The 72089-nt window shown below is 41.2% G+C and overlaps 7 protein-coding genes and 1 pseudogene across 11 annotated transcripts; 3 read left to right on the plus strand and 5 right to left on the minus strand.

The window, feature by feature from the left end:
* Positions 1-332: 332 nt before the first annotated feature.
* LOC306704650 (odorant receptor 131-2-like) lies at positions 333-1304 on the minus strand (the record flags this gene model as incomplete). The annotated part of the gene is made up of 1 exon (XM_079171092.1): positions 333-1304. The coding sequence occupies one exon, from the start codon at positions 1302-1304 to the stop codon at positions 333-335; it is 972 nt and encodes a 323-aa protein (XP_079027218.1).
* Positions 1305-6403: 5099 nt separating this feature from the next.
* LOC306705143 (odorant receptor 131-2-like) lies at positions 6404-7403 on the minus strand (annotated as a pseudogene). The gene has a single exon. The product of its transcript is annotated as an odorant receptor 131-2-like (transcript).
* Positions 7404-17747: 10344 nt separating this feature from the next.
* LOC306705145 (odorant receptor 131-2-like) lies at positions 17748-18704 on the plus strand (the record flags this gene model as incomplete). The annotated part of the gene is made up of 1 exon (XM_079171845.1): positions 17748-18704. The coding sequence occupies one exon, from the start codon at positions 17748-17750 to the stop codon at positions 18702-18704; it is 957 nt and encodes a 318-aa protein (XP_079027971.1).
* A 4163-nt stretch (positions 18705-22867) lies between these two features.
* On the plus strand, positions 22868-23821 carry LOC306705146 (odorant receptor 131-2-like; the record flags this gene model as incomplete). Its single annotated transcript, XM_079171846.1, has 1 exon — positions 22868-23821. One exon carries the CDS (start codon positions 22868-22870, stop codon positions 23819-23821), a length of 954 nt encoding a protein of 317 aa, XP_079027972.1.
* Positions 23822-30243: 6422 nt separating this feature from the next.
* On the plus strand, positions 30244-39624 carry LOC306704645 (trafficking protein particle complex subunit 14-like; the record flags this gene model as incomplete). Of its 3 annotated transcripts, none has more annotated exons than XM_079171084.1 (13): positions 30244-30436; positions 31287-31621; positions 32100-32195; positions 32380-32509; positions 33306-33392; positions 33514-33634; positions 34413-34560; positions 35817-35899; positions 36438-36589; positions 37091-37227; positions 37531-37609; positions 38442-38556; positions 39468-39624. In XM_079171084.1, 13 exons carry the CDS (start codon positions 30244-30246, stop codon positions 39622-39624), a joined length of 1833 nt encoding a protein of 610 aa, XP_079027210.1. The 3 variants fall into 3 exon arrangements, with proteins under 3 accessions (XP_079027210.1, XP_079027211.1, XP_079027212.1); XM_079171085.1 differs by having other exon boundaries at positions 31290-31621; XM_079171086.1 differs by having other exon boundaries at positions 30244-30431; positions 31339-31621.
* Positions 39625-40030: 406 nt separating this feature from the next.
* On the minus strand, positions 40031-41618 carry LOC306704660 (histone H2A-like). Its single transcript, XM_079171106.1, has one exon. The coding sequence runs from the start codon at positions 41592-41594 to the stop codon at positions 41211-41213; it is 384 nt and encodes a 127-aa protein (XP_079027232.1). The 5' UTR covers positions 41595-41618; the 3' UTR covers positions 40031-41210.
* Positions 41619-42595: 977 nt separating this feature from the next.
* Positions 42596-43643, minus strand: LOC306704657 (histone H3.2). Its single transcript, XM_079171100.1, has one exon. The coding sequence runs from the start codon at positions 43624-43626 to the stop codon at positions 43216-43218; it is 411 nt and encodes a 136-aa protein (XP_079027226.1). The 5' UTR covers positions 43627-43643; the 3' UTR covers positions 42596-43215.
* A 1337-nt stretch (positions 43644-44980) lies between these two features.
* On the minus strand, positions 44981-53338 carry LOC306704642 (hydroperoxide isomerase ALOXE3). Of its 2 annotated transcripts, none has more exons than XM_079171080.1 (15): positions 53307-53338; positions 50903-51083; positions 50563-50821; positions 50034-50115; positions 49762-49851; positions 49565-49680; positions 48995-49167; positions 48764-48907; positions 48424-48627; positions 48128-48214; positions 47870-48039; positions 47212-47327; positions 46997-47097; positions 46342-46512; positions 44981-45707 (listed from the first exon to the last, which is right to left on the minus strand). In XM_079171080.1, the coding sequence occupies exons 2-15, from the start codon at positions 51068-51070 to the stop codon at positions 45528-45530; spliced, it is 2061 nt and encodes a 686-aa protein (XP_079027206.1). In that variant the 5' UTR covers positions 51071-51083; positions 53307-53338; the 3' UTR covers positions 44981-45527. The 2 variants fall into 2 exon arrangements, with proteins under 2 accessions (XP_079027206.1, XP_079027205.1); XM_079171079.1 differs by having other exon boundaries at positions 49499-49680.
* Between the last annotated feature and the right edge of the window lie 18751 nt (positions 53339-72089).

Here is a 72089-nt window from a genome sequence, read left to right on the forward strand (position 1 = left end):
AACTGTCAGCTTCTTTCTCCTCCGTATCTCCATACCTTCCTCTGTAGCTCTTTTTACAGGCTTATCCTAACCCTAACCCAGACATTTTAGGACAAAATGATTTTAAAAAGTGAAATGATGATAACTCTGAACAAATACTTCTCAAATCATTGTGACGAACAGCTTTTGTTGGTTGTCATGGTTCTGTGGGTGGATTTTAAGAAATATTGACAAAACAGTTTGTAATTCTAAACATGAAACATCTGAGATCCTTTTAAACATGTATTTTGAATTAGTTTCTTATAAATGCTGACTTTAACAAACACATAGAGGTTAATTCATATCTGTGTATATCAGGGTGAGACTTCGGGCTTTGCTGTGACGACTGAGAGTTTCAGTCGACAACATAAGTGGTACACGAGGGCGTACCTGATGGTCTGATCTCTGAGGCCATAGATGAGAGAACTCAGACACTTGGGCAGAATTATTAAAAACACATAAAAAACATTGTTGATGCGCACGAGCACGATCCTTGTGACCAGTTTTGAGACGGCTACGAGGAACAAGTTGTACATGAACGAGGAGAGACTGAGGCCCAGCTGCACCATATGCAGCAGCAGTGTGTGACGAGCCTTTCGGGCTGAAGCTTTGTCCGTGGAGGCTGACCTGGCTGCTATCATCACACCAATATAGGTGCAAGTGATCGCCCCACCAGCTGATACAAACAGAAAATAAATGTAGCCTTTATCGTAAAGATCAGACATCGGCCCGCGAAGAATTATAAACGAACTACAGAAATCTGTCATCTGCAGGCTCTCCAGGTCTTCAAATGGAAAATCTAACAGTAGAATAACTCGTGTGAGGATATTCAGTGAACTGAAGGCCCAAACCGCAATGATAGCCACTGCTGTGTTTCTCATGGTGATGATGGTAGTGTGCCTCAGTGGGTAGCACACAGCCACATATCTCTCCAGAGACATCACCACCAGTGTGAGAGGGGAGACTTCTTTTGTGAGAATGGCGAACATGACGAGAACCCCACATAACGGATACGTCAGTGTTGTTCTACTAATAGAAAGAAGGTACAGTAACTGACTCAGTGCCATCTGCATAGTGTCTGCACAAAGGAGGTTAAACAGAAGGATGTAACGGGGGGTCTCACGAAACACCAGTTTACTCCTCAAGGTGAACAACATGATCCCATTAATGAAGAGAAACACACAGCATGGTAATGTAGTCAGAGTGGACAGTATCACTTTTTCCAATAATCCCCGATACTGCAGCCCAACAGTGATGTTGGTCTGAGACTGAGTTGCATCCGACATTTCAGAGACATTTCATATTATTGTCACACAAAAGCAGAATAAACCTCTTCCTGTTAAAAACCAACATCATTTAACATCAGATGCCCGTTGAATCACATCATCCAAGTATGAAAGCAGAGCTAGTCTGCAGGGTTTACCTGCCCTCAAACGTATATCAGCTTTGTCCTGCCCTAAACCATGTGACACCATCACATGTCATTCAGCTGAATAATAGGTCATGAATATTGCTCCTATTATTTCCCAACACCAATCTGGTCACGTCTTCCTCAGGTTAAACGTATCTACGCAAAAGTAGGTCAACTTTATTTCTATAGTGCCTCTGAGAATCAGAGTTACAAGCAGAAAATGTGAACTTGAGTTACAAACTTGATGTCTTTAGACGTGACTTGACCAAATGAAGAAAGACTTATTTGAGCCTTTTGACTTGAAAATAATTGATACTTTCCCCCAAACCCAAAGACTAAAAAAGTACGTAATTTAAAAACTGTGCCACGTATCAATACATTTCCTGAACCAACTAACATTAAAAGCAAGTCAACACTTCCTCAGATCCATTTTGTTTGAACCAATCCGACAGCATCAAATCCAGTTGCTGAAGAGAACCATGAAGAACTAACTACGTTACTGAGTGCATTATGACTTGTTTAGGACTCAAAAGTCAAAGTTAAGCACCTGGAGCTCAATAGGTTCTTTGCAGAAGACGTCACACATCGGCGTGCTTTGCAGATGGAGGGCAGCCAACTGGAGGCAGGTTCAATACTGCAGCAGTAATGCCTCTGGTTTACGGCTGTTCCAACCGATCAAATCGGGAGAACAACAAGGGCTACTTTCAGTCCCAAAAATAGTTGTACACAAAGGTGAGAATTAAAAAAAACTAACGGAGAAACAGTGACAGAGAAAGATCAAAAACCTCCGTCTAAAGTCTGGAGGAGCGGAGTAATTTAGCTAACTACATAGCGAGCTAAAACTGATGAAAAACCATGGTGGTACGTCAGATGAAGGCGTACAAGAGTCTAAAGGCTGACAACTATTTCATGAGCGGTTGGAACCAAAGTAGCATTGAACTTCTGTTGTCTTGTTTTTGCCAGGGTAGCTAGCATCGCTAAAACAAATCTCCAGGTAGATAGCTAACTAGCTTTCCCTCGCTAGCATCGCTAAAACAAATCTCCTGGTAGATAGCTAACTAGCTTTCCCTCGCTAGCATCACTAAAACAAATCTCCTGGTAGATAGCTAACTAGCTTTCACTCGCTAGCATCACTAAAAACAAATCTCCCGGTAGATATTCAGCTTTCTCTCGCAGTAAAACAATGACAAAAAACACAGACCGTGGTGGTGATATCGCCGGAAACATAGCCAGCCATATCTGCGATATTATCCCTGTTGGTTGTTTGTACTGCAGCTAGTGTTTCGCAGTTCAAGCTAGCTATCTCCCGGCAGCTAGTTTAGCTACCTAAAACTGCAAAACACTAGCTACAGAACAAACACCACAGGGTGATAATATGCTCTGAGTTCTAACACCGCCAGCTAAAATAAGTGACGACAAGAGAAGAACCCTCAACGCTGCTAGGATTTCTCGTCACTGTTATAAGAATTTCGGATGAGGCGAACTTTGCGTATTCACGTTCCATTCATGTCTTTGAATGTAATCTTGTACGTAAAATTGTTTCGCAGAATTTGGTGTGAACACAGCATTATAATTACTCAATAGACTTTTAAAGGAACAGTTTGTAGCGTTTAGGGGGATTTATTGGCAGAAATGGAATACAATATTCATAACTATGTTTTCATTAGTGTAATGAGCAACTCAATACTAAAAGAGATCATTTAAAAAATAGAAAATGTGATTAACAAACAAATAACGCCGACATTAAAACAAGTATGTAATTAAAAAATAGAGGAATAGAATAGGAATATAGATAGAAAATAATTATGAGAATTAATGTATTTTTAACAACTAAAACACAGCCACAAATCTTTGATCCACGTAGTTTATAACTGGACTTTTAACAATATTAACTTTGTCTGTATGCTACTGCACAACACAGTAGGAAATAACAACAATAAACACTTGTATTGTTTCATTGGAGATAATCGGCTACTCAGCATGAAACATGACAGTAATGCCATTCTATAAAAATCTCTTTCCATTTATTGACTGTAATTATCTTGTCGACAAAAGAAAAACATGACTTTCTGTTGTACTGTTATAATTTGTAACCGAACCTATTCAACAAAGCTGTTCTAGCACAGCTTATGTCGTCAATACATAATGACAGTTACATCATATGTTATTTTTCAGTAGAATAAAATCATGAATGGTCGTCTTCTGCTTTCTTCTTTATTGTTTTATTTGATTGCAGTAAGAAAGGTACGATAATACGATCCCACCGCACTGTTTTGTGGGTTTAAAATGAAATACTTCAGCGCTGTTAATGTGTGTATGTGTGTATCTCTCTCTCTTCTATAAACAAGGTGGGCCCCCAAAGAAAATCTTGCAAAGGGCCCTATGTTCTTTAAAGCCGGCCCTCAGTGTTATTATGGTATGGATGGCCTCTGAGCGAGGCAGATGCCGTTACCACGGTTTTTCACTTGGCGACTCACGTTACCACGTTCTTGAAAAAGGAGTGAGATACCATGAAATCCTTCACACTGGACCATTGAATTTAACTGTAACATGATTAGGTAATTCAGGCTGGACTGAAGAGATATGTTCTCTGCGTCGGATGCTTGTCAGAAACCATGCTGCTGATCAACTGTAAACTGCTGCACCATTCAGGTGCATCCTCAAGTTAAGCATTTTGGCTGTTGCCATCTTGGTTTTTTGCAAGTATCAGTGACAGGAGAGGGTGGAGTTAAGTACAACTGAACGCTTATGCTAAGTTACTAAATGCAAAACAAATTTTCGCGCCGCGTTACTTGCGGGGACATTTGTGATTAAGCACGTCATTTGCGCTAGACGCACCGGAGAGGAGGAGGGGCTTATCTCCATGGAAGCCGTTATCAACTAAGCTGTTTATTTCTGCCATCAACCATGGAAGAAATAACCTCTATTTCTGCTTAGTACTTGTTGTGGAAGTCCCAGATTTAGGAAACTGAATGCCGTCTTGTCTGGGTCCATAATATCATCTGGAGGAGCTCCGTGGATTTCATCGAGGTGTATTAAAACCTCTTGAGCCCGAGAGCCCCCTTTGAAAGGGGCAAAGAGTGTACACATGTAGTACAAATCACTTTTGAGAACGAATGAAATGATATTTTAAAATTTTAAAAAAACGTACATGACAAAGAGATTCTGATCAAATGGACCATGTAACTTATTTTAATCACTCAAAAAAATATATATACACAAAGTACTACAAGTACTACCACAATTTCACATATTTCTCACCAGGAGAAGCCGAGCAATGTTCACAGTTATCGATCCCAGCCGCGATCTACGGCACTTTTCAGACAAAGAGAATATCCACGAGGAGCAGCACAACAAACTACGTCGAACTGTAGCTTCAGAATATTTATACTTTTCACCGTTAAAAAGTTATAATTATTCTACCTCGGATCAACACACAGCCTCACAGCATAAATATTTAAACGCTTCGTCCCTTTTAGATGTTTTTCTGGAAGAAAATCGATTGCTAAGTTCATACTAAATGCAAAACAAATTTTCGCGCCGCGTTACTTGCGGGGACATTTGTGATTAAGCGCATCATTTGCGCTAGACGCACCGGAGAGGAGGAGGGGCTTATCTCCATGGAAGCCGTTATCAACTAAGCTGTTTATTTCTGCCATCAACCATGGAAGAAATAACCTCTATTTCTGCTTAGTACTTGTTGTGGAAGTCTCAGATTTAGGAAACTGAATGCCGTCTTGTCTGGGTCCATAATATCATCTGGAGGAGCTCCGTGGATTTCATCGAGGTGTATTAACTGTGTCTAGCTGGTTTACTACAGCTGTATGAACCCAAAATATACAGATTCTGCTGTGATTTATTTTAATAAACAGACAAAAAGGGATGCCGAAATAGCTATGTCGATTTGTAATAAGTCTGAATTCATGTTTTGTTCGTTCTCTCCGCAAGACGACAAGCAAATAACTTTTAAAATACTTGTTTTCTGAATCCAAAATCTTTCAATTAACTGTCATGAAGTGAAAACAAAAGGATTAAAGTTATAAGATGAAAACACAGACCGCCCTAAAGCATCCCCTGCTTTATGGTCTGTGTGACTCTAAATGGACCATCATTTACTAAATGAACATCATGCTGTATTGAAGAAGACTTGAAACTAGAGATTGAGACCATAAACTCATGTTTACAATGTTTACTGAGGTAATAAATCAAGAGAGAAGTAGAGTCATTTTCTCATAGACTTCTATACAACCAGAGGAGTCGCCCCCTGATGGACATTAGAGAGAATGCAGCTTTAACACATGAAGCTTTTGACCCGAAGGTTACCGCCTGATCAAAAACAACTCTGAACGTTTTAAATTAGTTGTCAGTGGTCCACGTGAACAGACCAAATGACCAGAACTTCAGTATTATAATAATAAAACATTAGAGGCCATGTAGTCCTTGATGGCAGCAAGACTGTTACAGTTTTCAGGACTAAATGAGACACTACACAATGACAGTTGTGTAAAATCAGTGTAAAAGGTGTCAGACACACTAGTGAAGTGACAAATAACAAGGTCAAGGCATAGCAGATACAATCTGAATGGAACCTTTTGGGACACCACACAACACGAAAGGTATCTGCAGCAACTTTGAAAACTCAGTTTGATACTTCACATGAAAACCAATTCAAAACAGTTCCACCTGTCCAAACCAAGTCACAGAGTCTGTCCATTGAAATAGAATTGTCAATTGTACAAAAAGCTGCACTTCAAGCTGGAGTTGGCAACACTAGGCAGTGTTTTTACGTGGGATCATTTTAAAGATCTCGGGCAGTCTTGATAGTTTCTCAACATTGTCAACCCTAGCTTTCAGTCCAATAGAAGGAGAATGGTGAGATTCTGAGTCTGCACTCTGTCTTTTGTTAGCAAGGCTGTTTCTGTCCTGTGGTTCTTTTGAGCCCTATATACATAAATATACTACATTTACAAGCGATCACACAGTTAGATCCATGTCATAAAGTCCACGTTGAGACCTGAGCCTAGGCTGGGACGACTGAGAGTTTCAGTCGACAACATAGATGGCTGATGAGGACAGGTCTGATGGTCTGATCTCTTATGCCATAAATGAGAGAACTCAGACATCTGGGAGAGATGAAAATACACACATAAAAAACATGCTGGATTCGTTCAAATATTAGCCTTGTTACATATCTCGAAAGAGCTATGAGGATGGGGCTGTTAATAAACGAGGAGAGACTGAGGCCCAGCTGCACCACATGCAGCAGCAGTGTGTTACGAGCCTTTTGGGCTGAAGCTTTGTCTGTGGAGGCTGACCTGGCTGCTATCATCACACCAATATAGGTGGAAATAATTACCACACTAGCTGATACAAACAGAAAATAAGTGTAGCCTTTATCATAAAGACCAGACATTTGACCGAGAAGTAAGTTTACTTTGGCACAAAAATCTGTCATCTGCAGGCTCTCCAGGTCTTCAAATGGAAAATCTAACAGTAGAATAACTCGTGTGAGGATATTCAGTGAACTGAAGGCCCAAACCGCAATGATAGCCACTGCTGTGTTTCTCATGGTGATGATGGTAGTGTGCCTCAGTGGGTAGCACACAGCCACATATCTCTCCATAGACATCACCACCAGTGTGAGAGGGGAGATGTCATTTGTGAGAACAGCGAGCATGGCAAGAACCCCACATAACGGATACGTCAGTGTTATTCTACTAATAGCCAGTAGGTACAGTAACTGACTCAGTGCCATCTGCATAGTGTCTGCACAAAGGAGGTTAAACAGAAGGATGTAACGGGAGGTCTCACGAAACACTGTTTTACTCCTCAAGGTGAACAACATGATCCCATTAATGAAGAGAAACACACAGCATGGTAATGTAGTCAGAGTGGAAAACAACACAACCTCCAGTAACCCCTGATACTGCAGACCAGCAGTGATGTTGGTCTGAGACTGAGTTGCATCCGACATTTCTGAGAAGCGATCAAGACGTTAACCGAGAGAGAACACAACAAACTTCTTTTTGTATTCCTGCAAAAACGAAGATCCAACATCAGCAGACATGCCTGTTGAGTTCACATGAAAAATCAAGAAATCCCCCTCTGCAGACAGTTAGCAGGTTAGCGTCTTGTGATGTGGGCAGAGCTGGTCTGCCAGGTATGCTTACCATCACATTCTGTATATGAGCTCTGTCCTCACACCCATTTCACGTGACACCAACACATGGCCGCATAACAGTTCAGGAGGAGGTAGTCTCTCTTCCATTTTTTTCCAATACCTTGGTCATGTGATGTCTTCCATAGTGGACATGAGAATAGAGGAGCATCTGTTTTTCCTTGGCTGTCTTTCTTAATATCAGATCATAGAACGATTTCCACTGTCACTTCCATGTAGATTCAGTCCGTCCTGCTCAGTCAGCAACAAAAACTATTAGAAGTGATTTTCAAATTTGATTAAATGGCATACAGCTTAGATCTCCCCAATCATGCAATCACATAGTTGCTCTAGAGCTAATAGAAAATTGCATTCTCTCTAGTGTCCACCAGGGGGCGACTCCTCTGATTGTATAGAAGTCTATGAGAAAATGACTCTACTTCTCTCTTGATTTATTACCTCAGTAAACATTGTAAACATGAGTTTATGGTCTCAATCTCTAGTTTCAAGTCTTCTTCAATACAGCATGATGTTCATTTAGTACATGATGGTCCATTTAGAGTCAAACAGACCATAAAGCAGGGGATGCTTTAGGGCGGGGCTACACAGTGATTGACAGGTCTCTACCAGAGACGTATACGGCATCTCTACATCACTTCTCGTCAGTCCAGATATGGTCACTTCCTGTTCACTGGTTGCAAAAAAAAACATGGCGGCGGCCGTAATCCAAGATGGCGACGGCAAAATCGCCGAACTCGAGGCTTCAAAACAGCCCTCCACAAACCAAGCATCAGTATTGTCTTAAAGAAGCACCATTAACAGCCCTTTGTGTGGTTTGTCCTATGTTTTGGTAACAACTGTTTGCTGCACTAAATATTCTCTTTAGTATTATGTTGAAAACCAAAGTATGGAGCTTTTCCCCTTTCTTTGTTCAAGAGCGTGGGCTTTTGATTTGAGAGCATGACTTGATTAAACTTCATATTTTGTAAAGCTTTATCTCAAAACCCTGTCTTCACACTCAAATATCCCCTGCTTACGCATGGATTTGCACTGATTCTGCTCAAACTGCTTGCACTCAGATATATTATTGCTTGCACATATTTCATGCACTCCACCGTCAGTCCTTCTCCTCACACTGGAGCTGCTTCTTCGTGCTCCTTCAACATCTGCTCTCAGATTTGTCCTCTGCGAATGGATTTCACCTCTGTTCACAGATGTTTTCCGTGGTGGACGAACAGGGTTTCATGGGCATAATTACACTGAATAAGTTGTGATGATGCATATTGATGCTAATCCTCCTCCGCGAATCGCCACCTTAACGTGGTGGAGGAGTTTGAGTGGCTCAGTGATCCTGGGAGATATGACCCCTGGTAGGGTCTCCCAAGGCAAACAGGTCTCAGGGGAGACCCCAGACTAAGAGCGGTTCAATATAACCCTGATGATAGTACTGGCCGGTATGCCCAAAAATGTATATCACGGTATTTTGCATAACTCTGGCGGTACCACGGTATATCACGGTATTCTCTTCGAACTCATTCACCTCACCATAAGTTCAAGTGTGCGGAAAAGAAACACTTTTATCTCAATGTTTTCGCAACACTGGTTTGGGAATGCGGTCTTTTTAGCAATTTAAATTGTTAAAATCGACCACAGATATTTGACTTTCACATATAGATTCTCATGAGATCTGCTCTATGATGTCTTTCCTTGTCTCTCCTCCCTGTGTCACAGTGTGGGTACATCGCACTGGAGTCAGGAAACGTATCAGAATACCCTTATTTGATTGGCTAAACTGCATCACGTGACATGATTTACAACGCATTGGCCTGTGTTTTTCCTGCGCCGCTGAACAAGTGCCGTGAATGCTGGAAAGGAGCGTGAATAACTCCGCTGCTTTAAGGCAAAGGCCCGCGACGGGTCCGCGACTACCCACCAGTTGAGAATCTGTTCTACAGGATCGTGACGAGCGGTGAACAGCTGTTTGTGTGGCGTGTCTTCCGTCTCTTTCGGTTTCCTTCACCTACATTCCCCTGGGTTCTAAGCCCCTCCAAGTACAGCTTCTTATCACCCTCTACGTACCAACGTACATCCCAGCTGTTAGCAGACTGTTAGCAGGCGAGTGAGGTGTACCCAGCATGCAGTTCGGCGGTGAAATTTTATAAATGTACAATTATTAGTGTTACAAATTGTTTATTTGTCACAGACTGTTGTGTTGTGGTGTTTTGCTCTGTTAAAGAGCGTTAGTTGTGGGTTGTTAATTGTTATAAAGTTATGACCATGACTAGGGGTCCGTCTCAATACAGATAAGATAACTAGCTCCAGACCGGGCAGTGGGTCAGGCCGGAGGCCTGGGCGAGCCAATCGCCGGCAGCATAGACTAGCTCTAGGGACGTGGAACGTCACCTCGCTAGTTGGGAAAAGGCCGGAGCTGGTGCAGGAGGTGGAGCGATACCAGCTAGATATAGTTGGACTCACCTCCACACACAGCACTGGCTCTGGAACCAAGCTCCTGGAGAGGGGTTGGACTTTGTCCTTTTCTGGAGTTGCCCAAGGTGAGAGGCGCCGGGCGGGAGTGGGGATACTCACGAGCCCCCGGCTGAGAGCCGCTGTGTTGGAGTTCTCCCCAGAGAACGAGAGGGTCGCCTCCTTGTGCCTACGGGTTGCGGGGAGCAAGGCTCTGACTGTGGTTTGTGCTTATGCACCAAACAGCAGTTCAGAGTATCCGGCCTTCTTGGAATCGGTGGGAGGGATCCTGGAAAAGGCGCCGCCTGCCGACTCCATAGTTCTCCTGGGGGACTTCAACGCTCACGTGGTTAATGACGGAGAAACCTGGCGGGGGTTGATTGGGAGGAACGGCTTGCCCGATCTGAACCCGAGTGGTGTCTCGTTATTGGACTTCTGTGCTAGCCACGTTTGGCCATAACTAACACTTAAGTGTATCTGGTACCAGAACACCTTAGGCCGGAGATCAATGATCGACTTTGGAATCGTATCATCTGATCTGCGGCCTTGTGTCTTGGACACTCGGGTGAAGAGAGGAGCAGAGCTGTCAACTGATCACCACCTGGTGGTGAGTTGGATCAGATGGCAGGGAAACCGGTTGGAAAGACCCGGCAAGCCCAACCGATAGTGAGGGTGAACTGGGAACGTCTGGCAAAGGACCCTGTCCAAGAGGTCTTTAACTCCCACCTCCGGAAGAACTTCTCACACATCCAGAGGGAGGTTGGGGACATGGAATCCAAATGGACCGTGTTCAAAGCCTCTATTGTGACGCGGCCGCTAGGAGCTGTAGCCGGAAGGTCATCGGTGCCTGTCGTGGCGGCAACCCGAGAACCCGGTATTGGAAGCCGTCAAGCTGAAGAAGGAGACCTTCAGGGCCTGGCTGGGGTCTCCTGATGCAGCTGAGAGGTACTGGCAGGCCAGAAGGGCTGCAGCTGCGGTGGTCGCGGATGTTAAAACTCGGGCATGGGAGGAGTGCGGGGAGGCAATGGAGAAGGACTTTCAGTTGGCCTCAAGGAGGTTCTGGCAAACCATCCGACGGCTCAGGAAGGGAAAGCAGGGCCTACCCCAGGCTGTTCTCAGCGGGGGGGGGGGGGGGACTGCTGAGCCGGACGGGGGACATCGTCGGGCGGTGGAAAGAGCACTTTGAGGAACTCCTAAACCCGACCAATGTGTACTATGCAGAGGAGGCAGCGCCTGAAGACCTGGGAGGGGGGCTCAACCGTATCCCTGGCGGAGGTCGCTAAGGTAGTCAAAAAGCTCCTTCGTGGCAAGGCGCCGGGGGTGGATGAGATCCACCCTGAGATGCTGAAGGCGCTGGACACTGTTGGGCTGTCTTGGCTGACACGCCTCTTCAATGTCGCACGGGGGTCGGGATCAGTGCCCATAGACTGGCAGACCGGGGTGGTGGTTCCCATTTTCAAAAAGGGGGTACGGAGAGTGTGCTAGAATTATCGGGGGTATCACACTACAACGTTCCTACCCACACCTATGGTCACGAACTCTGGGTCGTGACCGAAAGGACAAGGTCGCGGGTACAAGCGGCCAAAATGAGTTTCCTCCGTAGGGTGGCTGGGCTCAGCTTTAGAGATAGGGTAAGGAGCTCGGACATCAGGAGGGAACTTGGAGTCGAGCCGCTACTCCTTTGCGTCGAAAGGAGTCAGCTGAGGTGGTTCGGGCATCTAATTATGGGAAGACCCAGAACACGCTGCAGGGATTATATCTCCCAGCTGGCCTGGGAACGCCTCGGGATCCCCCAGTATGAGCTGGAAAATGTTGCGGGCGAGAGGGAAGTCTGGGTCAGCCTGCTTGGCCTGCTGCCACCGCGACCCGACCCCGGATAAGCGGAGGAAAATGGATGGATGAATGGATGCTAGTCCAAATCTGGGTACTTAATCATGTTGTTTGGGAAGATGCTGCCTAAAACGTAAATTGGTCATAAATAAGAAAATATTAGTTTTTTGTTTTGATAATGAAAAATATAAAACCAAAGTGCAACTATCTTCTACCTCAAAAAGTACAAGTTCAATTTTGACTGTTTTACACTAAATTATTTGAGATGGACACAATTGTATTGCAGACACTCCACCACCATCCTGATGTGACCATTCACATCACTGTGTTCCACGAGTGAGCATATACTGTACAACTTATTTTACGCCTCACACTGTGAAGGAAACTCATATCAGGCGCTTGTATCGGTGATCTCATTAGTTCTGGCACTACCAAAGCTCATGACAATAAGTGAGGGCTAGAACTTAAAACTAAAGCTAAACCAGAGTTTTGCCTTCACGCTCGGCTTCCTCTTTAACCCGATGGTCCAGTACATTGCCTGCATTAAACCGCCCCTCAATCTCATGCTCCATTTCACCAAGATACCTGAACTCTGACTCCCAACCCGAATGGCACAATCCACCGTTTTCCAGAGTACCATGGCCTCAGACTTAGAGGTGCCACTTCTCATCCACATTGCTCAATTTAGCAGCCAAACTTCAGACTAAGACACCTATATTTTTCTAAAGTTCTAATATCTTGTGAAGTGCAGCTTTAAATGGGTAAGCACAGTTTTCAACCAACAAGTTTTGGTGTCAGACATTGGAGATTAAAATCCCGTTTTTCTCTATTTACTTTGGACTTTTCTTATTTCAACTTAGTTAAACTTTGCCATACTTTGTCTCCACAGAGGTACATGTCATCCCGTCTCCATGAAGATTCCTGATAAAGTCCCTCAGGAATCATTAATCATGCCAATATTTACTGAAAACATTAATGAGTAAAGGTTTGAATATTTAATGTGTCTTAATGAGTTATCAGGAGACTAGGTCATATGGGAGAAGATCTCTCTGTGATTCCTCAGTGTTTTCAACAGCTGAAAGATAACGTTGCCACAACAATTACACTCAAGATTTAGCAAAATACACCTGAAAAGTAAGAAAACTTTAAGACCCATAACAAACATGGACTCTAAACTTGGCAGTTGTTTGCAGAAGTCAAATGAACTACTGACACCTTAATTGTTTGGGAGAAAAATACTTCTTTCAATATATTATTCAATGGATTTTTCGACTGATTAAAGTAGAGTTTCAGTATCCATTGAACATTAGAGGATCTGCAGCATACACCATTTCAATACACAGCTGTCACCTGTGTATATTCAGAATCCGAATCATTCTTATTTTCCAAGATCGTGTGCACGTACAAGGAATTTGACTTTTTTGCATCTCTCTCGATGTACTTACCCAGAAATAGAAACTATCAGCTGTGGACAGGGACAACGAAGCAGGACAGATAAAGGTAAAGGATAGGACTGTTAGGTACACAAAAATAGGTGTTTACATAAATATGATATGAATATATATAAAGTACTCACCTTCAACAATCAAATCAGAAATAAAACATCTACGTACAAGTCAAGTGTTCTATAAGTTGTAAACAATACAAATAGTGCAAATAAATAAATACTGGATCCATATAGACGGACGAGATGATTATGTACAGTATATGTACATATATATGTACATATGTATTGCAGTTCATAGGGCAGGAGTCAATGTTTAGGTAGTAATCATTGTGTCTGTGACACTATGTGCGTGACGTAAAACCATCATGCATCACATACATGAAATTTGACCGTGTAAACAATCGGATATATGAGACTGATGGGCCGGTCACCGGTCACGACTAGGGATGGGTATCGTTTGGGTTTTTTCCGATACCGGTGCTAAAACGATACTTTTAAAACGATACCGGTGCCTAAACGGTGCCTGAACCGATACTTTTTTTATTGCCAAGTCAAATTTAACAATATATTTAACTGTTTAAAGTATACTATACATATTAGTGCTGGGCAACGATTACAATTTTTAATCGCATGGATTTTTTGCGATTAATCTCATTGTTATGGCAAAGTTCAATAATTAATTCAAAGGTAGTGTATTGTGCACTTTTATTTTAAAAGTACTGCTATATGAACAAAAGTGCAATAACATTTGGTTTGCAAACACTTTAAACAAATAAGGTTCTTTTTAACAGCAGTATTCCCTTTACACAGTAGCAGTTATATCTCTTCACTATCTGTGCTCAGTGTGTGACTTCATGTGAAACGTTCCACTGCTGTGCAACAGGAATACAATGTTTCAGCACGTTTCATCTAAATGTGTGTCGTCTTCATGACAGAGCATGTGAATGCAGCTCTACTGTTCATCAATATGATGCTGTAACTCAGAGGTGATGATGGTTACCCAGCGATCAAAGAATAAAGACACACTTACGCACAATGTAGGTGTATTTTCCCTTTAACTCACGAGATGCAGGTAGCATGTTTTATACTTAATGTGAATTTAATTCATACTTTGTTGGCATCTTATTCTGAAAATCGGATGTTCCTCTGAAGAAACCGGATGTTGTCTCACGTTAAATCTTTCCGCTAACTTTCAAAGTCCTTCGCTCGCTCCCGATCTGTACCGTTTGAATGCGTTTACCATGAATTTCAGCGTATAGGTCACTAACATGTAAGTGTCTGCTGAGTTGACCACGGAGACCTGAGTGTCTGCTGACTTTACCGCAGCGATGTCCAGTAGTCTCCATTCCTCCACCGCTGCCAGTGAGCAACGGACTTTCAAAATAAAAACAGCCACACTTTTGACCGTTTACCTTTCGGCATTTTCTCTGTTAAAAGGTTGATGGCTAGCTAGCTGCTGTAGCTATACAAACGGTAGCTATCGTTACCTGCTGCCAGGACGGAGTCATCAGAGTAGTGTTAAAAAAAAGTATTTCAATCGGCTCAGGCACCGAAAAGAAGCACCGAAATCTGCGTTGCGTTTCGGTCCGGTAGGTATCGGTCGTATAGGTACCGGTTCCATATTGGCACCGGGTTTCGGTACCCAACCCTAGTCACGACATTGTGGTTATGACTCTATTAGCCTTGTTATTATCTATCACTGGATGGACTTAACACTAACTTTGTGTCCAAGGAGCACAAACTGTGGGGGGCCCAATGAAACTGTATAAAAAAATGTTTTTCCTTAATAAAGCGATACAAGGAGATATTTTTTACTAAAATGATCTAATTAACAAATAAAGTATGTTAGGTCAATTATCTCTGCCTCAAATTATATTTCTTTAATTAGTATGTCATTATTTATGCTTTTAACTGCATCAACGGTACGAACGATGTGAACTTATGTCTATAATAAAGTAGTTAGTTTTGACTGTTAAACGAAGAAAGAAAAAATTCTGCTGAGTCCGTTTAGACACAAAGGATTTCACTGGTCCAGCAGCGTTTGTGAGCAGGTCGTCTAGCTCGCTTTTACAACATCTTTCATTTATTCAAAAGCCATCTTCAGTCAAACATAAGTTAACGCAGGTTTTTTGAAGACGTTCCATCTGGATTCTGTTGGGCTTTTGGGAACCATCTTATGATGCAGTGTAGTAAAGAGATACTTTTAATGTGTAGGATGTTCTGCATGAATAACAAGTTATGAATAGATACACCCTAAAAATGCAAAATTCACTTATATGACTCATTCTAGAAAAGTGCAGGATGTACAAAACTTAAAGCTCTAAGGATTTTCTCTAAAACACTAGCTGATTCTGATGTTGTTGAACTAAACCTAGTTTAATTACCAAATCCTACCAAAGTACAAACTGTGGTTTGTGTAATTCTTATTTCCGACTAATAGTTTTGCTTCCAAATCACACAATGGATGTTAGAATTGTTAAGTAGAGTCCAGAGTTCAGACCTACCTTGTTGCTCGGTCCTCTCTAACGTAGGCTAATGTAACAAGAAGGTAGAAATCTAGTAACTAGCCAACCAAGAGCATTGGAGCAGCATTCAACTCAAAGGCTTTTCTAGTGTTTGCATAATGTACACCTTTTAATCAAAATAACCCACATGATTTGCATTACTTTGGAGCGTATACCTATATAACTATACACCACTGTTTGTAGGGTAACAGGGAAAACAGTCTGAGGCAGTGGCAACAGAGATGTTGGTATCTGTTCCCGGCTTTAGGCTTGGAGAACTGTATTATCAATAAAGTCTCGTCAAGAGCAGCTTGAAATTTGAGACATTATTTACATAATATGTATAAGTTTATTTACAACTACATGCAACTTCATATTTGAGTTTGAATGTGAGTTCAGCCATTTAAGATTAAGTTAACTTTTGAGTACAAACATTGAAGATTGAAGTGTGCTTCATTTACGTACTTTGGACTTGTTAACATCCACCTGAGGCATTAATCGTATCAATATTTAATGAAGACGTGATGCAGACTAAAGGTTTGAATATTTAATGTGTCTAAATGAGTTGTCAAGGGATTGGGTCAGCTGTGGGGATTTCTCTCTGTGATACCTCAGAGTATTTCACCAAACTGAAAACAATATTTTCATAACAACACACAATTGGATTATTTGGAAAAGTTTTCAGAAGTCAAACTTTTACTGACTTGAATCTACTGCTGTTTTCAGTTTTGTTTTGGGCATTAGATGTTAAAGCAGAATAGTATAAAACCTAACTTAAAAATCTATTATTAGTTTAAACTTTTTTAAGACAACACATGCCATTATATGTCAAATCCAAATTCTTGCAAAGGGACAGAACCGAAGTGGTAGGCTGTTTTGGATTTTTATCCAAACTAGTAATGTTTTAGTTTGATATTGGGCGTGGCACGTCTGCTCTATAGCGTCCTCAGTAATAGTAGACGGTGTAGTTATTACAGTCAAAGAAAAGTACAGGCGCTGGTGTATTTAAAAAACTTGTAAAGAAAACAAGGGAAGTAAAGACCGTTGTAGGCTAACAGGGAAAAGGCCCACCCACACTGTTCAGCACTGTACATTGCGACCGCCGTATTGCCGATCAACACTAGTCCTGATCCCAGCTCAAGCTCTCTTACTGCATGCGCATTCATGCCATGTTCCACGTCTTCTTGCTAAAACCTGTCTCCACCGGTACCTGGTAGATTGGCAGGGATACAGCCGTGAGGAGCACAGCAACACATTCTTGTTTGTTCCCAGATCTTCAGGAATACAGTTCGCTCACATGCCTGCCTGCCAACTCATGCCACCACGCCGAATAGCCACTATCCATTCCTACTCTCCTTCCTGCCATTCTCCTGCTAATCACTCGTCCAAGTCATCTCCTGCTTCAGTAACTCCTGCAATATATATTCAATTTATGCCTTGTGACAATTTCACATCTTTTTTATTCATTTATCATAGAGTAATGTTCTGTTGTAGCCATTCAACAGTGAACATATCATTTGTTTCACTTATATCGGACAGAGAATAAGTTGAACATTATAGGGACTGAGCATCTGTCACACCCACATCACGGTCAACACACCCCACCTGGCGGTGTGAAAGCACAAATGATGACCATGCTGACGTAATGATGTACAATGAAGGTGGCTTGAGGACAAAGCATATATACAGTACTTTGCAGGAAACAAACAAAAGATCAGCTCCGCCCTTGTGGAAATGAACTTGGCCTCTAACCTCCTGACTCAACATTGATCGATCATTTGGGGTTCTGCACTCCAAATTATAGTCACGGTGATGGAAATGGATGACATTTTTTGATTTTTTGGCATAACGAGCTTTACTTTGGATGTTATATGGTCCACTAGTTCAACTGTAGCATGCATGCATGCAAGGATCATAATGTTGTATTTGCTGCAGCCTAAGGCCAATATCACTGCTAGTCTGCTGCGTCCAGAACCATATGAGACTATGTTGTTTGGCTTATTATCCTTCGGGTCAATCTGCTCTTTCTTCTACATTAACTGTGTTTTGCTGTTCACCCTGAGGAGTAAGCAGGTGTTTTGTGAGACATCCCGATTCATCCTGCTGTTCAACCTGATCTTTGCAGACATTTTTCAGCAGGTACCAAGCCTTCTGTTTTACTTACTCTCTGTTTTGCAGTTGAAAATTCCATACTATGCATGTGGTGTCCCTGTTATGCTCATAGTTTTCTTAGAGTCAATCTCCCCTCTCACACTGGCTGTGATGTCACTTGAGAGATATGTGTCTGTGTGCCATCCACTGAGGCATGCTACCATCTTCACAGTGAGAAGCACAGGCACAGCCATCGCTGTGGTGTTGACCTGCGGGTTTATCCACATCCTCATTCGAGCTCTCATGTTGGTATATGTGTTCACAACCATCTCTGTAAATCTGCAAATGAACGACTTTTGCTCTAAAGAACACTTTTTTTTCGCCCCGATCTTTAATGACTTTGAAAAAGTGCATGCCAGCACTCTGTTTCTGTCGGTGGGTGTAGCCATCATCAGCTCCACCATTGGTGTAGCGCTTGTAGCCAGGTCGGCTTCAACAAACAAAGAGTCGGCCAAAAAGGCTCTTCACACGCTTCTGCTTCACCTGATCCATCTAAGCCTATTTCTCACCGCCTCCTTGTTCACCACCATCATTTTAACCATATCCAGAACTGTGGGGAGATTAGACCTTATGCGGATTCAAAATTTATTTTTTGTGTTCTTGGTTATCCTCCCAAGGTGTCTGAGTACTCTGATCTATGGACTCCGGGATCAAACAATCAGACCCGTCCTGTTGCAAAATCTGGGCTGTCGGTGGAGAAGCTCAGTTTTCCTCAACAAGTGACAATTTGAAGTGAATGCTTCTTCAATACAAACTCCAGTTTTCTGCCGGACTGCCAGCAATTTACAAGATGTTTGTTGTTCTGATCATTGTACATCTTTCTCAAAGTTGCTGCCACATATTCTAAATGACAAGTACAAGAATAAAAGTCTGTTTGTACCATTTAAAGAAGTGATTATTGGATATGCATTTATTACATGTCTCTTAACTATTCACATATTAAATTAGTTAGTTGTTATATGAACTGTCCTACAAACAAGGCTTCTAAAATAAATGATAGACAAGAGCAGTGTGTACCACAGTGCATACTATATATTCACACATATAAGACACTGTTTGAGTTTGGTAACTTACACCATTAATTAAATCACATAGTACCAGTTTAGTATTCATTTTAACAATAATGCACCATTCATAAAAATGGTAAGACTGGCCTTATTACAGCATATTTATTGGAGGTATCAGGTCTTGATATATTTCATACTTTCAAATATTTTCCAATGTATTTTTTCTGATCTGAAAAGGAGATTGTGTTGTTCCATTATCTGACGCACAGACATCAGAATCCCTTTATTGTCCAAAGTACATGCGCATAAACAAGGAATTTGACTGTTTTCTCGCTCAGTTTGCTTACACGGAAATATAAATAACAGCTAGGAACAAGTCTAGAATAAAAATGAACACACATTAAAAGCTCCAATGACCAACAATAAAGTAAAAATAAATAAAACTCTATAAGCAAGTCAAGCGCTGTGTGAGTTGTAAACAATACAAAAAGTGCACAGAAATAAAAATTTTACTGTATAAAATGTAAAGATTTCCAGACACTTGACTGACTTTATTTTGTTCATGTTCATTTTGCTTTTGTTACATTTTCAAATTGTCTAAATGACAGTTGAACCCCATTTATTGGTGATGCAGTAAATAGTAATGCATCTCATGTTAGTGCCATGACATTTAACTAGATGTGCAATGCATTATTAAGCTCTAAACAAAACTGTTATTATTGTTGGGATCTGGCAGGACTAAATGGAGTTCATAGAGGTCTCGTGTCTGGGCAGACATTGAGGCAGCATCTGAGCAGATGAGTTTTAACTACATCTAACTACTTCAAACATTATACACACATTAAACCATGGGTAAGCAAGGCATTATACCTAATACATTCAATTGCTACTCCTGATCCTTGATGAGGACTTCAACATAGAATATCATTTAAAGAAAAGGTGTTTACCGGCTAATGTGAGCGCACAGTGAAATGATGTTGTGCAACCTCTGGTATTAATATGTAAATGAGGAGGTTTGAGCACTTTTGGTCAGTAACAGCTGTGTTAAACTGGCTACAACCACGCTAATACGTTTTCGTGTAAAAGTGGAGTTTTAAAACAAAAACGATCTCGGTCCACACGGGCGTTTCAGCAAATTATTCCGGTCCATACAAGCAAGCCTGAAAACACATATCACGTGACTATTCACGTACACCGGGCATGCGGGTGCCGGTGTAAACAGGAAGTAGATTGGTTGCTTAGTTAAAACTACGACAATACGACAGAGTAATATAGTAGTCTTTAATATTGAAAGGTTGGGCTTTATCTTCCTCTATGAACTCAAACAAACACATTTCGTGGAAGGTTTTATTTTTCAGACTTAGTTACAATGCTGGGGGTCTCTCTCTCTCTCTCTCACACACATCAAATTTACTTTAAAATTAACACTTACACATAAAAGTTTACTAGATTATGGGTCAAGATATTTGGTCAACACACGTTTCTCACTCGTTTCCTCGATTTCGTTGTTGTCTGTTTTCGCACTCGTCGCTCTGCTGGTGGCTGAAGTCTTTGTCGTACTGGAGAGCATTACTGCTTTTGTTCCTTTACAGTTTATGTGTCAACTTCGCAATAGTTGTGAAGAACAAAATAAGCATTAATACAAAAAGGAAAGTCTTTAGGGAGCATTTCTAAACGTATCCCTTTCCGTTGCTCTGAAACTCCGGGCTAGTGTGGACGCTCAGTGTAAATGTAATAAAAGATATGCATTTTAAAAAGGAAACGTAGTAGTATGAACATGTCCTTTGACTTTAACGGGTCTCAAAACCAAATTTAATGCAAGATTGTTATTTAGAAAACAATTAAAACTGACAAATGTGAAGAATTTAAGTATTAAAAGCATTATTTAGTAGAATTAATAACACCCCTAGTGGTGAATAAAATTGTCACAATGATAAGAATGTAAATTATGTTAAGAGTCACAATATATTTACTTATGGAATATATTATAGGTTTACAGGATGTTTACTTATGGAAGATATTATATGTTTGCAATACGTTTACGTGTAGGAGTCTTAAACATAATCATTGGAAGTATTGAACCAAAGTACAGTCACATAGGTATGGGGGTTCTGAGCCATGAGGCAGAGAGATCAGGGGAGACAGAGTGAGTGAGGAATGCAGAGGACAGGCTCTTCACGACCTTATAAGGGAATAGGTCGAGAACCAGAGACATCACCATGGACATCAAAGGGGACACAGAGGAGCTGGACAGATGACCAAGAGAGCAGGAGGAGTCCGGACGACTTCAACGAAACACTGAGCTGATAACAGCCAAAGCCATTAGGGGTTTATTGTATTTCGGCCAATCACAGAGGTTAATACTGGACATTTAAACTTTCGGACAGAGACTTTTAAATATAGGAGAGTTCCAGAGAGTTTTGGGTTCTGTTCGCGCCGTTACCACTCAGGAGTTGACCAGCTGGGCTGGCCGATTAGGTGGGGCAAGTGAGGACTCTGCCCCAAGGGACATATTGATATCGATAGAGTAATTCTGTTTGCAACTGTTCTAGCTTCTCATGTTAATTAAATACTTTTTGATTGTAAGCCGGATCCAGTTCATTTTTGGTGGGACTTTGCTGCAGAAAGTTAGCAGCAGCAGAAGTCCAGCGGCCTGGCTCTCCCCTGAAAAGGTCCACCCCCAACACAAACCACTAAGACACACTGAAACACTCTCAAGCCACAGCTAAATGTATTCTTGGCAAATCAAACCAATAATTTACTTTTCAAGGTACAAAATGTAAAGAAAATGGAATTATTGTGCATAAATACTGCGATAAAGCTGGAATTGGATATACCTTCACACGGGGCACCAAATGTTGGGATCTGGCAGGAGTGTGTTTGCTTATTAGCAAGTATAGAAATCTAATTATTGATATTAATAAAATTAATATCCATGCATCTGTCACACCCACATCAGGATCGACACACAAACTGCATTCTGGTGGTGTGAAGGTGCAAACGAGGGAGCTCATAGGCTTTAAGGGTAGTTTATACTTGCCGTAGTGAAGCCAGCGCGCACACTAGAATATGATGTAATCATGGCCGCCGCGTGGTTGTGCACCTCTGAACTTTTGTAACGTGGCGCGCACGATCATGTGACTGTTACAAATAGTTGACGGATAAAAGCGATATTTACATGTCTAGGGTTTATACAAAGAAAGCGGATTTGTTTTTAGATTCCTTAGAAACAGGAGGTCTTCAAATATTCATTTGAGTTTGTATTTTGCAGCCAAATCAAATAGTTTACAGGATATTCAACCTCCATATCTTTACAATGCATTTAATACTTGACAAAAGCAATAAAGTAGTCCATGAAGAATTATTTGTGCTGCATCTGTTCAACTAGCTATTATATCATGAACTTCTTGTAAATTAGATTTTCAAAGGAAACTATTACGGAAACTAAGGATTTATATTGACTATACTAATTAAAGCACTTAGTGCATTTATGTGAAGCGCAAAGCTACTTGAGTATAGTTAAATCAATTGAAAGTCAAACTAAACAAAGACAGGAAATGAAAGTATTGACAGCAGTGGAAAGACTTAAGTTAGTGTTAATGCGACAGTGGAGGTGAGATTACATCATTCATTTCTAATCTAATGCTGATGTAATGATGTCCTCTAATGGTGGTAAAGCATATATATATATATATATATATATACATATATATATACCACATGCTGCAGTACAAAACAGACCAGATCTACTCTGCACCGTTGGAAACAAACTAGGCGTCTAACCTCGAGACTGGATATTTTTTTTGCTTCTTTGTCATTATGAACTGGGCTCTTTATGATGCGTAGTTAACTCGTTTTTTCTTCAGATATTATTGTGTAATGTTGTCTTTTCTGCAGCCTAAGGCCAACATCACTGCTAGTCCGCCATCAGATGAGATGCTGTTATTTGGCTTCTTATCCTTCGGGTCTATTTGCTCTTTCTTCTACATTAACTGTGTTCTGATGTTCACCCTGAGGAGTAAGCAGGTGTTTTGTGAGACATCCCGATTCATCTTGCTGTTCAACCTGATCTTTGCAGACACTGCTCACCTAGTACTAAACCTTCTGCTTTACGTCATGTCTTATTTCAGGACAAAGGTTCCATACTATGCATGTGGTGCCCTCGTCCTGCTCGTAGTTTTCTCTCAGTTGATCTCCCCTCTCACACTGGCTGTGATGTCGCTTGAGAGATATGTGTCTGTGTGCCATCCACTGAGGCATGCTACCATCTTCACAGTGAGAAGCACAGGCACAGCCATCGCTGTGGTGTGGACCTGCGGGTTTATCCACATCCTCATTCGAGCTCTCATGTTGGTATATGTGTTCACAACCATCTCCGTAAATCTGCAAATGAATGACTTTTGCTCTAAAGAAGGCATTTTTTTCGCCCCGATCTTTAACGACTTTGAAAAAGTGCATGCCAGCACTCTGTTTCTGTCGGTGGGTGTAGCCATCATCAGCTCCACCATTGGTGTAGCGCTTGTAGCCAGGTCGGCTTCAACAAACAAAGAGTCGGCCAAAAAGGCTCTTCACACGCTTCTGCTTCACCTGATCCATCTAAGCCTCATTCTCGCTGCCTCCTTGTTCTCCACCATCATTTTAGCCATATCCAGAACTGTGGGGAGATCCGCCCTTATACGGATTTACAATGTATTTTTTGTGTTCTTGAATATCCTTCCAAGGTGTCTGAGTACTCTGATCTATGGACTCAGGGATCAAACAATCAGACCCGTCCTTGTGCTAAATCTGTGCTGTTGGTGGAGAAGCTCAGTTTTCCTCAACAAGAGCCGGTGACAATTTGAAGTGAATGCTTCTTCAATACAAACTCCAGTTTTCTATGTGACGTGTACAAAGCTATTTACAAGATGTTTGTTTTTCTGAACATTGTTCACCTTTCTTCCGGATGTCAGTACATATTAAAAATGACCATTAAATTAATAAGATATACGATTCTGTGTTTATGTATCATTTGAAGATGTGATGATTGAAACTTAAGATTTAAATGAATGTGCAGTTATTACATGTCTCTCAATTATTCATATAATAAATTAGTGAAATACATGTAACAGTACTTTACTCATCTGTTTGTCTGTGAACCGTCCTCAGATAGTTACGATTATGACAAGCAAACAGTGAAAATAGACTGTATAGATGAAAAGGCACATCTCTAAGAAGTACAAATATCAGTCATGTATTCTAAGTAGTGCTGTGCAAGTTAACGCGTTATTATCGCGTTAACTCATTAATTAATTAACGCTGACAATTATTTTATTGCGCGTTGACGCACTATTTATTTTATTATCAAGCAGACATTTTTAACACAAGAACTGGGCAGCGAGTGAACAGCTGTGTGTGTGTGTGTGTGTTTGTTTGTGTGGCTTCTACTCCTGTCGGTCCCTCCTGTCTCTCACACCCACACACGAGAGTGATCGTCTCGTTACAGGATCGTGACAATATCAAAATACATATTGTCATGTGAGAACAAACTGCTCTTAACTGCCACTCTTTATTAGCATAACTTCCTCATGCACATTTCTGCCCCGCTACAGACTCCCTCCAGATTCCCATGCTTCACCTACATTCCCCTGGGTCCTAAGTCCCTCCATGTACAGCTTCTCATCACCCTCTATTTATAACAAATACCACACATATTAGAGTCTTTAAAATGTTTTGTTTGGAATATGTATAATAAGCATATCATTTAGTTATCGCTACTGAGAATTTAACAAACATAAAAAAGAAGAAAAACAAGAAGTAGATAGGTTTGCAGTTTTTCAAGATGTATATTTTACCGGCTGAATATCTATGATCAGAATCATTATAAGTGTATTATAACTGCTACTGTGTAAAGGGAATGCTGCTGTTAAAAATAACCTTATTTGTTTAAAGTGTTTGCAAACCAAATGTTATTGCACTTTTGTTCATATAGTAGTACTTTTAAAATAAAAGTGCGCAACAAACTATTTTTGAATTCCTTATTGAATTTTGCGCATAACAATGCGATTAATCGCGATTAATCCCAAAAAAAATCATGCGATTAAATTAAGTAAAATAGAATAGAACTAAATAAATAAATGGAAATAAAACAAATAATGAAAGAAACTGACTTTGGATTTGTAAGTTAGGTCAAGGCCCGTATTTCTTGTTCAGTTCCCTTATGGGACCTGCAACTGTTGTTGGCTGAATCAACAGAATTGCCTCTCTATTTTTTGGAAGTGTTGGGCCTACAGTTTGGTCCATTAAAACAGCCCTCTTCTTTTGCCTGACATACCGATAGGTTTTTAGATTCGGAGCATTGCTTGCTTCATAAGCACACCTCTTATCTTTGTCCATCACAAAGGACAGGAATGGTAACTTCTTTTATTTTTCAACCAACCTTTAAATGGAGGATCATTGTGCCTTTATTTAGGTCACAAGTTAATCATCTAATCATCTTCTTTTCACTACTGTAATGCAATTTTTCGTTTAAATAAGTATTTATTAAAGCCGTATCCCAACATGTCCATATATATATATATTTTTTTTTTTTTTTTTTTATTGCAGAACTAAACAATGCTGCACTTCTTTCCTTCTTTCATGTTGGATGGATGTTGTACATCACTAGTTGCTAATACATTACCCATGTGATGGTTTTAAATGACCTGGGTGTGAGGACTGAACTCATATTCAACCCCTTCACCCAACAGGGCTTTGTTTGCATTTTGCATTAAGACATGGCTTCTAGCCAACTAACAAGATAAATGTTATTTTTGTTTTGATTGTGAACTAACAAGGCATCCCTACCAACCGACTGAATGGACAGACACAAACTAAACAAGATTATTGTGCTCATGTGCTCCAATGACGTCAACAGGTTTTTCTTTTTGATGTATTAAATGCTTCTCTTGGATGTAAATCAGTCTGAGATCAACATCACTGCTGGTCTGCAGCATCAGGGGTTACTGGAGGTTGTGTTGTTTCCAACTCTGACTACATTACCATGCTGTGTGTTTCTCTTCATTAATTTAAGCTAATTAGCGTAATTTCGGGAGCAGGACCACACCTCTAACACGCCTCTTCTGGTATTCCTATAAATACCTCCCTAACCCATTCTTCCTGTCCTGTTTACGCATTCCAAACCAGGACCGAGGGCAGGTAACACAAGATCGAACAGTCAGAACATAAGTACTCTACTAACGATCACTTTACCTACCTAGCTCCCACCATGGATGCCATCGGGCTTTCCCCTTCCGACGACGACGACGATCTCTTCAAAAGGAACTGCAAATAGAATTTAACTAGCTATTATCTTACGGTGACAATTAACTAAATCTGGCTACATGAAATACCACTACTGACGAGATTCATGAAGTGTCAGCTAATGCAGTAATTTCATCAACTTACCAGCGAGCTTGCTTGAGAAACTCTGAAAATGAATGGAGTTCAATGCTGGTACTATTCAGTGTTCGTAACTATCGGTTGGCCCACGACAAGTGTTGCTTCCGCCTTTTCCGATTCAAGAGAAGTCCGTGGAAGTGTTGAAACTTTCTTTTTCAATGGGTCTGGATATTGCCATTAGAAGAACAGTGGTTGCCATCATTGTAGTTTAGGACTGAATTAACCAAGGGACAAATATGCTCGACACAATCTCGCCATGTTGTCTTGTTGAGCTAGCTATCAATCATTGTAATCAAATGCAGTAATACCGGCACAACTAGTGTTGGTAACTTCACCAATAAATCTAATAGACGAACAAACGACAATAACTGTAATAACTGTGGTAAATGTAGGTCCTATGTCAACTTACATTTGGTGAAGATAGCTAGCAAAGTGTTGTTACCTTAGCTAACTGCAATTACGGTCTAACTAGCTATTATCTTACGATGACAATTAACTAAAGCTGGCTACATAAAATTCCACAACTGACTAGATTAATGAGAGGTCAGCTAATGCATTAAAATGTCACAAATTGCAGTAATTCTTATCAACTTACCAGTGAGTGTGCTTGGGAAACTCTAAAAATGAATGGAACAAGTCTTTTCAACGAGTCTGGATATCGCCGTCAGAAGAACAGTGGTGGCCATCATTGTGGTTTAGGTTTGTGGTAACTCATGTTTCCTCAAATTGTTTTTTATTAGGACCTGGAGAGACGACACTCTTGAACCACACTTACACTTGGCTGCTATAAATTTTGTTTTAATTTTAAATTAGTTGTACATGCTGTTATTTCTATGTATGCAATTTGCCATTAATGCTGTTTTCCCTATATGTGCAATTTGCTATTCGTGTAATTTTAAATGTGCAATTTACTATTCATGCTGTTATTTCTATATGTGCAATTTACTATTCATGCTGTTATTTCTATATGTGCAATTTGCTATTCGTGTTGTTATTTCTAGATGTGCAATTTACCATTTATGCTGTTATTTTTCTATGTGCGATTGTCTAATGCTGTTGTTTTAATACAAGCGATTGTTTATTCATGTTGTTATGTTTATCCAGACACTTACTGAAATAGATAGATCTTACTGTTGCATATCACATAATAATATGAGCATTTACTGCAGAATATATGAACTCATAGATGTAATAAACAATACATTCTGTGTTGTGTGTTAGCCCTGAAGCTACTGATGTTTTTATTTTATTTTTCTTCAACGTACAAAATGTACCAATGTATCATGTGTTGGGTGAAGAGTTTATCAGTGTACTTTGAAGGGTGGGTGTGTTTTCCCCTTGTGTTTTCCTGCTTGTATTTGTTAATTTTCTCTTATCTTTTGTGGTTGTACATGTTATCGTGCTATCAAATGCCATTACATTATTGACATTTTATAACAATAATGTAATATGACACTTAATTTTATTTTCTATTTAAATACATCAAACCGTGAATCAGACTTTCTTCTAACAAGAAAACAGGCGGTAGACAAGACAATACTAACAAACAGATGACAACACCAATGTAATGTCCTGATTGACTGATATTCTAATCAGCTCATGAAGCTAAAGCCATAACCACTGAGAGCTCACCTGAGCTGTAGCTCCACCTGCCTCCACCCACCTGCTGCTGTCGCCACGACGTCCCTGATGAGATGATTCACAAACATATCAGATACATGTCATGTGGAGAGCTAACTGATGTTACGCTATCTACCTTTTCTAGAATTAATTATGTAACAAACATTGTGTTTTGGTTGGGTGCCGAATCAAAAGTTGAACATTTAGAGTGTATAAGAACATTATGATAGAAGAATGTGAGGGCCATTCACGTCTTCTATTATGTCTCATAAGTTGTTGCAGCAATTTATGTGTTGATATCATTTGTTACACAGATTTTGGTGCAAAATAATTGAATAAAAGAATGATCAAAAATACCTCCTAAAGACACAAAGACCTGAAGGAAACTCGATAGAAAACGTTATGCTGTGATTTGGTATTAAAAGTATTTCATCAGACTTGCACTCGTCTTGTTGAAAGAGGCTGTAACAGTAAATGCACTTCTCTTGCCCTGGCTAACGATAGCTAGCTTACAGAAGTTATGCTAGCAAACGATAGATGTTAGTTAGCGTGAAATATTTGGCAATTGTTAGCTTAACTTGGTTACTAACACCATGACGGCTAACGTGGTCTTACTTACATTTTTACTTTGGTGTGCTCCATTTTCGGCAAAAAAAAAACGTTAAAGGTCGAGAATTTATCTGAATCGAACATTAGCAGCTCCATGAAGTTTTAATTTAGCTAGCTGGTTCATGCTAACGTTGCTATTTTACAACGGTTTCACTCGCATAAGGAACAAAATGGCGGCGGTGACGTAAGGTAATAGAGAAACCGATTCGCGAGGCTTGCCCGAGCCAATCACAGAGCTCCGTTTCTCTCCCGTAACCTTCGATCTGACGTCACCATCCGACCAACACCGCCGGTATTACAGAGGCGGGTTGCCAGATAAGCAGCCGTATCCCCTATTTGACCCTCCCTCTCTCTCTCTCTCTCTCTCTCTCTCCCTCCCTCTCTCTTTTCTCTTTTCTCTTTTCTCTCTTTAAAAATACGGTTTAATTTATAATTTTTTTAAAGTTCATATTGACTGCATATTGACTGCAAATGTAACAACTTAATGTGTCAATCTTGATTATAATCATTGAAATAATCGTCTGTTAAGTCACTATATGAGGTAACACTGAGGTCTATTTATATATGTGCAGTATTACAAAATAATGCTGTATAATAACTTTTGTCTACAGAATACACACAAACAAATAGAACTATGCACACGATTCTGAAAAATATAATTTTGTAATATTAGTTTTCACTCAAAAATAAATTCTAAATCAACCAGGACTGAAATCTGAAGGACAAAAAAAAAAAAAAAAATTGGCCCTGACTTCTTCTACCTGTTTATACCTGCAAACACACAGTACCCATACTATCACAGTTTATTCATTTGATCAACATTATTATATATAAATTAATGTACTTTAACTTCTGCACTGATTATGTTTCATGTCTTGGATTCTCATTTCTACCTGCGTGTTTCTCCCTTTATACAGTCTGTAGCAACACGAATGTCTGCTTCATTGTAATTGTGCATATGACAAAGAAAAGACTTGATATATTGATTATTATCAGTTACTGAGAGGCTTTGTTATCTGTCGAATAATTCATCCATTTATTGACTACTTAATTCAAATATTTGCTGTATTAAACAAATCATTAAAAAGATGAATATAATAAGATGATGATTAAACAACCGCATGTAATAAGAACCAGAACAGAACATCATTCTCCTAAAACACATCTCCTCGTATGCTGTTTTTTGGTATAAAACATATTAAATATTGTGTATCCTGAATCGGCCTAATATCAACATTATTACTTTCACAATGATCAAGAAGCACTACATTATTTTATTATTTTATTGATCATAATTGTTGCCATATTGCGGAATAAGCTGTGTTTGTACCTAATTACTGTATTAAATGTATTTTATATTTTACAATTATTCTAATGATGAAAAATGATTGTTTTGTTAATAAAGAAGTAAAATAATTCAGTAATATACTACATTGTCTCCACTACAATAATATGGCCACTACGGGGCGCAAATGGTCTATTTTATTCCATCCCTGCAGACAATATCAGTGCTTTTACTTTGAAAGCGAAAACAGGAAGTGTGTGTGTTTTCCATTGTCTCCACGCGCTGACTCCGGTCCTTGCTCGCGCAGCCTCCTCCCGTCGTCGCCATGGTGCAGATGATGGAGTCGCAGTGCGAGTACTTCATGTATTTCCCGGCGGTGCCCATCACCGACCTGTCGGACCCGGCCCGCTACCGCACGCTGCCCCGCAGGAGTCACCTCTACCTGGGAGAGACGGTCCGCTTCCTCCTGGTGCTGCGCTGCAGGGACGCGGGGGCGACTCCGACCGAGACCGGGCCCGGTAAGGGGGGGGGGGGGGGGGGGGGGGGGGGGGCATCCAACCAGCTCTGGATGGGAGGGAGGAGGGGAGAAAGAACCCTTATTATAAATATTATATAAAGGTTTCTTCATGTGCAGGGGAATTGAAGGCGAGACCTTAAGATGGAGAATGTGTCTATGCAGATTCATGGAGACTCTTATTTGTTGTACCAGAGTCAAAGTACAACACACAACCCAATGTTATTATTCTATGTAACCTATGAAGTGTAACACTGATTTGTATGTATTTGTTTACAAAAAACCATCAAGAGGATATCTGATAAAATGTCACTCCAATGTTAAACTCCTTGAACAAAGTGTTTTACAAAAAAAAATGCAGTTTGAACCAACAGAGAAAATATTGTTTTTTTAATTAAAATTATGTTTTTTAAATGAAATGAATGAAGAAAAATGGACCATGTGTGGTAAAATGATGGTGAAGTGTTCATGCTGACCCCCCTCATGGCATAATAACAGGCCTATTGGACCAAATCAAAGCTACACACCCTAACCCTAACCCTAACCAAAGAAGGGTGGAAGTTCAAATGAATACTGGAGCAAACTAGAGCTAAATCACTAGAGAATACTGGACTATAGCAAGGACAGAACCCCACAGAATACTGGACCAAACTACAACTAAAACAGTGTTAAACATTGGAACAAACCAGGGTTAATACACAAAAGAAAAATGGACCAAACCAGGACTAAAACGTCTCATAAATTGAACCAAACCAGGGCTAAGCAGAGAACTAATTAGGGGTCAAGGTTTATGGGGCGACTGGAGCCAATGACGGTTCTCTCAAGCATTGTATTATGTACACATGGTTTTCCAGCAGTGGGCGTTGATGGCACCGCGGCCGGTTTTGGGACGGAGTCGGCCAGCAGCCGGGCGTGGAGGGAGCTGGCCGGCTCTCTGTGCGCCGTGGCCAGCGTGAGTCCGGGTGAAAGCAGCCGCCATCGAGGCCATCATCACCACGACTACCAGAGCAGCGGGGACGAGGCCAACGAGGACGGGGAGGACGACTACATCGCGGCGGCGGAGGCGGCCATCGCGGCGCTCGGCAGCCGGGTGGACTCCCGGTGTCGGAGCTTCAGGGACTGCAAGCCGCTGCTCATACACAACTCATCGGGGACGGCGGCGAGGGAGTTCCGCAGGGCACCTGTTCAGGTACAGCAGCATTACTGTACTGTTGGTAGGAGGGCAGCAAGTCCATCAACTAGTTTGTTGTTAAGAGCTTGGATGTGAGCACGGCAGACTTATTATTTCAACATATACCAAATAGATTTCTATGAAGTTTGGCACATTCATGCTCCCCACAGGATGAATTAATAACATGGTGATCCCTTTACAATTCATCCAGCGCCATCATCAGGTCAAAATATGACCAAATACCTACAACACAAATGACAATCATCCTCATCTGTGCTTTGTTTAGTGCTAATTGACTATTAGCTAAGCCCCGCCCCCCTCGCTTACAGAATGAGTTTGTAATTGTTGACATTGACCTGCATATAGCATTGAGTCGCCAACTTAACTTCGTTGTATTTTTTTTCCGATGACAATAAACTTCCTTATCAGCCATCAACGCAGCTTTTCTTCATTCATTGGTAATGCTGATTTTTAACCAGTGTGTCTGTGTCTTCAGTCTCCTCTGGACGAGCCGGTGGTTTTGACGGATGAAGTGATCTTCCCCCTCACCGTCTCTCTGGACAAACTCCCCGTCAGCACCCTGAAAGTCAAGGTCAGGAGCAACTAAATTAAATTCAGGGCGTTTGGAAAAGTGTGAAAGTGATCCAGAAAACCAGTCTTTGGTCCACCACAAAACGGTGATCCAAGACTTCGTGTAATGTTTCCAGAGCTACAACATTATGGAGATGCAAGACTCAATAAAGTGTTTTTTCTTCTGCGTGTGTGTGTGTGTTCAGGTGATGGTGACGGTGTGGAAGAAGGAGGCAGAGAAAGCGGAGGTGCAGGAGCTCGGCTACCTGAGCGTCCTGCAGCAACGAGAGCCGACACACACCTTCAGACACGACCTGAACACCTTCAAAGCTCAGGGTACAACACACGCCTGGTGATTGACAGGTCTCTACCAGAGACGTATACGGCGTCTCTACGTCACTCCTCCTCTGTCCAGATATGGTCACTTCCTGTTCACTGGTTGCAAAAACACCAAGATGGCGACGGCCACAATGACGAATTCGAGGCTTCAAAACATCAGTCCACAAACTAAAGACGACTTTGTCCACTTCTTATAGACGGTCTGCATGGATTAGTAGTATTTCTTTATAATCCAAACATTATAATCATTCTAAAACATGGAAGAATCTAACCTTGATCATGTGATAGTCATGCGTATTTTAAGAGTTCTCTCAACCACTCGTGAAATGTTGTCTTAGCTAGAAGAAGAGCTAAAATAATAAAACATTGGCGTGTCAAAGGTCACTGAGAAAAAAATAGGAAATTTGTCCTCAAATGTTTAGTTTAAAGCACAACAAAGAAAAAGGAAAAACAACAAATACATCCTAAATATCTCAACATCACATGCTAAAGGATGGAAAAAAACCTCTGACTTGGTGTAAAACACTGAAGGAATATTGACAGAAAAACTAAATATCAACTATTTTGCTCATCAATTAATCCTTTTCGTCATTTTTCAAACAGAAATGGTGAAAAGCAATTCCAGATATTTTCTGGTTGCTGAATATTTTGGGGTTTTGGACTGTTGGTTGCACAAAACAAGATATTTGAAGACCTTGAAACTCATTTTTCTTTTACATTTCAGACACTAAATGATGATTAGTTTGTTAGTTATTCTGCGTTTTAACAATTGTCTGGTTGTTCCCGTCCACAGTGAGCACCACTCTGACCGTCCTGCCGCCGCCCACCGTCCGCTGTAAGCAGATGACCGTCTCTGGGAGGCACCTCGCCGTCCTCAAAGGTTCGGAGATTATTCCTCGTCGAGTCACAGTTATTAACGGATTTAAAAGCAGTGGATATGGAGCTGTTAACTATGTTTTATCAGAGAGGTTTGAACAAATCGTTCCTTCTCCTCCTCTCAGTGTTGAATGAGTCTTCTCAGGAGGAGGTGTGTGTTCGGGATGTTCGGATTTTACCAAACCTCAACGCCTCCTACCTTCCCATGATGCCAGACGGCTCCGTGCTGCTGGTGGACAACGTGAGGTACGTGCACATGCATCAGAAGTCCAGTTCTGACCTGTTACATTATGTCATGTATGACTGGTGTAGAGGTACGTTAACGGTATGATCCACGTACTTTATATGTGTTTATATCTATATGACGTATTCATTTGATAACAATGACATCATCAAGATGTTACGTTCCATCACATTATATGTTGTGTTGTTGTCACGATATGACGTCTACATTACATCCTGTTGTCACGATGTTCCATAACGATGTGTTTCCTCACTTTCTGTTACATCACATTTTGTTATATTATGTTCCGTTATGTTCTGTTACATTTGTTTCATGTTTTCTGTCACATTACATTATATCGTTAGGACATTTTTTATTAATATATGTTCTGTTATGTTATGTTTTGTTATCTTCTTTACATTACATTTTGTAACATTATAATGTATTAGGTTACATTAAGTTTTGTTACATTAATGTGTACTATGTTATGTTCTTATTTGTTATGTTCTGTCACCTTTGTTACATTACATTCTGTCACATTATATTGTATTGTTCTGTTCTGGGTTCCCAATATAACGTAACATGATAGACTGTTCTGTTATCTTTTGTTACCTTTTGTTACATTATGTTCCGTCACGTTATCTTCTATTACTTTATGTTCTGTTATCTTTATCCTTTACCATCTTTTACGTCACATTTCGTTGTGTTACGTTCAGCAACCTTCTTTAAAACTCTCTATCTGCACGAGTTTGATGGTTTTGATCTGATGAAGCTCAAACTGCTTCCTCTCCTGCTCTGCAGCCACCAGTCAGGTGAGGTTGGCATGGCGTCTTTCTGCAGGGTGGACAGCCTGGCCTCCCGCCTTCCCAGCATGCTCAGCGCTTTGGAGGAGCACGACTTCCTGTTCCAGTTGCATCTCAACGACATGCCGGAAGACGACTCCAACGAGGTTTGAACATGTTTGTGTGGTTGTTTCATTCGTACTTTAGGTTCTTTCTAGGATGTGATCTGTTATGTTACAGTTGCATTTTGTTTTCATTATAACTTTTGAAATATTTGGTGTTTTCTGTTGTTGGATTCATATCTCGACCAGGCTAAGGTTGAACAGGGTTAGAAATCCATGAATCCAAATATTGTGACACTAAAAAGAACTCTGCTGCAAACTTGCTGCTTTTCTTTTTATTTCAGGAAATATTTGATTGCAGTTTGCAGAAACTGCAAAAGCATTTTACACTCAATGTGTTACTTCTCTGGTGTGTTTTGAAAGAACATGAACAAACAGTATTTAAGTGTAAGTGTCTGAGCCTAAAGGCCAAATCCATTTCTTATTTTTACCCTAACCCATTGTTTTCAACTTACCCCTCAGAACAGATTTACACGGGTTGAAATCTTCCTCTCAGAAATGGGACAACCCTTCAAGATATAGTCGTCAGTGGTCGTTTATGGCGTTAACACAACACAACAGCGGTGCTCTTTTGGCTAGCAGACCGGCGCTCATGCCCTGCCAGAGGAGCGGTCACAAGTTCAGTTAAATGTTAGGCGTCCCATGCCATAAACTGAGGGAACTGTTAAATGTGGGACTGTGGTGCACAAATCAGCGTTAAAACAACGTTCTAACGTTAGCTAGCTAATGGCAACGGCATACTAGCTGTTTGTTTGCTTGTTATAAGTCTATAATACATTGAAATGACATAAAGCTAATGATAATAACTTACTTTCATAACACTCGCTAAAGCGTGTGCCTCTAAAAACCTCTTCCTGAGAGTCTCTGTAGCTCTACCATTTCGCCCCAGAATGTTGGCATTAAAACGTGGCGGGATTAGCAAGCTAACGTTAGCTAGCTAACTAGCCAGCTGCTAAATGAGACAAATCAAACAAACTTAGTGCACATTGAAATCGCCAGATAATCAGCCATCAGTCATCAGCCTTGACAGGTTAGGTCTGATTTAAAACAGTGGATGAAGTTTTGAGCCATTTTCAACCATGAAATTTCGATAACGAAAGTTAATCAATTAATTATGAAAAAGTAAACTTAATGGACTGATTGTGTGTTTTTGTTGATATTAAATGTTTCAAGACTCGACTGCAGCGTTTTATCATTAAACATTAATGAATTGATACATGAACTCCCCTTGTGGTCAAAGTGTTTCCTTTATCTCATCACAATGTGTGTGTGTGTGTGTGTGTGTGTTGGTTTATGTTCAGGGGCTGGAGGTTCCCCTGGTCGCTGTGGTGCAGTGGTCAACTACCAAGATGCCTTTCACCAACTGTATCTACACCCATTACAGGTAAGGACATATTAAATCCACTTTTAAAAGTCCGTCCCACTCACATCAAATCTGTGTGTCTATATTATAGTTAAAGTTAAAAAAAAGTTAAAAACAAAACCTTTCATAGAAGTCTATGAGAAAATGACTCTACTTCTCTCTTGATTTATTACCTCAGTAAACATTGTAAACATGAGTTTATGGTCTCAATCTCTAGTTTCAAGTCTTCTTCAATACAGCATGATGTTCATTTAGTAAATGATGGTCCATTTAGAGTCACACAGACCATAAAGCAGGGGATGCTTTAGGGGCGGGGCTACACAGTGATTGACAGGTCTCTACCAGAGACGTATACGGCGTCTCTATGTCACTCCTCCTCAGTCCACATATGGTCACTTCCTGTTCACTGGTTGGCAGAAAAACAACATTATGACGATGAACTCGAACTCGAGGCTTCAAAACATCCTCAAACCAATGAGAGACGTCACCATGACTACGTCCACTTCTTATCTGTCTGTTTCTACACCTTCAGATCATCTTCTGTCTCTTCCTCCCTCAGGTTGCCCAGCATCCGTCTGGACGAGCCTCGCTTCGTCATGACGGCCAGCTGCCCGAGCACCGTGAGGGTGAAGGAACACTTCAAGGTTAAATACGTTCTGCTCAACAACCTGCAGGACTTCCTGGCTGTCCGGCTCGTCTGGACCCCAGAGGGTCAGTGAGGCCGAGGGGTCTCAAACGGGACATTTTATAAACAAGCTATATAAGAAATACACGAATTTGAGTTAAAATATTGTCTCTTGTTATCTGTCATTTTAAGAGAAGACTTTACATGCAGAAACATCTGGTCAATTATGAGATTTTGCGCTATTTTGCTTCTATAAAACGTCTTCTTTCAGACTCGTGGAAACATTTATTTTACCATTTTGTTTCTCCTAAATTCACCAAATTAACTTTACACAGAAAATTAATAACTTTGATGTGTTGGTTCTTGTGGCTCTTTGATTTAATGTAGAAGGATGTAAATTATTAATTTCATGATTTTTTTTGTAATCTTTGAACTTTTCAAACGCTTTCATACTCAACAAATTATTGTATTGGTTTCTGAACTACGTTTTTGACCTAAGATCATCCACTAAATGTCATTGATTGTATACCTGTGTGTGTGTGTGTGTGTGTGTGTGTGTGTGTGTGTGTGTGTGTGTGTGTGTGCAGGTCGAGGTCAGGTTGACGATGCGTCTCTGGCCGCTGTGGTCTGTCACTCTCCTCTCAGTAACCTCGGTCACTGTCGGAAAGGCAGCACCCTGTCCTTCAGCGTGGCGTTCCAGATCCTCAAACCAGGACTCTACGAGGTGGGTCCACTCTGAAAGAAAGTTATACCGGTACCCAATGTAGAGGCGAGGCCCCGCCCCTTTCTTTCTTTTGGACCACCAAGCCTCTAGTTCGGCATATTAGCCGTCGCCATCTTGTTTTTTTGCAACCAGTTAACAGGAAGTGACCATATCTGGACTGAGGAGGAGTGACGCAGAGCGGATATGGTCACTTCCTGTTCAATGGTTGCAAAAAAAAAAACAAGATGGCGACGACCAGCTTCCACATGGCTTTGGTGGAGTAGAGAAACTCAACACAAGTCTTCTCGTCTTCTCTCTTTGCAGCTGAGTCAGCACATGAAGTTGAAGCTCCAGTTCACGGCCTCGGTGTCCAACCCTCCGCCTGACGCTCGGCCGCTGTCACGTAAGAAGACAACAGCTCTCCTGTTTACGTTTCTCCATTTTGAATGTGAATGAGTGGCAGATACATCACAAATGGTGATATTAGTGAAGAGACCGGACGAAACTGTGTATGGTAATAAACAATAGCTTCTTTTTGGTGTAACCAATAACATTGTGACCTTATTTATACGCAGATGACATTGTGTTGAGTGTTGATGGAGCTTCTACAATGTTAGCTTAGCCTAGCACCGATCAATCCAGACTCCATTCAGAAAACAAGCATTTTAAAAGTGATTCGCTTGTTGTCTTGTGGCGAGAACTAACAAAACATGAATTCAGACTTTTTACAAATCGGCATCATTATGTAGTTATTTCGGCATCTTTTTTATAATTTTATTGCGATTAAATCTCAGGTAAATGTGTTTCATTCAACTAGTAAACCAGCCAGCTTGATTGATTGACAGTGAATCCTCTGGATGATGTAATGAACTCATCCTGGATATCTGCATTAGCGTTATTTCTGCATTAGCGTTATTTCTGAGGAAACATTGTTGGTGTCTATATGGAGGTAAAAAGCAGAAAGCAGGTTCCAGGTTCTTTATTATTCACCTCTAACTGGTTTCATGGTTCCCATCTGATTTAATAAACTAATGAAGTAATACTGTAATAATTACAGATACGCAAAGAAATCTTGAGGTAACTAGAAGCCTGTTCAGTTCAAACCCTCTGAATTTTATATTAAAGTATTTCCAAAGATTCCAGATCTTCTTCTTGGAGTGTAAACGTCACGTAGCTTCCTTCCGACGGTAGAAGATGTCGTGGTTTCTGTGTTGAACGTTGTCGTGTCCTCACAGGTAAAAACAGCCCGTCCAGCCCGGCGTTTCGAGACCTGCTGGACCGACATCAGGCCAGTCTGGGTCGGTCCCAGTCCTTCTCCCACCAGCAGCCGTCTCGCTCCCATATCATGAGGTACCACTGAAATTATTATTATTATGTATTTATTTTATGTGTTTTTGTTGCTCCCGTCACATTTTACTCTCTGTCGCCTTGATTTTCACTGTAATATAAATAAACCCTGCACCTCTATAGAAATAACACAATAAGTAGTAGAGAGAACTCAAACACGTCTTTAGTGCAGAATAACACAGTTATGATGACATCAACCATGAAAAAGAAGAAAATACGAGTTTAATTTATTTTACAAAAATTGGCAAACATTGAAATTTATATATTAAACATTGTTCAAGTGTCCACAAGAGATACCAATGTTGGAAAAAAACTGAGACTCTTCATGTTATAAATATTGAACTATTCACATGTTTCAGCCTCTCCTCTCCTCTTCCCTCCTCTCCTCTCCTCTCCTCCTCTCCTCTCCCCTCCTCTTCTCCTCTCCTCTCCCCTCCTCTCCTCTCCTCTCCTCTCCTCTCTCCTTTCTCCTCTGCTCTCTGTTCAGCAGCCTGAAGTTCAGTCAAAGTTTCTCTGACGTCATAGTTTCACAATTTAATGTTTTTTACAGGATCTGGTTAAAGTAAACGCTTTATTAGTGGAGAGATTTTAAATGAGAACATGTAGAATTAAATGTTTTTGATTAAATATCACAATTTTAAAGTTAGCTTCTGCTGCTTTTTCTAACGGAAGCGTTCATCGCACTTGTTGTGTTCAAGGACCGTCAGAGAAAAGAAAATCTCACAACAATGAGGGTTTTTACAGCTCCTGGCTGTGATGAACGGTGTAGTTTTGGCGATTTTAAAAATAAAACATGCTTTTCCATCCCATCGGTGGGTTTTTGGGTTCAGAGCGTTAAAGTTCTGTACTTGAGTAAATGTACTTCGTATCAGTCAATGTGTGTGTGTGTGTGTGTGTGTGTGTGTGTGTGTCAGGACGGGCAGTGCCATGGAGCGGCGGGCCATCACCCCCCCCGTCGGCTCTCCGGTGGGTCGGCCGCTCTACCTGCCACCGCAGGACAAGTCACTGCTGTCGCTGGACAAGATCGCCAAGAGGGAGTGTAAAGTCCTGGTGGTGGACCCCGCCAGCTAGGGGGCAAGGACGCAAGGAGGGAAGGACAAGGAAGCAGTGAGGAGTCAGGAGAGGCCTTGAAACATCTTCATCTTTAAGTTTCCCTTCAACAGAACCTGCTGCCTCGTGTTTCTGATTTAAACAGGAAGAAGAAGATCAAAATAAAACTGTCCTTTATGAAGACAGAGACTGAACAAACATTAATGTATTATCATGTTTCTATTTCTATTTAAAGGGAGACGCTACAGGAAAACCACATGCATATCAATCTGTTCATAATATAATCAGGATCAACAGGTTTCATGGTTACTGATCATTAGCTAATGTTAGCATGCTAACACGTTAACCTAAGATGGTGACCATTATATCTGCTAAACATCTGTCAGCATGCTAACACGCTAAGCTAAGATGGTGACATATCTGCTAAACATCTGTCAGCATGCTAACACGCTAAGCTAAGATGGTGACTATTGTACCTGCTAATCATCTGTTAGCATGCTAGCCTAAAGCAGCGCTGTGTCTCAGTACAGCCTCACGAGCTGATTTGTATTATAATTTGTTTTGTGACCAAAATCTATAGTTTTTTACAATTTATTCTGTTTCCTTGGTAACCTCGAGGGTGTGTTAATACCCGGAACAGTCATTACCATCCCATAAAGTTCTTATGCAACGGGAATGTACACATAAATAGGATGGACCTGGGCGAATGCTATTTAGTTGATTTAGAGCCCCTTGTGGACAGAATGAGTATTACAGCATGTTTTTATCTGCCAAAGCTTCGTTTTGTTTCATAATTTGTTTTCAGGAAAGACGATCCTGACAAAACGTTTCTGTTCTTAAATCACCTCATTGGCCTCTCAGAGCTTCCGTAGATTACTGAGAGCACAATAAAAACCATTAACGTATTGTAACATTGTTTACTGTAACATATATTAAAACATATTTATTGTAACATTTATACTTGAATGCAACATTGTGACATTTTACTGCAACATTCACTCACAACTGTACAACAGTCGTGTGATTCATTCACATTGAACATAATGAATTTGATGAACTCCTTTTGGCGTTACAGGTCACATATGTTGCGCCCTCTGATCCATGAAACAACCCCTGCAGCTTGAACTCCACAAATAAAGGATTTGAGGATTCTGTTCGTGGTCTTTAGCTCCACATGGGACACCTTAGTCCCTCACAAACTGGTCTACAAACGGGGCCTCGGTTCTCCACTGTGGACCTCCTCCTCTCCTAAACAAGAAGACCAGAGGGCTTTGTGACATTTCAAAAAAAAAATATGTTAGTTATAAGAACTGATGTAGATAAAATAACTCAACAATTTAGTTATTTTACTAAAAATATGAACGCAGTTTATGGTGCTTATTAATCGTAAACCATAATTATTAATGAAACTTTCAGCTGAGGAAAAGTTTGTTCTGGGTGTTTATTTGACTAATTTACCGCATTATATAACTTAAGACACATCTAACATTAAATCAGATAAGTAGTGAAAGTGAACAATAAGTAAATAAGAATCCGTCTCTGTAGTTCTTTGTGAGTGGCTCTTAAAAGAACCTTTGTGTTGCAGTTGATCAGCCGGTTGGGGGCGTCTACTTCTTGGCGGCCTTCTCGGTCTTCTTGGGCAGCAGCACCGCCTGGATGTTGGGCAGCACGCCGCCCTGAGCGATGGTCACTCCGCCCAGCAGCTTGTTGAGCTCCTCGTCGTTGCGGACGGCCAGCTGCAGGTGACGGGGGATGATCCTGGTCTTCTTGTTGTCGCGGGCAGCGTTCCCAGCCAGCTCCAGGATCTCAGCGGTCAGGTACTCCAGCACCGCCGCCAGGTACACCGGAGCTCCGGCACCGACACGGTGGGCGTAGTTGCCCTTCCTCAAGTGTCTGTGGACACGGCCGACGGGGAACTGAAGCCCGGCACGAGAGGACCTGGTCTTGGCCTTCGCTCTGGCCTTTCCGCCGGTCTTTCCTCGTCCAGACATTTTGTTTCTTTCTTCGTTAAGCTCGAGATCAGATCTGCTAACGTAATGCCGGAAGAAGGTTTATAAAGGAACCACGCTGCTCTTTGATTGGTCAGAGTGAGCATATCTGTGATCAGCCAATCAGAAATGAGCTCACGTCTCGCTCCTGTATTTACCACAAAGCTTCCGCTTGATACTGCACCTTCAGAATAAAACCCGGAAGTTAATATATTCCACGTTGCCTATATTTGTTTACTTTCTTGTTCTGTAAATGACTTTGTGTTTTTGTATTGTTTGATAAAAGTAAGTGGTGGAACTAAAGTAAAGTCCCTCTGAATCAATATGACAGAAACACGGGCTATAATGTAAACACAAGCACATTTTAAAATAAAATATGACTAAATATGATTAAATTGGAATTTACAAAAATATATTCTATCCACTGTAAATAAAACATGACTGCATTAGACAAAGGAGGTTAGTTAGTTAAAGATGAAGACTATATATAATATATATATATATATATACGTATTAGCGGTATTGTGATATATTTTTAAATGAAATATGATACATAATGATACTGAATAAGTAATCAAATTCCTCTTTAACATATTTATTAATACATTTATGGTTAAATACTTCATGAGATAAGATGGTTTTCGGAAAAAGTGCCGACATTTCTTTTTCATACTACAAAAGCACTCATGAAGAGGATATTACATGACATATTTAGGGACATTAATTATAAACCAACATATTTAATCAGTTTGGGAAAAGGACCCCAGACTATATATTTATATCTACATATATTAATGTTCTGATGCGCTTGTATGCAGTATGTTGCAGCAGTTTATTTAACTGGTTATTTGGGAGCATGTAGTTTGAGATGTAGTTCATACCCACAGCGGTTTTTATTGTTTTGGCCATTGTGGTGGCCCGTTCTTTGTTCTTCTTCCTGTCCGTTTCTGACTCACAGTCCAAATGATTGCTCTTGCACTGATTCCTTTTACCGTCACTTGATTTATTTATTTTCACTTTCGACACATTTAACAGCAAAACATCAGTTTAACGTGAGGTCAAAGACTGTCCGATGCCCCGTTCAACACAAAGGGAAAACAACTCGAGACTCAGTCCCACCGCTTCCTCTCATACCAGCGGATCCTCATCGGATTAATAACAAAAGTTCCTAAAAAAATAATTATACAGAATGCAAATTCAACCTTCATTCAAAAATGAAGAATGTGTTAAGGTCATACAAATATGTTCGCGAAATTATAATTAAAACTAAATATATGGCTCACAAACAATTTAACTGCTCAAGTCAGGTGTTTTAAGACAAGTTTATATATATATATATATATACATACACACATACACTGTATAAAAGGGAGCGTTCCTCATTTGGGTCGGCTGTATAAACACCTGGATGATGAAGTCGTGTATGAAACAATACATCAGGTATATCCTCACTTACGCCGGATTATAGTTTACATTCAAATGACTAGAATGATTAACTTGATGCGTTCATATATTGAAGCGTAGAATGAGGTTTAGTGCAACACGTGTCTCAGGACCACAGCTCTCAGAGGCGGGTGTGTGGCTCTTAAAAGAGCCGTTGGTGGGTCACTACAGTCGGGTGAGTTTAAGCCCTCTCTCCGCGGATGCGGCGGGCCAGCTGGATGTCTTTGGGCATGATGGTGACCCTCTTGGCGTGGATGGCGCACAGGTTGGTGTCCTCGAACAGACCGACCAGGTAAGCCTCGCTGGACTCCTGCAGAGCCATGACGGCGGAGCTCTGGAAGCGCAGGTCGGTCTTGAAGTCCTGAGCGATCTCCCTCACCAGGCGCTGGAAGGGCAGCTTGCGGATCAGCAACTCGGTGGACTTCTGGTAGCGACGGATCTCCCTCAGAGCCACGGTACCGGGCCTGTAACGGTGGGGCTTCTTCACTCCGCCGGTGGCCGGGGCGCTCTTACGGGCAGCTTTGGTCGCCAGCTGCTTCCTGGGAGCTTTTCCTCCGGTGGACTTACGGGCGGTCTGCTTGGTTCTGGCCATTGTAGTTCGTCAGTGTGTTCTGTATTCACAGATCAAGAAGTAATGCTATGTGAGCGGGAACAGCGGCTTTATAAAGGAGCTGCCGGAGTCAGAGCGGCGCTGATTGGTCCACATGGGGTGACACGTGCACTGGAGCTGAGCTACTATTGGACTAAAGGAACTCAAAGTAAACCACTCACACAGCGGCTGGTCTCAAATAACCTATAGAGAGGCTAACTCCCGCCCTTTCCGGTTGACCAACATTTATTTTGGCCAAAGAAACGTACTAAAAACGTATTAAATCATTCTTTATTTGCGCCATGAATTACACATATGATGTCTGTCGATTTAAAAGATAATTTTACAAGTTAATAAAGTCTAATGATAAATACGTAATTATAAAAATAACACACCAAAATGTGTTGGAAGTGATGACATAGCTAAGGTAGCTAGCAAGACAGGCTAACGGCCATGTTTGTGACGTACATTGTGCGCGACGAGGATGTAGCGTTAGTTCACTGAGCTCACTGAGCTTCACAAAATAACTAAACGATACTACGACAAACTGAGACTTTCTTGAATGAAAACGAGGTCTCACTCGTTATTTGTCTTTCCTGCTGATGAAAAGAGTTGCTGGATAAAACACGTTATATTTAGAGACGTAGCTATGTTAGCTAGCTAGCCAGACCAGCTAACGGCCATGTTGGTGACGTACTTTGAGCGAGACGAGAGACGTAGTTCACCAAGCAGCATAGTAAGACAAACAGAGGCTTCTTTTAAACTGACAAACATTGTAGAGATAGCACCAATTACCTAACTACCTAATCTTTAAACAAAAACTAAAGAGACATCTTAAAGTTTGTACCTTCATATCTGTGTTGATGCTTCCACCAAATAAAAGTCTAATAACTAATAATAATAATATATAACTGGGCTCAATGACGGCGTGCTACAAAGACTGCAGTAATTTACATGCTAGTCACTCAGCTAGCCGGTATCATTAGCTAGCACACACATGTCTGTTTATTTTACACCTTCGCAAGGTTTATTTTTTACTAACGTTAAATGTGTTTTATTTATCTCTGAATTCATTTAAGACGTCTCAACAGAGATATTGCTAGCTAAATTTAGCTAAACAAATGCTAACTTCGCTCATGGACGAACAAGTGCCGGTATAAGAGCTAACGTTAGCCCTCCTCATTATTAAATATCATCAACAGTTTGATGGTTGATAGTTATTGATAACAAAGATATTTACAATCAAATACATTACATAATAATTAACTCAATTAAAAGTTGAAGTAAACAATTTACAGGAAGTTGTTACAGGAAGTACACATATTTAATTGAGACTCTTTATTATTTCAACATTTGATGGAAGTGCGTTGACGCGTCATTCAGTCACGTTTTCGAGCCTTATGACCGATTTGATTAAATAAACCGTTTCTGGTCATTTTAGTGTAGTTTTCAGTACCGTTGTTGAATTCAGAATTGTGAACAAATGCAAATAAACACACAACAAACAAATATCCTGCCTGAGTTTAACGTCCCGCTCTGTTCCTCTGAATGCAGATGTTTATTTTGATTTAAGAAATGTGTCAAAATGAGCCAGAAGAAATTACCTCATGAAAATAACTTTTTTGTGAATACGATACCACAATATTTTACTTTATCTCCAAAAACAAGCTGTCTGGTTGTGAACTAGTTATTGAAGGAAAGTAGAAGAACATTTAACAGCTGATTACTAACTTGTGTGTGTATATCACAACATAAAAGTATCAATAAAGAAGTAAAACGTTAAAAAAGAAACTGGTCTTATGGAGTAAATGAGGTACAAAATGAACCTCATTGATCAGGAATATATCCAGCTGTTCTTTAGTGAAAATCACAAAATGTTGGCTGATGAAGAAGAAGAAGCAGATTTAAATGGCGACGCTGTTCTCGATGCGTCCAGGACAGAGGTATGGATACGGCAGCTCCAGTTGGCGGTTGCGCTCCGTGATGTCATCAGAAATGGCCCTGAGGTCGGCCTGCACCGCCTCCACCAGCCCGCGGTGGGCGTCATCTCTGAAAACCGCCTCCTTGTAGTGACACAGAGGAACCTGCAGGGGGCGACACACGGCAGCTCGTTTCCACTTTAAATCACTTCTACGACCACAAACCTTCGGTAGATAAATGTGAACACAAATCAGCCGGTTAACGTGCTACGATGTAGCGTGTTAGCGTACAATCATACCGACATTTAGCATGTTAGCATGCTACGTTAGCATCGCCACGTTTGCTGATCACTGTGAAGATAAAATAAGTTAAAACTTTACTGATTTCCAGCAGGGGAAATAAGTAAGTATTAAAGTAAAATAGAAATCATACATAGAAGCAATTATATATCTATATATATATATACACAACTTAAACACAAGGTGAAACAATGGAATAATATGCGTATAGTGTTGTAAAATATAAAAACATAAACAGCAGACACCAGATTAACATTTGATATGATTTGGTGATGATACTTATTGTTCAAAATATTCTGAAAAATGTAATAATTTTAAATGATTATAATACAAATCTATTACACAGAAAGCAGGTTTGAAATAAAGCTTGTGGAATACTTAGTTAGGTTTAGGAAAGATGGTGGATTGTACGTATATAAATAGATTTCATTGGATATCTTCATATTCCAGCTCATTGATTTCGGAGGTATTCATGAGGACAGTGTGGGTGGAGCCTCACAAAGTCGACGGCGGGCTGCGACAGCAGAGTCAGCGCCGCCTGGATGCGACATGTTGCGTTCACGTCCGGCAGGAAGGACACGATGTCGTCCTCCGTCAGCGAGCGTTTGACCTGCGGAGGAGGACGGAACATGGAGGCCGGACAGTTTGGCATCCAGAGAGCGAAGTCCAGCTGGAGGAACCAAAGAGAGAGAAGCCAGCGACATATTAATATCATAAAGGGCTCCAGGTGGTGTTGTTCTTAAAGTGGTACACTGATGAACGTCCTCGAGTGATGTCACTTGAGTCACAAAGAAGTGAGACCTGCTGTTCGTCTCTGCCGCTACTAGCGTAACACACCTGAATCTCACACACACGGGACTGCTGGCGGATCGAGTTGCATTGTGGGTAATGTAGGCGTCAAAAAAGATGACATCTTGTCGATATGGATCCTTTTTCTTTTTCAAACTTTGGAGACTTTTAAAAGGAAATCTCAAATATGGTTCATTATAAAAGGAAGAGGATTCTCAGCTCTAATAGACAGTTGATTACTGCTAATTCTTTATATTTACATCGAACACAAAAACTGTCCGCTAATTTGAGACTGAAATGAGACTTCAGAAACCTAAAAAAAAAACTGTTTGTGAGTTTGAAAAGCATCTTTTGAAATCGCCCACCTGGGAGAAGTTGACAGCAGCGTGTAGAGCCGAACAGGAGAAGATGATCACGGTGACGAACGTGGACACTTGTGCTCTGGTTTGGAGGGACGGAGGGAAACCTGTGTGTGTGGGGGGGGGGGGGGGGGGGGGTGACAGGAGACGGTTTGTCTTCTGTTTGCTCTCTATGACATCATCAGGGGACAGATTGTGGACCAGCTGTAACAAACAAACACCTGAGCTGTGGTTGAAGCTGTGAGCGTTGATGTCGGCGATCCAGAGTTGAAGCTCAGAGTCCTGCTGCACCTCATCGTCGCCACTGTAATAGAGATCCACCCAGCTGACCACGAACCTGCAACACACACACACACACACACACACACACACGTGTGTGACTGTGAGGAACTTATGAAACAGTCTCAGTATAAAACCACAGACTGTATGTAAGAGGGAGACGTCACTCGTTGTTTTTTGCTGTTTTGAAGCCTTGAATTCAGTGTTTTGTCCGTCGCCATCTTGTTCTTTTGCAACCAGTGAACAGGAAGTGACCATATCTGAACTGAGTATACGTCAGAAACACTACCACTTTTACTATTAAAGTAGCAGAAAACACCAGAGTAAATGTGTTTAGTTACTTTAAATCACTGTTGAATTAACATTTTAGGAAAAAGAAAGTAGTTTGAGCCTTTCCTTTATTCTCCAGCAGTCTGTGAGGTCAAACTTTCACAGTTTGGCAGCACATCGTGATGAATGACTAACAACAAAATCAGAAAATCTTTCTCATGTGATGAAAGCTGGAAGATAATCTTCTGTGATTTAAAGTAGAAGCTGTGGATCATCAGTTTCTTCCTCTCTCAGCTGCACTGATCACCTGGTGGAGGTGTGTTTGTTTACCTGTGCAGGGCGTCCCAGACTCTCAGGGCGTCCTGGGCGTAGTAGCTCTGAGGCAGTTTGTCCACGCCGCGGTGCCGCAGGTCGTCAGGGACACACAGAGACTCATAACGGATCCTCTCTGAGGCCCGGGACAGGAGGACAGGTAGCGCCTCCAGACCAGAACCCGACGCCTTGAGGAACGAGACAACACAACAACAGATTACTGCACCACGCCGGTCTCCGCCCGCTTTAACACTTCTGTTACGACCGATGGCGAACCTTATCGAACACCCCGTTAGCAGCCAGCAGCGTCATCCGGGCCTGGAAGTTGATCTGTAGTGACGTCCTGACGTGAGGCATCAGCAGCTGTCCACAAAGAAGACAAAACACGGCAATAAACAACATTATAATGTGGAAACATTTGGAGACTGCCGAGGGTGAAGACTGGAAAGTTTGGGTTTGAATCTTTTCCCTGCATTTTTAGGTGAATTAAACCTAAATCGAATGCTCAAATCGATGTTGTCTGTTGTATACGGTATGATCCGCTTCATTTCCAGTGCGGTGAGTTTGTCTACCTGGTGCAGCGGGTGCGGCTCTGGAAGCTGTCGCAGCGTGGCCACGCAGCACAGCTCTGCCAGCATGTGAGTCCTCAGGTAGTGGGAGGCCAACTGGTGACACTGGAAGTCTGCGCTGTGAACCCAAATCTTAGCCAGCAGCCAATCGCAGCCGGGGTCGGAGGGCAGGAAGACCGGGTTCTGAGGACCCGGAGTCTGCTGCAGCTGAAGGAGGAAGTACATTTGCTCAAGTACTTTTCAAGTCCACATTTGAAAGGTGCTTGTACTTGATTTGAGTCTTCGGTTTTATGCCACACTGTTCTGCAGCGGCGTCACCTGAATCACAACACCTGCAGTTCACCTGGATGGCGATGGGGACCAGCTGTCCCTGTCGGTTCAGGTGGAGAAGGCACAGCGGGGCGGACAGGTACGTCTGCTTTCCGTTGATCACGTTGGCCGGGACGCCGTCCAAAACCTCGTAGTCCAGCAGGTAAATGTTCCCCCTCTGTCACATCACAGAACATCAAGATAGAGCAGCTGTATCAAAGGGCACAGCTGGCAACAGCTGGAAGTCAGAGAGCGACATGCACACCTCTAGCTCCTGCTCGAGGGAGGAGTCTCCAGGCAGGAAGGGGCGGAGCGTGTCAGAGGTGACGGACAGGTTTGGAGGGAGGAGGCGGGTCTGACGCAGCATCAGCGGGTTGCAGCCGTTCAGACACTGGTAGCCAAAATACCAATCCTCCATCCAGTGAGCCTTAACGAACCCTGAGAGAAAGCACACCCTAAAGCATCCCCTGCTTTATGGTCTGTTTGACTCTAAATGGACCATCATTTACTAAATGAACATCATGCTGTATTGAAGAAGACTTGAAACTAGAGATTGAGACCATAAACTCATGTTTACAATATTTACTGAGGTAATAAATCAAGAGAGAAGTAGAGTCATTTTCTCATAGACTTCTATACAACCAGAGGAGTCGCCCCCTGGTGGACACTAGAGAGAATGCAGCTTTAACACCCTATTAACTCCTGTTAGCTTTAGCCTCAGTCTGTTAGCATGATATCCTGACCTGAGACCTGTTAGCTTCTATCATACTGTGGATTGTTTTCCCCTCTGGTGGCCGTGGTTTTCCCAGTGTGGTGATCTTGTTTTCTTTCTTACTGGCGGTGTTGTTCTGGTGTCCGATGTGGGCGAAAACCGTCTCCAGCTCTGTGAAACTGGACCAGGCCTCCAGTCGGCCGGCGAAGCCTTTCAGGTAGTGGACGTTAGGGGCTGAACTGAGGACAGAGAAACAAACACGACTCATCTAATGAGTCGGTCTACCTGCCGTTTGTGACTCATTAAGTGTGTGACGTCACCTCTTCTGTGTGTAGCTGAGGTTCGGCCCGAGTTCAGACAGACTGTTGAGGTCGACACATTGAGGAGCGCCATCGACGAAACTACGCCATCTGCAATAAAAACTCAAGAAGAGAGTTTGTTGTAGTGTGTGAAACTGTTTTACACAAATAAATGTTCTCTCAGATTGGGGTTTAACATCTGAAACTCCCTCCATGTGGCCTCCAGCATGAAAACCCTCAAAACTTTATTCTAACAGAGATCCCGACATTTAACGAAGATGTTTGTTTTTTACCGGATGAGCTTCTGTTGAAGCTGCAGCTGTTTGAGTCGCTGCTGCTTCAGCTTCTCTTCTGTCTCGTCCTTCAGCAAACACACTGGAATAAAGGTAGTAATACTAATGATAATGATGTCAAAAATATACTCTGTTACAGTAAAAGTACTAATACCACACTCTACATATACTCTGTTACGCGAAAAGTAATAGTACACAGTAAAAAATACTCTGTTGCCAGTAAACGTATGAAAACTACATAGCAGAAATATTTAGTTTGTAGTAAAAGTACTAAAACCCCACTGTACAAATACTCTATCACAGTAAAATTGCTTAAACCACACTGTAAAAATACTCTGTTAAGCTAAAAGTACAAATACTACACAGTACAAAATACTCTGTTACAGTAAACGTATGAATACCACACAATAAAAATACTCTGTTGTAGTAAAATGTTCCCTCAGCAAAAGTGTGTCAGTATAATCAGTCAAATGTTAAAGTATTCAAACTGTGACAGGATCTTCTTCTCTATCTTTTAAAGGGAACGTACACTTTCCACTCCTCAGCTCCACGTCGCCCTCTGCTGGTCTCAGCCACCGGTCACACGGGAACACCTGTACCTGTGGATCCCTCTCAGGCTCCGCCCCCGTCCCACCTCGCCCCTCCTCCTGACCTTCTGCCAGCTTGCGGACCTCCACCCGGCTGCAGTGCCAGTCCAGGTCGGGGAATCCGGTCTGAGCCTCCAGATGAAGTCGAACCAGAACCAGACGACCCAAAGGACCGTCGGCTCGGACCCGAACCGGACACGACTGTCAGGAGGAAGAGATCGTCATTGGTAAATATTCTGTGAAAGGGATAACTAACATTTAAAGAGTCATGTTGAAACTCACCGACCCGGGCAGGAGATGATGGTCGCCCTCGCTCACACTGATGGGCGGAGTCTCCCCCTGAGAGCCAATCAGGTTGAGCCACAGGCGGCTGAAGGTTCCACAGGTGTGACCAGGTGAGGTGTGGACTGTGACCTCAAACTTCTCACAGCAGGCCATCATGTCGGACATGATGGTGAGACAGCTGGTGAGGACAGGGAGACTGACTTCATGACCCGTTAGCATTATATTATGACCTAGGACCTGTTAGCTTTAGCTTCAGGGACCTGTTAGCTTTAGCTTCAGTCTGTTAGCATGATATCATGACTGAGGAACTTTTAGCTTGAGCTTCAGTCTGTTAGCATGATATCATGACCTGGGACCTGTTAGCTTTAGCTTCAGTCTGTTAGCATGATATCATGACCTGGGACCTGTTAGCTTTACCTTCAGGGACCTGTTAGTTTTAGCTTCAGGGACCTGTTAGCTTTAGCTTCAGTCTGTTAGCATGATATCATGACCTGGGACCTGTTAGCTTTAGCTTCAGTCTGTTAGCATGGTATCATGACCTGGGACCTGTTAACTTTAGCTTCAGTCTGTTAGCATGATATCATGACTGGGGACCTGTTAGCTTTAGCTTCAGTCTGTTAGCATGATATCATGACTGGGGACCTGTTAGCTTTAGCCTCAGTTTGTTAGCATGATATCATGACTGAGAAACTTTTAGCATTAGTCTGTTAGCATTATATCTACACACACAATTCTGTTGTAGGCTGTTCATTTCAACACAAAGGTAGGCTAACATTATGTATTTTATTTTGCAAGATGTCCATGTTTTGCTAGCACCCCGTTACCATAACATTAGTGAGCTAATCGTTGTCCTGATTGTAGAGTTGGTATTTGGCTTCTAGATCTAAAGGTTCACACACTGCTGCTTGAAAAAACCCTTTATGTTGTGTTTAAAATGTATTCTGTTAAATTCTCCTCCCGCAGACTCTGATACCAGCTCATTTGTTTATCTCTCTGATATTTGACTTGGAAATGAGCTACAGTTAGCGTTAGCGTGGGCGTCGTGTCCAACGACAAAAACTACACTGCATTCTTTCATCCGAAAGGTCACTTCCTTATTTTGTTGACGAGGGAACTTCCTGTTCAGAGTTTAACTGTTGGAGAGCAAATAAAATCTGTCAGATATTCAAACAAAATATAAGAAGCAGCTTTTTGTCCATTGAAGTTTGAAAAAACTACAACTTGAGCCAATTTACACGTCTGGCTCGGTTCAGATATCAACCAACAGGAGGACATGTTGCTCAAAATCATAAATAGATATTGAATATTTCTTCAGGCGGTTTCGGCGCGTATGCAACTCAAAAGAGGTTTTGTTTTTGATAAGCAGAAGTTGCAGTAACATTATATTTTACAGCTCTCTAAGGTAAAATATGAATATAGTTGTGAGGACAACTCAATTTAAACCCAAGTAAATATTAATTTATTTGTTATTGTTTGTTGTAAACTTAATTCTTCATATTTGTTCGATTGTTCAGCTGAGCTCCAGGTTTAAAACTGTCACTATTTTCAACATATATAATATAATAATAATAATAATAATATATATTTTTTATTTCATTTGTTTTGAGTTCATGAATAAAATGCAGGCGGAAACAACAGCTTGCATCACAAACATGACAACTGTTTAATTTGTTTTGCTCTTTTTAGTGATTATTATGTTACTTTTCAATTTAGTTTAATGATAAAATAAAAGCTTTTGTTTACCTTCTGCATGATTGTTTTATCAGATTTATTTCAAACAAGGTACATTTAGACATATAACACTTGATTTGACTACATACAAGACCATTTAAAACCTCTAAGGAACAATATATAATATATATATATATAATATATATATATTTTAAGACATCTGTCAGGTCAGCCTGCTGTGATCTTTGATCGTTACTCTCTTCATAAATGAAGCTTGTGCATCTACTGAGAATCTGGTGAACATTTAAACATTAAATACACACAAAGTGAGCTTTTAATTCTGGTATTAATATAGTCAATATTTGTACTTATAATATTGTATGTACTAATATTTGTACTCTCTAAATATACAATATTTAAGAATAAAGGTAGTTCTCTGCCAAATTGACCGAAAGTATAAAACAGATAAATTAATATACAAACTGTGAAGAAAATAACATGAAGCAAATTGTGCACATGGAAATGTTAAAAAAAAAGTATGTTCAGTGATATGAAATATTCTTGTAGTTTATGTAAATGAAAGGGTAAAAGTAAAACATTTCACTATGTATTAGATTAAGTGTGAATATTTATTGAGTTTAATATTTGTTCAATTGAATGAAATGAATATAAAGTACATTTGAAGAAGTATTCTACATCCCTGGATATTGTTAACCATTGAGAAACAGACCTGTAGAGCGACGCCTCCTCTCCTCTCCGAGTGTAACGCTATAGCTATAGCTGCAGGTAAACAGCACCTCTCTTTATCTAAGGCTCCGCCCACAAAAACACACCTCCACTTCCTGAACGACTCCCTACAGGTACCTCAACTCCAGGTACATGTACTACTGTAAAACTACTGTCAAAAGTACAACAATATTAGCAGTAAAAGTATTCATTATGCTGAATGATGTATGTGATATTATTGTATTATAATGATTGATGCATGTGATCATCACTTTAATGTTGCAGCGGGTACATATTTATTTTAATTACTTATATTCTTTAATCTGTCATAATATATCATAATGTATAAGTTTATTATCATCGATATTAGTAACCAAAGCTAGTAACCAAAGTAGTGCAGTAAAAAGTACAATACTCCCTTGTATTAAGTATAAAGTACCTCGTTTAGCTGATAGGATGTATATAGAAAGACCTCTGTACGGCATTTTGCATCCGGTTCCATAGTGTAGCGGTTATCACGTCTGCTTTACACGCAGAAGGTCCTGGGTTCGAGCCCCAGTGGAACCAGAGTTTTACATTTTTAGTAGTAATCTACTGAAAACGAACTCGTTGTGTTTATCGTGTTACGATGAATCCGTCGCAAATTTTCTTGTCAGGATTCTGGTTTTAAAGAGAGAAAAATGTGGATTGCGGAAAATCACTTAAACATCAATTCAGCTCGTCATGTGACCGGAAGTACACCAAACAGAGATGGTAAAAAATGGAGATGCCGGGGATTGAACCCGGGGCCTCATACATGCGAAGCACGCGCTCTACCACTGAGCTACATCCCCATTGGTGCGTTTGATGGACCAATGTCACAATTTGAAGGCAGACCTGATCATTACTTCTCCGCCTTCTCAAAGCAGGTCAGTTCAGCTGCAGACTGTGGAAGCCGTTCGTGTACGGAGCTAAATCCAGGTCAAAAGTTTTGTTCATTTGAAAAACAAATTTGAACCTGAGCACAGTGAATATGACAGTATTCATATTGTATTGTATTTTATCTATCTATCTATCTAATATGTCTATTTATTTATTTACATACTTACTTACCAAGATCAGTCTTGTACAGCCAGGGGGAGTATTTCCCCTCTGACAGCCAAGCTGGGTCAAAACCTTCACAACCTTTCATCCGGTGGTGACTGGACTTAAGGTGCTTGTGGGGGGGGGGGGGGGGGTGCAGCACGTGGGCTCTTGTCTGTAGTTGGACCCGGAGCAGCAGAGCTACTCACAGGAGAGCGAGTTTTGCCATCTTCACCACATGGGAGCGTTTAAAAAACGCAGATATTGTTGTCTGCTCTTCAGCTGGTTGACGCCATTTTCCGACGGGCGCTCTCTGTCCGCTGGTGGGAGTGTGCTCACCTGTGTGTGCGCGCATCGGGGCTGAACTCCGCCGTGCGCGATACAGAGGGCAGAGGAGAATTGTAAACGCGCGACCACGTAGAGACAGAAATGACATGCTGTCGTGTAGATACGATAAATAACATAAGACTGTTTAGTTTGTTTAATAAAATAACAAGATGTAGACCTATTCTATAGGAAAGGAACCTTAAATGACTTCTGTTGTGACCTGGCGCTATATAGAAAATTAAATTAAACAAATTTAACTCGACCTTCAATAATGGTAGGGGAAACACTGTATTTAATTTAAGTCAATAAATAAATATCATCATTTTTTCAATATCTTATTCTTTATTCCTGTCCTGCAGGTAGCTTTCCTTCTCCAACAGTTATTCATGTTCATATTTATTACATAAATAGATCAAAATGTTGAGAATAGGGTAAAAATAAATCAGAGCGGCAGGTGTAACAGAGTTCATGATTCCACTCTCCATATTACTGTGAATTTAAGTTATTACTAATCAATACCATTTTCATATTATGTTCTCCTATATTTCTGTGAATGATGTGAATTGAAGTATAATAAAGTGTTTTCTCCAGTTAAACAGAATCTAGATCAGGGGTGTCAAACTCATTGTTGCTCTGGGGCCGCATCAGCGTCATGGTTGCCCCCAAAGGGCCGGTTGTCAGCGGAGGGGGGGGGGGGGGGGGGGGGGGGGGCTGCTGCTGCTGCTGCTGCTGCCACATACGCTGGTGGAGGTGTGCGCGCGCGGATCGGGGAGGAGCTCCACCGTGCGCGATACAGAGAGCAGAGGATATTTGTAAATTGTATCAAGTCCGACTTTTAAATTTATTTATTTTTGCTGGCGGATTTGCGGGCCACATAAAATGACGTGGCGGGCCGGGTGTTTGACACCCCTGATCTAGATAGTTGAGCGGTTATAGTCGCTGCTACACTCGAGAGAGGAGTGTTCAGCAAATATTATGCTATATAAGTGTAATATTTTGTGAGTAGTAGCAAAACCATGTTCAGTATAGTACAGCAGTATTGCATATTGTAATAATTAATTCTATAAATAGGCCTACATTAACTGTCTGTCTGTAATGTGCTGGTTATCACGTTTTAACATAATTTAAGTGGAGGATTCAAATAAGACCAGTGATTATTTGTCTTTGTATTAATGTATTTGTATTTTTTTTCAATTGTGCAAATAAAACTCAAAGTCTTTATATACTCAATATATCTCAATGTGCAGATTTGTAAAACCGCTCCCTGTTTTTCTTTTAAAGATAAACAAGATTTATTTATTTCACAACTGGACCTTTATCTGTTCATCACCGTGGAGCGTTTTACAAACTATACTTTTTTCTTTTTTAACTCAAAACACATTTCACACCTACTTAATATTCTTTACCTACTCCGCATCTGCCCATTGATTCGACGGGGAGTAATATTTATTTTATTTTAGTTGTATTTTCATGTTTTTGAAGAGAGTAAAACAAAGATGTAAAAACGAGGTCTCTTTTAGTGAGAAACAGCGCCGCCAAAATCCTGTTTGTGGACAGAAATATATGACACCCATAGTGACGAGAACTCCCACAGAGAATGAATGGAGAACGTTTAGAGTTCAGCTCTGCTGCTGAAACCGTGAGACGTTCATGGCCGCATACTTCACCAACCGGGTCATTCAATTACATTTATTTTATTTAGCCCCAAATCACAAATTTGAGGTTTAATTACAGCTACTTTGTAATATTGAGACTTGATTTTGAATTAAATACAGATGGAATCGCTTCTTTAAGTTTAAGCTGCAGCACCATCAGATAGACATCTAGTGTAGAAACGTTTGCCTAATGTTGTACATTCTGGTAGTAGAAATGTAAAAGTTATTAGATAAAGGTCCGATTAAAAGAGGGTTGTGCGGAAAGACGATTAAATGTTCTATTTTAGTGTCATAAGCCAGAACCAGGTGGAGGTTTAAAACAGTGAGTGGGTTTCTGTACACTCTGACAGAAGCCAATCAAATCTGCTGATGAGATAAACACAGCACTAAGGCATCAGTGTCAACATCCACATGAATATTAAAGTCACCTACAATAATGACGTCATCTCTTTTATAGACTAGATGAGAACTCTGACCTGGGGCCCGGTACACTATAACGAATAGAACTGGCTCTATTGTTTCCCAGGTTGGGAGTGAAAGACTAAGAACCATGAGTTCTGATTTAGTTTAGGTTTAGGGTTAAATAATAGACTTTAGTAGCTACTTAAAAAGTAAAGAGAAGAATTGAGGCGCTCAGGAGAAGAGTTTCTGAGGGGAGAGTAACTCTCTTTGGTCGTGACTTCAGGCTTTGAACCTTTACGACCTTTTGATGTACAAATACATATATATAAATATATATAATACACACTAAAGGACAGGGAGGAAGCAGAACAGATCATAGGTCCTCTTTAATGCTTCAATCATAATACAATAAAATAATAATACTTCAACTGTAACAGAGTACTTCCACACTGTCGTATTAGTACTTTAACTGTAACAGAGTACTTCCACAATGTCGTATTAGTACTTTAACTGTTGCAGAGTACTTCCACACTGTTGTATTAGTACTTTAACTGTAACAGAGTACTTCCACACTGTCGTATTAGTACTTTAACTGTAACAGAGTACTTCCACACTGTTGTATTAGTACTTTAACTGTAACAGAGTACTTCCACACTGTCGTATTAGTACTTTAACTGTAACAGAGTACTTCCACACTGTTGTATTAGTACTTTAACTGTAACAGAGTACTTCCACACTGTCGTATTAGTACTTCAACTGTAACAGAGTACTTCCACACTGTTGTATTAGTACTTTAACTGTAACAGAGTACTTCCACACTGTCGTATTAGTACTTTAACTGTAACAGAGTACTTCCACACTGTCGTATTAGTACTTTAACTGTAACAGAGTACTTCCACACTGTCGTATTATTACTTTAACTGTAACAGAGTACTTCCACAATGTCGTATTAGTACTTTAACTGTTGCAGAGTACTTCTACACTGTCGTATTAGTACTTTAACTGTTGCAGAGTACTTCCACACTGTCGTATTATTACTTTAACTGTAACAGAGTACTTCCACACTGTCGTATTAGTACTTTAACTGTAACAGAGTACTTCCACAATGTCGTATTAGTACTTTAACTGTTGCAGAGTACTTCCACACTGTCGTATTAGTACTTTAACTGTAACAGAGTACTTCCACACTGTCGTATTAGTACTTTAACTGTAACAGAGTACTTCCACACTGTCGTATTAGTACTTTAACTGTAACAGAGTACTTCTACACTGTCGTATTAGTACTTTAACTGTAACAGAGTACTTCTACACTGTCGTATTAGTACTTTAACTGTAACAGAGTACTTCTACACTGTCGTATTAGTACTTTAACTGTAACAGAGTACTTCTACACTGTCGTATTAGTACTTTAACTGTAACAGAGTACTTCTACACTGTCGTATTAGTACTTTAACTGTAACAGAGTACTTCTACACTGTCGTATTAGTACTTTAACTGTAACAGAGTACTTCCACACTGTCGTATTAGTACTTTAACTGTAACAGAGTACTTCTACACTGTCGTATTAGTACTTTAACTGTAACAGAGTACTTCTACACTGTCGTATTAGTACTTTAACTGTAACAGAGTACTTCTACACTGTCACAGTCACAGTTCCACACAGACTGCAGTAGTTCTAGTAGTAGTAGTCAGTAGCTGTACCTGCTGATGTTAACACATCTATCAGAAATAAGAAGAAGACACCGACAGCATTCATCTGATAGGAACAGCTCAGCCCGTCATGGAAACACTCCTTTAATCTGCAATCAGTCAGCAGCTTCTTGTGAAATCAGATAGAATCAGTTTTACACAACCGCAGTTCAGAAGCTGTGGTGAAGAACACAAGTCCTCCTCTTCATCTGAGTAACAGCAGCTCAGAGTTACACTCACGCTGCCTCAGTAGAGAAATATACCAAAGTTATCTACCAACACATGTTCCCAGTTCAACCTAAAGTGTGTTATTAGTGACTTTGCTCATGTTACGTCACATTACATTACATTACAGTCATTTAACAGACGCTTTTATCCAAAGAGACTTACAATAAGTGTGTTCAACATCGGTATTCAAGAGAACTACTAGTCACCAGAAGTCATGAGTGCATCTCCTTTTTAAACGAGCATCTAAGAGCAGAAACCAGAGCAAACGTACAGAAACCAACTAATACGAATACAATAAGTGCTAAGTGGAAGGCTCAGGGTAGTACTTCTTGAAGAGGTGAGTCTTCAGCCTGATGGAAGATGGGCAGCGACTCTGCTGTCCTGACGTCAGTGGGGAGTTCATTCCACCATCGTGGGGCCAGGACAGAGAACAGAGACCGGGTCCATCGGCCGCAGGGACCTCTGAGCGACGGGGAACCGATCGCCCCGAGGCAGCAGAGCCAAGTGGTCGGGCGGGGGTGTAGGGCTAGACCATGGCCTGGAGACAGGAAGGAGCTGTTCCTTTCACTGCCCTGTAGGCTAGCACCAGAGCCTGAACCTGTAGACTAGCACCAGAGTCTGAACCTGTAGACTAGCACCAGAGTCTGAACCTGTAGACTAGCACCAGAGTCTGAACCTGTAGACTAGCACCAGAGTCTGAACCTGTAGACTAGCACCAGAGTCTGAACCTGTAGACTAGCACCAGAGTCTGAACCTGTAGGCTAGCACCAGAGTCTGAACCTGTAGACTAGCACCAGAGTCTGAACCTGTAGACTAGCACCAGAGTCTGAACCTGTAGACTAGCACCAGAGTCTGAACCTGTAGACTAGCACCAGAGTCTGAACCTGTAGACTAGCACCAGAGTCTGAACCTGTAGGCTAGCACCAGAGTCTGAACCTGTAGACTAGCACCAGAGTCTGAACCTGTAGACTAGCACCAGAGTCTGAACCTGTAGACTAGCACCAGAGTCTGAACCTGTAGACTAGCACCAGAGTCTGAACCTGTAGACTAGCACCAGAGTCTGAACCTGTAGACTAGCACCAGAGTCTGAACCTGTAGACTAGCACCAGAGTCTAAAGAAACAGTTATTGCTTTTCACATTAATGTTTAAATAAATATGACTTCACTGTGAGGACGATCTGTTAAATATAATATGTTAATTTCTTGTCGTGTAGTTGCGTCGATCACGACTCCTACAGAACCTCGGTTTGACCCACAACAACAGATAAAGTCATAATTACCTTAAGAGATGATAACGGGTCCATCAATTTAACAGTAGAGTGACAACTGGTGAGTAAATAAGTGCGATACCTTCATAACTTTGTTCAGTTGGATGGAGATCGTTGCATTGGATCTGTTTCCAGTACGTTTACATCAACATGCTGGAGAGAATCAGAGCTTTAGGACACGATCAAGGTCAATTATGTTATAATGACAAACGTGAACAATTCAATGTTTAGACTCGTTCTCTGCAGTAAACTCACAAATGCAGCAGATTAGATTTATTAGAATAAAATAATATGAATAATGTTTTTACAGAATTCCAACACAGGACAACATTATTAATACTCGAGGTGACCGTGAGATACAAACACTTCAACAAAATATCATTCTACAAAATATCTGAACAAGCCTTTAAATGCAAAAGATACAAATTCAGAAGAATAACTAATAAGAAACTACTTGGTGAGTGTTTGTACACATCTTCCATGTTCGTGAGACTCTGAGTATCAATCCTCCATTTTCACTGTTCAGTGTTTAGCTGATTCATTGTGAACTAATAACCTCTTTGTTCGTCTGATTTTGTCTCTTTTACATTAAATGGATGAAATATTTGGTGGAGGCTGAAGCTCCAGAGACAGCGATCCGCAACCCGTGATGTTTACCTTAGAGGTCAAGGAAAAGTGGTTAGGAAAGGACGTTAGGAGTTATTTTGGGACTTTTCCCCATGTCTCTCTTTACTGTGATGCATCTTGGTTGTTGGACTGTGGTGGATGTGGATCATCAATGTCCTCTCTGAGTTCATGTTCACATTTAAACCCTTGTTTTTATTCTTTAATCAGTTATTTACTGAATTAAATCATCATTGTTTCAATGAGGACGTAGTGTGGCCCATGTTGATAAGAGAAGAGTTTACTGTGTGACCCTGAAGAGGACTCTTGCATGTTTCGCTCTGTTTAAACGGCTGGATGACGGGTTTCCCCGGGGTCCCTGAACGCACCATGTGTGTCCATGATGTGAGAGACAGTGAGTGTGATTAGAGTCACCTGATCCACCCGTTCTCTGTCCACATCCTAAACAGAGTAACCACGTTGTACTTTGTGTTTCTCATTCATTTTATTGAAGTATAATAAAGTTTTTTCTCCAGTTAATTAGATTGTAGATAGTTGAGCGGTTATAATCGCTGCTACACTCGAGAGTGTTCAGCTTTTATTTTTTATTGTGCAAATAAAACGAAAAGTCTTTATATAATCAATATATCTCAATATGCAGATTTGAAAAACCGCTTCCTGTTTTTCCTGTTTTTCTTTTAAAGGTAAACAAGATTTATTTATTTCACAACTGGACCTTTATTTCATCACGTGGAGCGTTTTACAAACTATTATTTTAAAACCCAAAACACACTTCACACCTACTTAATATTCACTTTACAACCTTTTGATGTACAAATACATATATATAAATATATATAATACACACTAAAGGACAGGGTGGAAGTAGAACAGATCATAGGTCCTCTTTAATGCTTCAATCATTATAATACAATAAAATAATAATACTTCAACTGTAACAGAGTACTTCCACACTGTCGTATTAGTACTTCAACTGTAACAGAGTACTTCCACACTGTCGTATTAGTACTTCAACTGTAACAGAGTATTTGTATACTGTTGTATTAGTACTTTAACTGTAACAGAGTACTTCCACACTGTCGTATTAGTACTTTAACTGTAACAGAGTATTTGTATACTGTTGTATTAGTACTTTAACTGTAACAGAGTACTTCCACACTGTCGTATTAGTACTGTAACAGAGTACTTCCACACTGTCGTATTAGTACTGTAACAGAGTACTTCCACACTGTCGTATTAGTACTTTAACTGTAACAGAGTATTTGTATACTGTCGTATTAGTACTTTAACTGTAACAGAGTACTTCCACACTGTCGTATTAGTACTTTAACTGTAACAGAGTACTTCCACACTGTCGTATTAGTACTTTAACTGTAACAGAGTACTTCCACACTGTCGTATTAGTACTTTAACTGTAACAGAGTACTTCCACACTGTCGTATTAGTACTTTAACTGTAACAGAGTACTTCTACACTGTCACAGTCACAGTTCCACACAGACTGCAGTAGTTCTAGTAGTAGTAGTCAGTAGCTGTACCTGCTGATGTTAACACATCTATCAGAAATAAGAAGAAGACACCGACAGCATTCATCTGATAGGAACAGCTCAGCCCGTCATGGAAACACTCCTTTAATCTGCAATCAGTCAGCAGCTTCTTGTGAAATCAGATAGAATCAATTTTACACTCATGAAGCCCCCCCACACACTCTATGAATAACTTAGGCCTGAGTTCTACTGTTGCTTTAAGAGACAATGTTGACTCCTCTATTCTGGAGAGAGTCGTCATCAGGCTGTTGGAGAGACAGAACCTCTGCAAACACTGCTGGTAGTACTCACAGTATTAGTACTTTAACTGTAACAGAGTATTTCCACACTGCCGTACTTGTACTGAAGTAAAGGATGCGAGTACTTCCATCTCTCTCAGGAGAAACTTGATAAAGAGCAACAACAGAGTCAGTTTGAATCAGGAGTTCACTGAATCATCAGAAGTAATAAATCACTAGAAAATATTCAGTGAAGGAGAAACAAACTGACGACACATGATGTAAGATCACCAGAGCAACACACAGGAAGGTGCTGGATGTGCTCACAGAGATATTGATCTGTTGATTGAAGGTCAGATGGACCAATGGGTTCAGAGCTGAACACATCCTGCAGCTTCATGAAGGACTCATGATAACAAAATGACTACAGAGAGACATAATGCAACTACAGAGAGACTCAAACAACCATGAAAGTTAAAGAAAACCACAAACATGTGAAACAACTACAAGAAAATAAGAAACTACTATAATAAGACTCACTATAAACAAACACTATACACAATTCAAAACTATAAAGAGAATGAAACTCCTATATTTCTATTTATCTAGCTCTATAGATCTATAGTTCTATGGTTCTATACTTCCATGAGCCCACATGCTGTACAGGACAATAATTAAACAGATTGGTGTCAGACCAAAGTGAGAACAAGACACCAGAGTGAAGAAGTGTCTGATCCACTGGTCACACTGGAAACATGGTGGACAGAAGAAGCTGATCATGTGACAGAGACTCTTCTCTGTAAAACTAAAGACAGATAAGCCATCAGTAAAGCTCCACCTCTTCCTGTACGCAGATATACACTGAGGACAGCACACACACACTCAGACGGACAGAGAGACGGACAGAGAGACGGACAGAGAGACGGACAGAGAGACGGACAGAGAGACGGACAGAGAGACGGACTACCTGGACGTCATGGATCACCTGTTGATGCTGCTGCCTTTGCTGTGGAGCTCAGGTAGGACTCTGATTAAGAGAAGATGTGTTTTATTACAATATTACTGTTGTATCTTTAAATCAGAGAACACACACACACATACATACACAAACACACATACACATACGCACACACACATAAGCACATACACACATACACACACACAAATACACACATACACACATACACACATATGCAAATACGCACACACGCATATTCGCAAACACGCACACACATACACACACATACACACACATAAACACGCACACACATACACACACATACAAACATACGAACACACATACACATACGCACACACACATACGCACACACATACGCACACACATACGCACATACACACATACACACACACACATACGCGCACACACATACACATACGTACACATACACATACGCACCCACACACTTACATACACACGTACGCACATATACACATACGCACACGTACACACACATACAGACATACACATACATACGCACACACATACGCACATGCACACATACGCACATGCACACATACGCAAACACACACACACGCACACACATACACGCAAACATACGCACACACACACATACAGACACACACACAGATACACACATACACACGCACACACACATGTACGCATACACACATACGTACAGACACACATACACATGTACGCACATACACACACACACAAATATGAACATACATACGCACACACACATGTACGCATACACACATACGTACAGACACACATACACATGTACGCACATACACACACACACAAATATGAACATACATACACACACATACGCACATACACGTACACACACACATACAAACTCACATACACGCACACACATACGCACACACATATACGCACACACAGATACGCACACACACACTTACATACACACACTTACGCAATATGCGAGTGAGGTCGTATTGTTGCGATCAAATAAAAAAGTTTCATAATAAATGAATAATTCTTGGTGAATAATAATAATAAAGTGATTAATTATTGACTGCATGAACTGTACCAGCCTCCATGTTAAAATAAAAACTCCTCAAAAGTTTCCTCTTAGTTTATAAAACGTGATGTTTCCTCAACGAACACATTCAAGTTAAAATCCAACATGTCAATCAAATCATAAGTTCTTGATTATGTTTGTAGTAAATGAATATTCATGCAGTCAATGTGTACTCAGTAATGATCTCTGTGTGCAGTGTGTTATGCTGTTGGTGGTGGAGTCCTCCATAGATTCAGACTCATGACTAATAGACAGGAAACGATGCAGCATGTGATCAGTGAGGCTGTTTGTAGTCTGATATCAGCCTCACTGGTTCCTGTTCACTCTCCTACAGACGGATCAGAGCAGCATTGAGTTACTGCTAATGCTGACTCAGCATTTACTGCTGCTTCACATTAAAACACCTCAACAAGACAATCACAATGGGGGCTTTTATTGTGAAGCACTCACAGGAAACACAATGTGTTCATCACTGAGTACTGAGAGAGCATCATGACTCGCTGCCTCTGATTGGCTGAACCATTTTAAAGCCTTTTCTTTGCTGCCTGATAATAATCAATATAATATGTTGTTATTGTGTCTTCTTAACTTTGGACATTTCTCTGTTTTTAGCCCCTCCCCTCACGATGCTCTGCCTTCTGAAGGAAGTCCTTGTTAATAACAATTTAAATAAAAATAATGATAAATGTCTTGTTTTGTCGTATTGTCACAAAAGAATATGACCCTTTAATCTCCTCTTCTGTGATTGGCTGAAACAGAAGGAGACGTGTAAACCAGTGGCGGCTGGTCAATAGAGGGCCACGGCCTTAAGCCCCCCCAAAAAAAGAATCCTGTGCTCTTATTTTGAAGGGCATTCTGTATGCAGCCTGTCTGCTCATCATCTCCGCTTGTGTGCACGTTTCAGAACGCGCAGCTCGTGAGGCCGAGGCGGGTCTATGGAGCAGTTTAGCCAATTGCTGATTAACAATAGAAATGAGTGACGTACAATTTAGCCAATCAGCGTCCTCAAATAGATTCAGCCTGCGCGTTCTCGTCAGGAGAAGTCTCTACAGGCGAGCGCGAGCGCGAGCACTACTCCTCCAAGACCCGTTTGAGAAGTTTGAGGAGAAACTTCAGTGAAAGAGCTGATCCCAGATCAGCCTGACCTCACAATCAGACAGCAGACTAGCGGGAAAGAGAAGCAGAACATGAAGCTTCTCTACTAGCTGCACCACACAGGTTTGGCTAGCTGGATGATGTCATGCTAACAACTTATTTATCTTATTTATCAACGAGGACACATCCAGCAGTTAGGGAGTGAGGGAGGAGGAGGTAAGGAGACATGAGAACACCAGGGTAGGGAGTGAGGGAGGAGGAGGTAAGGAGACATGAGAACACCAGGGTAGGGAGTGAGGGAGGAGGAGGTAAGGAGACATGAGAACACCAGGGTAGGGAGTGAGGGATGAGGAGGTAAGGAGACATGAGAACTCTGTCAAGCTACATATTAGCAAAGTGAACATCTGTTCTTCTATATAGTTTCATCAACTTGGTCATGGAAGCATCAACATTTAATAGAGATGGTAAATTAACAGTGAAAACTCATCATAGCTTGTATCTATATGTGTGTGTGTGTGTTTTATATTATCCTGAATATTATTATATGATATATATTATACTGTGTATATATATTACACTGAGTTGCCTGTGAGCGTGACTACAATAAGACGTCCTGACGTGTTGGTCAAAGTGTTATTTGCTGCTTTTTTCATGTTGGAATAAATGTTAAATATTTAACTGCAAAGTAGTAATGTGTGTTTGATACCTTGATGTTTTTGCATTAAATCATTCTGGGATGTTTGCTGACATTGATTGGATGGCCCTACAACATGTTCCACCAGCCTCCACTGATCTAAACACAGTCTTGTTTTTAAAGCAGGTTCAACTGTCTGAATATTAATGTAACAACATCACAATAAGTTTTTGGTGTAAATTGCAAATACATTTCTATTATATTTACTTAAATCAACAAATATGTGTCTATTTCTCCAGGACTCCAGGCTGAAGGAAATCACACATCAACAGGTAAACAGAGAAAGAAAAGAGAAATAAAGAACCAGTGAAGCAGAACCAGCATTCATGTGTTAGTTTATGTTTTATTAATTAAATTCATTTCTTTACTGACGACTCTCTTGTTTCTGTTCAGAAGCTGTCAGGTTGGTGGGAGGAGACAGTCGCTGTGCAGGAACACTGGAGGTGAAACATGAAGGAGACTGGAGACCAGTACGTGGCTATGACTGGATCCTGAAGACAGCAGCTGTTGCCTGTAGAGATCTGGACTGTGGCTCTGCTGTTTCTACCAGACAGAGAGAGGAGTCCTCAGAGAGATCTATGTGGAGGATCAACTCTGACTGTGTTCAGTCTGGATCTGCTCTGAAGGATTGTGTATCATCAGTTTCCTCTTCCTACATCCTGGATCTCACCTGCTCAGGTAAGTCCATCAGTGACATCATCAGTGACATCATCTCTGACAGTAATGTCTGCAGGTGGACACACATGCAGCAGCTAGAATGGCAGCAGACTTGTCTGATGAGCTGCTGCCTCAGTAGATCAGGTGCTGAATGCACCAAGATATCTTTACATGTGAAACCTCCATGTCTGCTGCTTCAGGAGTCCTCTGGGCCGACCAGCAACCAGCCTGAAAGGACTCCTCCTTCAGCTCCACAGCTTTCTTATTCACTGGTTCACACCAGCAGCTTCTTTGGTTTCCACCATAACAGGAACTGACATGTAGCGCAATCTTAAAATCTCCCCCTGACGTCTGTGTCAGTGATATCCGGTTCATCCAAAGACGAGCATTGTGACCAATCAGATGTAGAGATACACTGGAGACTGGGTCCGCCCACTTACTGTCAAAAAGAAAAACTACTCGAGAGCGAGCAGAATAAAGACTTGAGAGCGAGGTCAGGGGCAAATAATGTACATTTTACTGCACGGGTACTTTTACTTCTGCACTTAAAGTACATTTTGCTGATAATAACATACTTGACTAAGGGTTTTAATGCAGGTATTTTACTCGTAGTGGATTATTGTTTCATCAGTAGGTATTAGTACGTTTACTGCAGTGAGGATCTGAACACTTTTTCATCCACTAACTACTTGTCAGTGATTTAACAGTTAATATACAAACAGTGGTCCCTAATCTTGGCTCCAGATCTTTGAGCAGGTCCAAATTGTTGCTCATATTATATAAAACTACATTATATCTCTTCTGTAAACACAACAGTATGATTAAATATGATCGCATCATGTTTTAATCAATTAAGATCAAAGAGTGTCTTTGAGCTGTTTCTCACAGTTTGACTGTCAAACACACATCGTCTGGAATAGAATGATGGAGTGAATTCAAAGCAAATGTAGTGGAGTAGTGTTTAGTGGCGGATTGATAACCACCTCTAACAGACCTGACGTCTGTGTCAGTGATATCCTGTTTATCCAAAGACGAGCATTGTGACCAATCAGATGTAGAGATACACTGGAGACTGGGTCCGCCCACTTACTGTCAAAAAGAAAAACTACTCCGAGCGAACAGGTTTAAACTTCTCGAGCGACTTTTGCTCACGCGAGAGTGAATTTTGCTCGTGGAGTGATATAAAAGCGCTCGTCAAAGTCAAATACGCGCGCGGCTGTTTGATTTTCGTGTGCTCATGGGTCTCATTTGCTCTCTCGGATTTTGACAGTGATTTGCCTTCATAATGTGCAGTGTTACAGGTTACACTTTATTATTATTATCTTGAAAAGATATGCAGTGCAAAACAGGTTAATTGCAGCCTCAAGAAGCTATTTTTTGCCATTTTGTTACAATGTTGTTGGGGCGGTGAGGCATGAACATGTTTCTGCCTCCACAGTGGGGCTTGACAGAAAACGTTTGAGAACCACTGCCTGAATGTTTCTGAGTAAATGTAATACTGCAGGCTGAACACTGAGCCGTCCTCTTTCTGTACCTTTGTTTACGTCTCCATGCGTCCACTGGTCACCTCGTGTTCAACCAGTGGCGGCTGGTCAATAGAGGGCCATGGGGCCTGGCCCCCCCTTGAGCCCCCAAAAAACAGAAAAAAGAAGAAAAAAAGAATCCTGTGCTCTTATTTTGAAGGGGATTCTGTATGCAGCCTGTCTGCTCATCATCTCCGCTTGTGTGCACGTTTCAGAACGCGCAGCTAGTGAGGCCGAGGCGGGTCTATGGAGCAGTTTAGCCAATTGCTGATTAAAAATAGAAATGAGTGACGTACAATTGAGCCAATCAGCGTCCTCAAATAGATTCAGCCTGCGCGTTCTCGTCAGGAGAAGTCTCTACAGGCGAGCGCGAGCGCGAGCACTACTCCTCCAAGACCCGTTTGAGAAGAAACTTCAGTTAAAGATCTGATCCCAGATCAGCCTGACCTCACAATCAGACAGCAGACTAGCGGGAAAGAGAAGCAGAACATGAAGCTTCTCTACTAGCTGCACCACACAGGTTTGGCTAGCTGGATGATGTCATGCTAACAACTTATTTATCTTTTTACAACAACGAGGACACATCCAGCAGTTAGGGAGTGAGGGAGGAGGAGGTAAGGAGACATGAGAACACCAGGGTAGGGAGTGAGGGAGGAGGAGGTAAGGAGACATGAGAACACCAGGGTAGGGAGTGAGGGAGGAGGAGGTAAGGAAACATGAGAACACCAGGGTAGGGAGTGAGGGAGGAGGAGGTAAGGAGACATGAGAACACCAGGGTAGGGAGTGAGGGAGGAGGAGGTAAGGAAACATGAGAACACCAGGGTAGGGAGTGAGGGAGGAGGAGGTAAGGAAACATGAGAACACCGGGGTAGGGAGTGAGGGAGGAGGAGGTAAGGAAACATGAGAACACCAGGGTAGGGAGTGAGGGAGGAGGAGGTAAGGAAACATGAGAACACCGGGGTAGGGAGTGAGGGAGGAGGAGGTAAGGAAACATGAGAACACCAGGGTAGGGAGTGAGGGAGGAGGAGGTAAGGAAACATGAGAACACCAGGGTAGGGAGTGAGGGAGGAGGAGGTAAGGAAACATGAGAACACCAGGGTAGGGAGTGAGGGAGGAGGAGGTAAGGAAACATGAGAACACCAGGGTAGGGAGTGAGGGAGGAGGAAACTTCTACATAGTTTCATCAACTTGGTCATGGAGGCATCAACATTTAATAGAGATGGTAAATTAACAGTGAAAACTCATCATAGCTTGTATCTATATGTGTGTGTGTGTGTTTTATATTATACTGAATATTATTATATGATATATATTATACTGTGTATATATATTACACTGAATTGCCTGTGAGCGTGACTACAATAAGACGTCCTGACGTGTTGGTCAAAGTGTTATTTGCTGCTTTTTTTCATGTTGGAATAAATGTTAAATATTTAACTGTAAAGTAGTAATGTGTGTTTGATACCTTGATGTTTTTGCATTAAATCATTCTGGGATGTTTGCTGACATTGATTGGATGGCCCTACAACATGTTCCACCAGCCGCCACTGTGTTTAACGTCACATTGCAATGACTTGTGGGTAATCCCCTGAGGCAAAGTCTGCATCTAAAGCTGACTCACAGAACGGGTTCATAAAGGACTCAAAGTGTCTGAGAGACTCAAACACTGGATGGTTGACAGTGGGACAGAACTAAACCCTCAGGGACTTCACGGAGCCTCAGTGTGTGAGTCCGTGAGGGTGGAGGTTGGGATGGGGCCTCTGCTGGTCTACAGTTCCAGGCAGATTGGTTCCGCCCTGTTTCTTTTCTGAAGACTCAGATTGTCAGTATATGAATTACTTTACTGCTTTACATGTGATTTTATTTACTAATAATATGTTTCAGTCCTTTATATTGTTTCTATTGACATAAAAGAAACATCCTGTTTGACTTGACGCTGTGTTTTCTCTCTCTTTCATCTTCTATCATCTCTGCAGACTCTGTCAGGCTGGTGGACGGGACGAGTCTGTGCTCAGGCAGACTGGAGGTGAAGTCTAACCAGACTAACCAGACTAACCAGTCTAACCAGTCTAACCAGTCTAACCAGACTAACCAGACTAACCAGACTAACCAGACTAACCAGACTAACCAGACTAACCAGTGGTGGTCCTCAGTGTGTGAAGAGGACTTTGACCAGCAGGATGCAGAGGTGGTCTGTAGGGAGCTTAGCTGTGGGGCTCCTTCAGTCCTCCAGGGGGCGCTCTATGGAGAAGTGGAGGCTCCGATGTGGACCAAAGAGTTCCAGTGTGGAGGCCATGAGTCTGCTCTGCTGGACTGTAGAAGCTCAGGCTCAGATAGAAACACCTGCTCACCTGGTAAAGCTGTTGGACTCACCTGCTCAGGTAGAAGAGGAGCTGCAGCTTTGATCTGGTTCATTTCTGTTCTACTGAAACTCACTTTGTTCTTTACTGACGACTCTCTTGTTTCTGTTCAGAGCCTGTCAGGTTGGTGGGAGGAGCCAGTCGCTGTGCAGGAACACTGGAGGTGAAACATGGAGGAGACTGGAGACCAGTAGAATACTATCACTGGATCCTGAAGGCAACAGCTGTTGCCTGTAGAGATCTGGACTGTGGCTCTGTTGTTTCTACCAGATGGAGAGAGGAGTCCTCAGAGAGATCTGTGTGGTGGATCGACTCTGACTGTGTTCAGTCTGGATCTGCTCTGAGAGAGTGTTTAATGCCAGATTCCGTTTTCTACATCGTGGATCTCACCTGCTCAGGTAAGTCCATCAGTGACATCATCAGTGACATCATCTCTGACAGCAATGTCTCCAGGATGTTCCTTCCTCTGTCACAGTGACAGTCAGTGGGTTTCCACTGGACTGAACTGTAAAGTTATCAGGACAACGACATCCTGAAGTGTAGAGAGGTGGACTTGTTTCTGGAAGCTTCAAACCTCCATAGACACACACACACACACACACACACACACACACACACACACACACACACACACACACTCACACTCACACTCACACACACACACACACACACACACTCACACTCACACTCACACTCACACTGAACATGAAGACAATGGAGTGAGGTCGCATTGTTGCATCAAATAAAAAAGTTTCATAATAAATGAATAATTCTTGGTGAATAATAATAATAAAGTGATTAATTATTGACTGCATGAACTGTACCAGCCTCCATGTTAAAATAAAAACTCCTCAAAAGTTTCCTCTTAGTTTATAAAACGTGATGTTTCCTCAACGAACACATTCAAGTTAAAATCCAACATGTCAATCAAATCATAAGTTCTTGATTATGTTTGTAGTAAATGAATATTCATGCAGTCAATGTGTAATCAGTAATGATCTCTGTGTGCAGTGTGTTATGCTGTTGGTGGTGGAGTCCTCCATAGATTCAGACTCATGACTAATAGACAGGAAACGATGCAGCATGTGATCAGTGAGGCTGTTTGTAGTCTGATATCAGCCTCACTGGTTCCTGTTCACTCTCCTACAGACGGATCAGAGCAGCATTGAGTTACTGCTAATGCTGACTCAGCATTTACTGCTGCTTCACATTAAAACACCTCAACAAGACAATCACAATGGGGGCTTTTATTGTGAAGCACTCACAGGAAACACAATGTGTTCATCACTGAGTACTGAGAGAGCATCATGACTCGCTGCCTCTGATTGGCTGAACCATTTTAAAGCCTTTTCTTTGCTGCCTGATAATAATCAATATAATATGTTGTTATTGTGTCTTCTTAACTT

Source organism: Pholis gunnellus, assembly GCF_910591455.1.
Source record: "Pholis gunnellus genome assembly, chromosome: 13".
Classification (NCBI taxonomy): domain Eukaryota; kingdom Metazoa; phylum Chordata; class Actinopteri; order Perciformes; family Pholidae; genus Pholis; species Pholis gunnellus.

Coding starts and splice junctions, on each gene's coding strand:
- LOC306704660 (XM_079171106.1), bottom strand. CDS start 41,594: ATGTCTGGACGAGGAAAGACCGGCGGAAAGGCCAGAGCGAAGGCCAAG.
- LOC306704642 (XM_079171079.1), bottom strand. CDS start 51,070: ATGTCCGACATGATGGCCTGCTGTGAGAAGTTTGAGGTCACAGTCCAC. Junction 49,168..49,498: donor AGAGGGGAAAACAATCCACA/GTATGATAGAAG, acceptor GCTTTCTCTCAG/GGTTCGTTAAGGCTCACTGG. Junction 48,628..48,763: donor TGGTCCCCATCGCCATCCAG/GTGAACTGCAGG, acceptor TTCCTCCTTCAG/CTGCAGCAGACTCCGGGTCC.
- LOC306704657 (XM_079171100.1), bottom strand. CDS start 43,626: ATGGCCAGAACCAAGCAGACCGCCCGTAAGTCCACCGGAGGAAAAGCT.